The 72089-nt window shown below is 42.2% G+C and overlaps 1 protein-coding gene across 1 annotated transcript; it reads left to right on the forward strand.

Annotated features, from left to right (window-relative positions):
• Positions 1 to 20856: 20856 nt before the first annotated feature.
• snapc1a (small nuclear RNA activating complex, polypeptide 1a) lies at positions 20857 to 55433 on the forward strand. The gene is made up of 11 exons (XM_023973710.2): positions 20857 to 21083; positions 21164 to 21302; positions 34842 to 35001; positions 35691 to 35831; positions 38406 to 38510; positions 41312 to 41455; positions 41639 to 41695; positions 41990 to 42052; positions 42942 to 43083; positions 53535 to 53594; positions 55175 to 55433. The coding sequence occupies exons 1-11, from the start codon at positions 21074 to 21076 to the stop codon at positions 55210 to 55212; spliced, it is 1059 nt and encodes a 352-aa protein (XP_023829478.1). The 5' UTR covers positions 20857 to 21073; the 3' UTR covers positions 55213 to 55433.
• The last annotated feature ends 16656 nt before the right edge of the window (positions 55434 to 72089 follow it).

Genomic DNA, 72089 nt, shown 5'->3' on the forward strand with positions numbered 1-72089 from the left:
ACTTGTAAAAGTGGGAAATAAATTTGGATTTTATTTTCAGTCTTTGTCCAGCTGAATGTGTCTGAAAGCCATTATTTTGCTAGACAAGCTATATTTACTTTTAAGAGGATATAGAGAACTTTTATTTCTGGGTTCTCTTGAGCCTTAAGGGGTCCCCTAAATTGACAGATTTGCCACTAGGCCTCTCCAAGCGGATCCTAATGAATCAAACCGGGGCTTGAATACAGAACCATATGACTGTTATGCCAAAAAAAGCAGAACCTCTTGACATCACGTTCCAGAAACTTCCGAATTTTGGCCATACAGACCAATACTGTATTAAAATAGTTATTAATTTCACATGTCATATGTATGTTAATGTCCATAAAAAAAAGCGTATTTTTTAAATGTTGAAAGCGACAAATTTTGTTAATATTTTCATTTAATGAATGTTTAGAATCAAAGGTTCATGTAGCTTTGTGGGGATCTGACAAAATTCACGTAGAAATGCCAGTTATTACGATGGGAGGAACTTACACTTGGTTAGCAATTTAGGAGCCTGGCAGGGAACACTGAATGCCCCACCGAAACCGACGGTGAGGCCGTGGAGGGGTGGAGTCTAAAACTAAACAACAAAACGCACGTTGTGCATACAAACTTTTGAAAGACCTTATTAATACTACATGCTACCTAGATATTCGTGGCAATGATGAGAAGCTCATCAAACAGGGGCAACAAAACTCAGCAAAAAAAGAAACGTCCCCTTTTCAGGACCCTGTCTTTCAAAGATAATTCGTAAAAATCCAAATAACTTCACAGATCTTCATTGTAAAGGGTTTAAACACTGTTTCCAATGCTTGTTCAATGAATCATAAATAATTAATGAACATGCACCTGTGGAAAGGTTATTAAGACACTAACAGCTTACAGTGGCTCCAGGTCATCTACAAGGCTATGCTAGGTAAAGTGCCGCCTTATCTCAGTTCACTGGTCACGATGGCTACACCCACCCGCAACACGCGCTCCAGCAGGTGTATCTCACTGATCATCCCTAAAGCCAAAACCTCATTTGGACGCCTTTCCTTCCAGTTCTCTGCTGCCTGCGACTGGAACGAATTGCAAAAATCTCTGAAGTTGGAGACTTTTATCTCCCTCAACAACTTTAAATCTGCTATCCGAGCAGCTAACCGATCGCTGCAGCGTTACATAGTCCATCTGTAAACTACCCACCCAATTTACCTACCTCACCCCCATACTGCTTTTATTATTTACTTTTCTGCTCTTTTGCACACCAGTATCTTTCTTCACATGATCATCTGATGATTATACTCCGTGTTAATTGCTAAATTGTAATTATTCGATTATTGCCTACCTCATGCCTTTTGCACACATTGTATATAGATTCTCTTTTTTTCTAATGTTATTGACTTGTTTATTGTTTACTCATGTGTAACTCTGTGTTTTGTTGTTCACACTGCTATGCTTTATCTTGGCCAGGTCGCAGTTGCAAATGAGAACTTGTTCTCAACTAGCCTACCTGGTTAAATAAAGGTGAGAAAAAAAGAAAAAACAGATGGTAGGCAATTAAGGTCACAGTTTTGAAACTTAGGACACTAAAGAGGCTTTCTACTGACTCTGGAAAAACACCAAAAGAAGATGCCAGGATCCTGCTCATCTGTGTGAACGTGCCTTAGGCATGCTGCAAGGAGCATGAGGACTGCAGATGTGGCCAGGGCAATAATTGCTGTCTGTACTGTGAGTACCTAAGACAGCGCTACAGGGAGACAGGATGGACAGCTGATTGTCCTCGCAGTGGGCAGACCATGTGTAACAACACCTGCACAGGATCAGTACATTCGAACATCACACCTGCGGACAGGCAAGTATGGCAACAACAACTGCCGAGTTACACCAGGAACGCAACATCCTCCATCAGTGCTCAAACTGTCGCAATAGGCTGAGAGAGACTGGACTGAGGGCTTGTAGGTCTGTTGTAAGGCAGGTCCTCACCAGACATCACAGCAACAACCACCGTCTCTGGACCAGACAGGACTGGCAAAAAGTGCTCTCACTGAAGAGTTGCGGTTTTGTCTCACAGGGGTGATGCGTGAATTTGTGTTATCGTCGAAGGATGAGCGTTACACCGAGGCCTGTACTCTGGTGCGGGATCGATTTGGAGGTGGAGGGTCCGTCATGGTCTGGGGCGGTGTGTCACAGCATCATCGGACTGAGCTTGTTGTCATTGCAGGCAATTCTCAACACTGTGCGTTACAGGGAAGACATCCTCCTCCCTCATGTGGTACCCTTCCTGCAGGCTCATCCTGACATGACCCCAGCATGACAATGCCACCAGCATACTGCTCGTCCTGTGCGTGATTTCCTGCAAGACAGGAATGTCAGTGTTCTGCCATGGCCAGCGAAGAGCCCGGATCTCAATCCCATTGAGCACGTCTGGGGTCTGTTGGATCGGAGGGTGAGGGCTAAGGCTATTCCCCCCCATAAACGTCCAGGAACTTGTAGGTGCCTTGGTGGAAGAGTGGGGTAACATCTCACAGGAAGAACTGGCAAATCTGGTGCAGTCCATGAGGAGGAGATGTACTGCAGCTGGTGGCCACACCAGATACTGACTGTTACTTTTGATTTTGACCCAAAAGGCCAGCGGGGACAGGGGCGGGGACAAAAATATATAACAATATAGGACAAAACACACATTACGACAAGCAAGACAACACAAGACTACATAAAGAGAGACCTAAGACAACAACATAGCAAGGCAGCAACACATGAGAACACAGCATGGTAGCAACACAACATGACAATAACATGGAAGCAACACAACATGACAGCATCATAACATGGTTCAAACATTATTGGGCACAAACAGCAGCACAAAGGGCAAGAATACAACAATACATCACGCAAAGCAGCCACACCTGTCAGTAAGAGTGTTCATGATTGAGTCTTTGAATGAGAGATTGAGATAAAACTGCCCAGTTTGAGTGTTTGTTGCAGCTCGTTCCAGTCGCTAGCTGCAGCGAACTGAAAAGAGGAGCGACCCAGGGATGTGTGTGCTTTGGGGACCTTTAACAGAATGTGACTGGCAGAATGAGTGTTGTGTGTGGAGGATGAGGGCTGCAGTAGATATCTCAGATAGGGAGGAGTAAGGCCTAAGAGGGTTTTATAAATAAGCATCAACCAGTGGGTCTTGCGACAGTGATGACCAGTTTACAGAGGAGTATAGAGTGCAGTGATGTGTCCTATAAGGAGCATTGGTGGCAAATCTGATGGCCGAATGGTAAAGAACATCTAGCCGCTCGAGAGCACCCTTACCTGCCGATCTATAAATTACGTCTCCGTAATCTAGCATGGGTAGGATGGTCATCTGAATCAGGGTTAGTTAGGCAGTTGGGGGTGAAAGAGGAGCGATTATGATAGAGGAAAACAAGTCTAGATTTAACCTTAGCCTGCAGCTTTGATATGTGCTGAGAGAAGGACAGTGTACCATCTAGCCATACTCCCAAGTACTTGTATGAGGTGACTACCTCAAGCTCTAAACCCTCAGAGGTAGTAATCACACCTGTGGGGAGAGGGGCATTCTTCTTACCAAATCACATGACCTTTGTTTTGGAGGTGTTCAGAACAAGGTTAAAGGCAGAGAAAGCTTGTTGTAGATGGTTTAACACAACATTCAGGGAGGAGCCAGCTGAGTATAAGACTGTATCATTTGCATATAAATGGATGAGAGAGCTTCCTACTGCCTTGGCTATGTTGTTGATGTAAATTGAGAAGAGTGTGGGGCCTAGGATTGAGCCTTGGTGATAGGCAGTGGCTGAGACAGCAGATGTTCTGACTTTATACACTGCACTCTTTGAGAGAGGTAGTTAGCAAACCGAGCCACAGACCCATCAGAGACACTAATACTCCTTAGCCGGCCCACAAGAATGGAATGGTCTACCGTATCAAAAGCTTTGGCCAAGCCAATAAAAATAGCAGCACAAGATTGCTTAGAGTCAAGGGCAATGGTGACATCATTGAGAACCTTTAAGGTTGCAGTGACACATCCATAACCTGAGCGGAAACCAGATTGCATACCAGAGAGAATATTATAGACATCAAGAAAGCCAGTCAGTTTTTCCAACACTTTTGATAAACAGGGCAAAATAGAAATAGGCCTATAACAGTAAGGATCAGCTTGCTCTCCCCCTTTAAATAAAGGACGAACCGTGGCTGCCTTCCAAGCAATGGGAACCTCCCCAAAGAGGAGCGGCAGGTTAAAGAGGTCAGAGACAGGCGATAAAAGGGGCAGCAACTTAAAGAAGAAAGTGTCTAAACAATCTGACCCAGATGTTTTTTGGGGGTCAAGTTTAAGGAGCTCCTTTAGCACCTCAGACTCAGTGGCCGCCTGCAGGGAGAAGAGGTGTTGCGGGGCAGGGGGAAAAGAGGAAGGAGCATCAGGGCTAGTCGCATTAGACGGGCTGGGAGATGAGGAAGTGTTGGATGGGCAAGGAGTCATGGCTGAACCTATAGGAATCCTGATTTAATGAAGTGGTGATTAAAGAGCTCAGCCATGTGCTTCTTATCAGTAACAACCACATCATCAACATTAAGGGGGGTTTATTGTCCATGTCTTTTACTGTTTTCCAGAATTTATTGGGCTTAGACCCACAGAGAGAGAACTGCTCCTTAAAGTAACTAACTTTGGCCTTCCGGATAGCCTGAGTGCACTTATTTCTCATTTGCCTGAACGAGAGCTAGTCAGCCTGAATATGCGTGTGCCGAGCCTTTTGCCAAATGCAATTCTTGATGGGAGCGTGTTTGTTAACAATACCACTGAAAATATTAAAAAAGATCGTCCAAGTGTCTTCGACAGAGGGGATCAAGGTGTTCTATACCATTTTACAGAGATCAGATCATGAAGGAAGGCTTGTTCATTAAAGTTTTTTAGCAAGCGTCTATGACAAATCAGAACAGGTTGTTTCACTGAGCAGCCATTATGAACACAGGCTGCAAAACAGTGATCACTAAGGTCATTACAGACTGATACCTATCAGGATTATTTGTGAGGATAACATCGAGGAGAGTAGCCTTTTCTGGGTGTTTGGAGTCATTCGATGTGGGATTGGTAATAATCTGAGAAAGATTTAGGGAGTCCCATTGCTTTAGGACTTGGTCAGGTGGTTAAGCATGTCCCAGTTTAGGTCACCTAGCAGGACAAATTCAGACTTAGTGTAAGGGGCCAGGAGAGGGCTTAGGGTAGGTAGGGTACAGGCCGGTGCTGATGGAGGACAATAACACCCAGGAACAGTCAACAAAGAGATATTTGAACGTTTCATGCTTAAAACCAGCAAATCGAACTGTTTGGGGACAGACTTGGTGGAGACAACTGAGCACTGAAGGTGATCCTTGGTGAAGATTGCCACTCCCCCACCTTTGGAAGATCTTTCTTGCCAAAAAAGGTTATAACCAGAAAGGTTAACATCAGTATTCAAAACACTCTTCCTTAACCACATCTCAGTAATGACAAACACATCTGGATTGGAGCTGTGAACCCACACTTCCAATTGATCAATTTTAGGTAATAAGCTTCTAGTGTTAACGTGCAGAAAACCCAGGCTTTTACAAGAGCTGAAATCAGTGAAGCAGATATCAGAGCACAAGTCAGAATTGGGGCTAGCAACAGGAGATGGGCCAGGGTGTACATGCACATTTCCAGATATCAGCAGTAATACAATCAAGGCACTGCAGAGGACAGGGAGAGCTCTGCTGTGTTGATTTATGACATTTGAATGTGCAGTAGATAGCAACAAGATCATATTGTACAGCAATTTCATCAGGTAACATGAATACAAAACCGGCGAGAGGTGGTTAGAATAGGATGGGAGCCCAAAAGTCTGTTTAACCAAGAGAGAGAGAGAGTCCCGAGTGTTGGAACAAACGGTCTGTCTCACTGTTGGGTCAACAAGAAAGTGCATAGTCAACAAAGCATGCAGGAGTCATGAGGCAAATTGCAAAATGCACAATAAACATTTTTAATATAAAACAACTTGGGGCTAACCATTGTAAGTTCAGAGTCACTCGCCCCAACAGTGCTTGTGTGCTGGTGGCGAGTGAAAGCTCGGGAGAGAGGTGGGGAGTGTGGTGGGGGTACCTGTACCAGACGGGGAGACAGTCCAGGGCAGACGGTGAACAGATCACCAGGTGGAATGCAAGCAGCAGTACAGCAGGCAACGGGAGTAGGTGTCACACCCACTTGGGAGAAGCTTTTATTTCTGGAGGCAGATTTCTTGTAGAAAATGCCAGTGGGTGGTCTCTGAACAGCAGGAGGGGGCTTCAAAGGCCTCTGGATATGGATGGGGCAGGCTGCGAGAGACTCCTAGCACTTGTTGGGCCCAAAGGCCTCTACACCTCTTACTTCACACCTCAGTACTAATTTAAGTTGTATCTTGTCTGTTCAAGCAAACCTGGAAGTCTTAACTCAGCATTCAGTCCCCATAAAGTAAAATATATCATTGTAATGTACTTTATTTTTCATTTTTCTTCTTCTTGGCTTTCAAAATAACTTCAGACCAAACACTACCCACTCAGTTCCAGGTTGGATGGTGTCCTTAGGAGTGTGCAATTGGCATGCTGACTGCAGGAATGTCCACCAGAGCTGTTGTCAGAGAATTGAATGTTAATTTCTCTACCATAAGCTGCCGCCAACGTTGTTTTAGAGAATTTGGCAGTACGTCCAGCTGGCCTCACAACCGCAGACCACGTGTAACCACGCCAGCCCAGAACCTCCACATCTGGCTTTTTCACCTGTCGGATCTTCTGAGGGAGGGTGCTGTCTATAATAAAGCCCTTTTGTGAGGAAAAACAAATTCTGATTGGCTGGGCCTGGCTCTCCAGTCAGTGGGCTTGGCTGCCAAGTGGGTGGGCCTATACCCTGCAAGGCCCACCCATTGCTGCCCAGTCATGTGAAATCCATAGATTAAGGCCTAATTTATTTATTTCAATTGACTGATTTCCTTATATGAACTGTAACACAGTAAAATCTTTGAAATTGTTGCATTTATTTTTGTTCAGTATAGTGTCTTTAAAAAAATATATATATTTCACCTTTATTTAAACCAGGTAGGCCAGTTGAGGACAAGTTCTCATTTACAACTGCGACCTGGCCAAGATAAAGCAAAGCAGTGCGACAAAAACAACGCAGAGTTACACATGAGATATACAATCGTACAGTCAATAACACAATAGAAAAATCTGTATACAGTGTGTGCAAATGAAATAAGGAGGTACGGCAATAAATATGCCAATAGTGGCGAAGTAATTACAATTTAGCAATTTACATTGGAGTGAGATATGTGCAGATGAGGATGTGCAAGTAGAAATACTGATGTGCAAAAGAGCAGAAAAACAAAAACAAATATGGGGATGAGGTAGGTAGTTGGTTGGTTGGATGGGCTATTTACAGATGGGCTGTGTACAGCTGCAGCGATCGGTAAGCTGCTCTGACAGCTGACGCTTAAAGTTAGTGAGGGAGATATAAGTCTCCAACTTTTTGCAATTCATTCCAGTCATTGGCAGCAGAGAACTGGAAGGGAAGGCGGCCACATGAGGTGTTGGCTTTGGGGATGACCAGTGAAATATACCTGCTGGAGCGCGTGCTATGGGTCATCTATGACTTATAGATGACCTGGAGCCAGTGGGTTTGGCAACGATTATGTAGCGAGGAGCCAACGAGAGCATACAGGTCGCAGTGGTGGGTAGTATATGGGGCTTTGATGACAAAACGGATGGCACTGTGATAGACTGCATCCAATTTGCTGAGTAGAGTGTTGGAGGCTATTTTGTAAATTACGTCGCCAAAGTCAAGGATCGGCAGGATAGTCAGTTTTACGAGGGTATGTTTGGCAGCATGAGTGAAGGAGGCTTTGTTGCGATATAGGAAGCCGATTCTAGATTTAACTTTGGATTGGAGATGCTTAATGTGAGTCTGGAAGGAGAGTTTACAGTCTAGCCAGACACCTAGGTATTTATAGTTGTCCACATATTCTAAGTCGGAACCGTCCAGAGTAGTGATGCTAGTCGGGCGGGCGGGTGCGGGCAGCGATCGGTTCTAGAGCATGCATTTCATTTTACTAGCATTTAAGAGCAGTTGGAGGCCACGGAAGGAGTGTTGTATGGCGTTGAAGCTCGTTTGGAGGTTTGTTAACACAGTGTCCAAAGAAGGGCCAGATGTATACAGAATGGTGTCGTCTACGTAGAGGTGGATCAAAGAATCACCCGCAGCAAGAGGGACATCATTGATATATACAGAGAAAAGAGTCGGCCCGAGAATTTAACCCTGTGGCACCACCATAGAGACTGCCAGAGGTCTGGACAACATGCCCTCCGATTTGACACACTGAACTCTATCAGAGAAGTAGTTAGTGAACCAGGCGAGGCAGTCATTAGAGAAACCAAGGCTGTTGAGTCTGCCGATAAGAATACAGTGATTGACAAGAGTCGAAAGCCTTGGCCAGGTTGATGAAGATGGCTGCACAGTACTGTCTTTTATCGATGGCGGTTATGATATCGTTTAGGACCTTGAGCGTGGATGAGGTGCGTCCGTGACCAGGTCGGAAACCAGATTGCATAGCGGAGAGGGTACGGTGGAATTCGAAATGGTTGGTGATCTGTTTGTTCACTTGACTTTCGAAGACTTTAGAAAGGCAGGGCAGGATGGATATAGGTCTGTGACAGTTTGGGTCTAGAGTGTCTCCCCCTTTGAAGAGGGGGATGACAGCAGCTGCTTTCCAATCTTTAGGAATCTCAGACGATACGAAAGAGGTTGAACAGACTAGTAATAGGGGTTGCAACAACGCCGGCGGATAATTTTAGGAAGAGAGGATCCAGATTGTCTAGCCCAGCTGATTTATAGGAATCCAGATTTTGGGCCAGTTGCTGCGGGGGGTGCAGAGCTGTTGACCGGGGTTGGGATAGCATGGCCAGCCGTAGAGAAATGCTTGTTGAAATTCTCAATTATCGTGGATAATCTCCATAATCTCCATCTCCATAGACTTTACAGTGTCCCAAAACTTTTTGGAATTAGTGCTGCAGGATGCAAATTTCTGTTTGAAAAAGCTAGCCTTAGCTTTCCTAACTGACTGTTTGTATTGGTTCCTGACTTCCCTGAAAAGTTGCATATCGTGGGGACTATTCGAAGCTAGTGCAGTACGCCACAGGGTGTTTTTGTGCTGGTCAAGGGCAGTCAAGTCTGGAGTGAACCAAGGGCTGTATCTATTCTTATTTATACATTTTTTGAAAGGGGCATGCTTATTTAAGATGGTGAGGAAAGCACTTTTAAAGAACAACCAGGCATCCTCAACTAACGGGATGAGGTCAATATCCTTCCAGGATACCCGGGCCAGGTCGCTTAGAAAAGGCCTGCTCGCAGAAGTGTTTTCGGGAGCGTTTGACAGTAATGAGGGGTGGTCGTTTGACCGCGGACCCATAACGGACACAGGCAATGAGGCAGTGATCTCTGAGATCCTGGTTGAAAACAGCAAAGGTGTATTTTGAGGGCAAGTTGGTAAGGATTATATCTCTGAGGGTGCCCATGTTTACGGATTTGGGGTTATACCTGGTAGGTTTCTTTGATAATTTGTGTGAGATTGAGGGAATCTAGCTTAGATTGTAGGACGGCCAGGGTGTTAAGCATATCACAATTTAGGTCACCTAGCAGTACGAACTCAGACGATAGATGGGGGGCAATCAATTTAGGGCACAGCTGGGAGCTGAGGGGGGTCTAGAACAAGCGGCAACAGTGAGGGACTTATTTCTGGAGAGATGGATCTTTAAAAGTAGAAGCTCGAACTGTTTGGGCATAGACCTGGATGGTATGACAGAACTCTGCAGGTTATCTCTACGGTAGATTGCAATTCCGTCCCCTTTAACAGTTCTGTCTTGATGGAAAATGTTGTAATTGGAGATGGACATTTCAGAATTTTTGGTGGTCTTCCTAAACCAGGATTCAGACACGGCTAGGACATCAGGGTTGGCGGAGTGTGCTAAAGCAGTGAATAAAGCAACGTTAGGGAGGAGGCTTCTGATGTTAACATGCATGAACCCAAGGCTTTTCCGGTTGCAGAAGTCAACAAATGAGAGCACCTGGGGACACAGGGCCTGGGTTAACCTCTACATCACCAGAGGAACAGAGGAGGAGTAGGATGAGGGTACGGCTAAAGGCTATAAGAACTGGTCATCTAGTGCTTTGGGAACAGAGTATAAAAGGAGCAGATTTCTGGGCGTGGTAGGATAGATTCAGGGCATAGTGTACAGACAAGGGTGTGGTAGGGTGCGAGTACAGTGGGGGTAAACCTAGGCATTGAGTGACGATGAGAGAGGTTGCATCTCTGGAGGCGCCAGTTAAGCTAGGTGCGGTCTCCGCATGTGTTGGGTGTGGGACAAGGGGGCTATCTGAGGCATGTTGAGCAGGACTAGGGGCTCCGCAGTAAAATAAATAATGAGAGCTGCCCTAAACAACAGTATACAAGGCATATTGACATTAGAGAAAGGCATAAAGCAATCACAGGTGTTGATTGGAAGAGCTAAGACAACAACGGGTGAGACAACAACGGGTAAACAGCTAGGACAACAACAACGGGTAATGTCGATGAATGGGCAGAGAGGGTCCGTTAGCTACACACAGGGCCTGAGTTCGAGGCTGGGGCAGACAGATTAACAAAATGAAGTACCGTGTTAATGAACAGTCCAGCAGGCATCAGCTGTGTAGCCGAGTGATCATAGGGTCCAATGAGCAGCAATATATGAAACAGGGAGCCGTTCGGTAGTCGATTACTACGCTAGTCGAGCGGGAGACACGGCATTCAGGAAGCTAGCAGGCCGGGGCTAGCAGATGGATCATCAACATCCACGATGCAGAGGCCGGTTGTGAGCATGTCGGCCGAGTTACGTCAGCAGAACAGCAGACCAGTCGTGATGAATCGGCGGGGCTCCGTGTCGACAAAGGGTCCAGGCCAATTGGTAAGAGAGGTATTGTCATTGGTGTAGTTCGTTTGCTAGCCAGGAGATGGGCCTAGCTCAAGGCTAGCGCGAGGCTGACTGGTGCATGCTTCTGGACAAGGCCGTTAGCCACTCGGTAGCAACTAGCTAGCTGCGAAGATCCGGTGTAATGTTCCAGAGCTTGCGGCAGGAATCCGGTGATGTGGTGGAAAGAAGCAGTCCAATAAGCTCAGGGCTGGTATCACGCTGTGCAGACTGGCAGGTATTATCTGTGCTATCCGGGCTAAAGCGGCTGGGCTATCCGGGCTAAAGCGGCTGGAGTCCGAGCTAAAGGTAAAGACCGCTAGCAGAGGCTAACAATGACTAAATAGCTAGTAGCTAATTAGCTGGCTAGCTGCTGATGGAGGTTCCAGTTTTAAGGTCTAAAAAAAATAGCAGATCCGTACCACATTAGGTGAGGTGGGTTGCAGGAAGGTATATTTAAAATCGAAAATGGAAAACAGAGATTGGAATATAATGAAATGTATACAAAAAAAACGAAAAAGACTATATTTACATGGGACGAAAACACACACGTCTTACTGCTGCGCCATCTTGGATCTTGGAGATGATTCGAGCAGAAATGCATTGAACTGGGCCTGGCAGAAAGCAAAACTTGTAAAAACAGCTCATCAGAGTAGAGAGGGGGCGAATCTACTACAACATACTGGACAATATGAACCCGGTCAAGAACTGAGGTAAAGTAGGTTTTATATCAGATATTTAACAGACATTTGCCGTTAGCCTATTTAAAGGTTGACAACCATTTCCATTCCTCTCTGATTACTACTGTTGGATTCGAAATTTTGAACATTGAGATATTAAAGACATGATAGATCAGACACATAGTATATTAAGGAGTGAGATCTGTAGAAAGACAGAGTGGCTGTGGAATGTGCTGGGTGGACGGGAGGAGATCAAAGGATTTCTATAGGGGAGACAGATGGATATCTGTGGACTAGGCGAAGGAGGGGTTGAGGTCAGGAGGTGAGGTCAGATCCCCTGAAGGGTAATAAAGGTTTACTACCCTTTTCCTGTGGAACCATAAGATGTAAGGATTGGAGAGAAGGAGGAGTGTCTTAAGGGGAATATATATACCTGTGATGGGAGAAAGGTTGGGTTGTCTGAATTACAGCTGTACAGATCCTTTGGGAAGAATTAAACTTGGTTAAAGCGTCACAAGCCATTACCGCCATACATAAAGTGTCGGCTTTACAAAGGATGTTACAGAATTATCTGCCGGTGACTCTTAGATAAACACCATCGAATAGCCCTCTCTCAGAGAAAATATGTAACTGGCCCTTCACATCTCTGGCCCTAATCAAACCGATTGATTGCTAGTGGTCAGGTTGCCAGGTGCCTTATCACACTGTGGAATCAGCCAATCACAGGCAGTCATCTTGGGTACCAGATCCCCAATTACTGCCGCCCCCTCTCAGTCTTCTTCAAGCAGTTGCAGAGAGAGCATCAAGCCCCTACAATTCTTCCCTGCCCAACACAACTGGACACATTCACATACCTTGACATGTGGAATGGTGTCTGTGTATAAAGTAAGTTGAAGGAGGGAAATCGTATTTGTGTATATTACTGCTGGTTGTTCTGTACAATATTAGCTTTTAATTATGTCCAGTTATTTGCCATTTGTTTTTACTCTATTCTGTAAGGTTCTGCATCTGTGCATTCTTGCCCTGGTGTATTAATTCGGTATGTGAATATTCATTGCCTATAATTTCTCCTGTGACAGAACCACTACCATTCCACCTTTCATGTCTGCCAGTGTATGTCAATAAAGTATCCCTGTGTGTAACTCTGAGGTTGAATCATTCCCCATGTCCTCTGAACAGGGCCGGGGCTAGCGTGTCACAGACCAGCAAAATATGGAGATCCAGGTCGCACTCTTTCAAATGATGTGACATTACTGGGCAAAATGGTGTGCAATTATTGATTTACATAATTACAACATGTTTAGGTCCCCTTGTCTGTCCATTGCCCCGATCATTGTCTTGTTTCAAGGTACTTATGGAGACAACACTGCCAAAATAACAACTCAACCCTGAAGACCTCCACCCGGCTGCCACAAGCTCGCTCAGAACAAGCTGCAGAAGTCATGATTAATTTGGAGTAGAAAATGCTGTATCCCACATGCTTCAAGTTGCACTGGACTAGTGTTTCTGTAATGGGATTTGGTTTGTTTGGTTGAAGGGAGGAGTGTGAATGATGTTTGCTGTACTAATGATTCTGATGTGCCGTTTGAAACAAGTCATGCAATGTAAACCAAGTGCCCAAATGATGGTCCAAATGCAAACCCTCAACCCAGCCATATACAGATACTGTAAGTACGGGGTAGGTCATCGTTTCATCCACGCTGGTATGATGTGAAGTCTCCTCTGTCCTCTCTCCGTCTGTCATGGCCCGGTATGTTGCTACTCGCCTTTGTGGGACTTTTACAGTTCATGAATTGATGTGCACATATGAATTACATGTTGTGTCTGCTACATACTGTATTTGAATAGCTGTTCTTGGAAAATGTTAAACTACTATATGAATCTGTTGCTTTGAGGTTCTGATGCTGTAAAACGAATTGTCCATTTCTTTCTGTGGACTATGGAAGAAGAAACTTTTTATCTTTTCAAATTTAACCAGCACAAACATGTAGTTCCACCAATATCTAGTCTAGACATCTTTCACTAAATATTATGTTACATATGGATTGGCACAAAATACAGTTTCAGATGATCATCAAATCAAAATCAAATTGTATTTGTCACATGCTTCGTAAACAACAGGTGTAAACTAACAGTGAAATGCTTACTTACGGGCCCTTCCCAGCAATGCAGAATGCAATAAAGACATTCAAATAATAATAATAAAAGAAAACTAGAGAAATAAATGCACAATCAGTAATGATAGCTTGGCAAAATACATGGGAACCAGTAATGAGTCGATGTGCAGGGGTACAGGGACATTGAGATAGATATGTGCATATACTGTAGTTAGGGGTAAAGTGACTAGGCAACAGGATAGATAATAGACAGTAGCAGCAGCATACTGTATGTGATGAGTGTGTAATTGTGTGTGGTAAAAGTGTGCTTCTGGTGTGTGTTGTGTGTGTGTGTTTGTGTGTGTGTTGTGTGTGGATGTTGTCTGTATGGTGTGTGGTGTGTGTGTGTGTGTGTGTGTGTGTGTGTGTGTGTGTGTTGGAGTGTCAGTGTAAGTATGTGTGAGTGTGTGTATAGAGTCAAAAAGAGTAGAAGGTCAATGCAGATAGTCCGGGTAACTATTTGGTTAATTATTTAGCAGTCTTATGTCTTGGGGGTAGAAGCTGTTCAGGAGCCTTTTGGTCCGGTACCAATTGCCGTGCTGTAGCAGAGAGAACAGTCTATGACTTGGGTGGCTGGATTTGTATGGCCTTCCTCTGACACCACCTGGTGTAGAGGTCATGGATGGCAGAGATTTCGACCCCAGTGATGTACTGGGACATACACACTACCCTCTGTAGCGCCTTGCGGTCGGATGCCGAGCAGTTGCCATACCAAGCAGTGATGCAGCCAGTCAAGATGCTCTCAATAATGCTGCTGTTTAACTTTTTGAGGATCTGAGGTCCCATGGCAAATATTTTCAGCCTCCTGAGGGGGAAGAGGCGTTGTCGTGCCCTTTTCATGACTGTGTTGGTGTGTTTGGACCATGATAAGTCCTTAGCAATGTGGACACTGAGGAACGTCAAGCTCTCAACCTCATCCACCATAGCCCTGTTGATGTGAATGGGGATGTGTTTGGCTCTCCGTTTATTCTAAATATGTCTAAGTCCCGCAGGGAACTAATGGGACTTTTCTGTTTTTTATATGTTGGCCACTAGGGGGAGATGCATTGTTCTTCTTATGCATTAGGCTACCAGGAAAATGGAATGGGGGGATGGGGGCGTTGACCAGGCTCCTTCACTGGCATCCTGGAGATGGTTGTAGACACAACATGGACCATAGCTCCAGCCACCTCTCCCAGTCATCCACCTCTTCCAGTTCAGCTTAAGTTAGTGATTTATTAAAAATATTGAAAAATACATCTTGAAATGTTTGAGAAACTGCCATGTCAGTGGATTATAAAATGAAGTATGAGTGAGTGAGTGAGTGAGTGAGAGAGAGAGAGAGAGAAAGAGAGAGAGTGAGTGAGTGAGTGAGTGAGTGAGTGAGTGAGTGAGTGAGTGAGTGAGTGAGTGAGTGAGTGAGTGACGTGGAGTGATGTGAGGTGAGGTGAGTGAGTGAGAGAGAGAGAGAGAGAGAGAGAGAGAGAGAAGAGAAGGAGAGGAGAAGAGAGAGAGAGAGAGAGAGAGAGAGAGAGAGAGAGAGAGGAGAGAGAGAGAAGAGAAAGAGAAGAGAGAGAGAGACGGGGACCGGGACAGGGACAGGGACAGGGGGTGAGGGTGGGAAAGGGATTTGTATCCCAAATCAATGGCGGGAAAGGGACGTGAGTGACCCCTCACTTTCACATCGTATTACAATGCCATGCTGCCTTTGATAGTGACTGTATATTTTTGTGATTGAAAATCAAATAATTTCGCTCTGTATAATTTCTGCTCTGTATGTAATTGTGTCTCTTTAAGCTGTTTTGTTGTTGTTTGTTGGTAACACAGGGCACCATTGAAAAGAGACCCTGGTCTCAGTTAGGATTCTCTATATAAATAGTGGGTTAAATAAAATTAATACAAATGTTATGTTTCCAATCAAATGTATGAAACAATGTTTTTGTATCAGAATATTCATAAACATTGTGATTGGAGACAAACTGTGAGTGTATCGGATCAAATCCTCTCTTCTCCTTCATACATTCTTCCAAACAAGCTATTGTCCAATGGATTGATGATCATATTATGAGCAAACAAGATCTGCTCTTTTAGTCTGCAAACGGTGTCAGTGGTGGAGGTGTTAAACCTATTGAAGTCATTACCTGATGGTAAATCTACAGGTTATGGTCTTATGGACAATTTGCTTCGCTGTGCTGCTCCCAGATTGCATTCCACTGAGATACATATTTAATTGGTCACTGAAAAAGGGGATGTTTGCAAATGTATGGAAGCATGCGAAACTGTGTCCTATTCCGAAAGACTGCAAAGAACCCATTACTTCCTGCCAATAGTCGACAATTAGTCTACTCCCTACACTTAGTAAGATATTGGAGGGTATTGTGAGTAGACAAATATGGGAGTACATGGAAAAGAATGATCTGATTACAGCCAATCACCAAGCATTTGGTTGACATGACGCCAGTGGCTCAATGCTATGGATAATGGCAAGTTTGTGGGTGTACTATTTTTACATTTCAGTGCAGCATTTGATTTAGTGGATCATGAAATAATTTTGACAAAATTAATGCATTATGGTTCTAAGGAGGTAGCATTGAATTGGGTACAGTCATATCTAACTGACAGGAAACAGTCCACCTATATCAATGGTTCATTTTCTACCCCTCATGTGTTAAACTGTGGAATACCGCAAGGCAGCTGCCTTGGGCCACTGCTTTATTTAATATATACCAACGACCTTCCCTATACCTTAGCTGAAACTCAAGCTACTATATTTGCAGATGATACTACAATTTATGCAGCAAGACAATCGGTTCAACTGGTACAGCAAACTTTACAAGGAGATTTGGAGAATATCAGGGAGTGAGTTTGCCAAAACAAACTTGTTTTAAACACCAAGAAAACCAAAGTGATGTTGGTCTGTTCCAATAGGAAAAGGCCAAAACAGCATGGGATACAATTAAGTATGGGAGGAGTACAAATTGAAGAAGTGGCAGAAACCAAACTATTGGGAGTGCAGCTAGACAACTGCTTATCATGGTCTTCTCAAATAACTAATCTATGTAAAAAAAAATATTAAAACAGCATGCAGAATCAGAAGGATAGCTAAATATTTACCAGGAAAAATTATTCAGCAAATAACACAAGCATTAATTGACAGTCAGGTGAACTACTGCTCTGTGGTCTGGGGAAATGCATCATCAAGTGAAGTTAGGAGGCTGCAGAATGCACAGAACAAAGCAGCAAGGATTGTTTTAAGGTGGAGATATGGTTCTTCTGTTGCAGTCATGCGCAGTGTTCTTGGTTGGCCATCAATCGACAAGATAATTGAAAAAAACATGCTTATTTTATTTCATAATATACATCATTTAAAACGGCCAAGTTCTATTCACAACGGTATTCAGTTGGTAAGAGACAGACATTCAGTAAATACTAGGAATAGATTGTCCACCATCTATGCGTTATCCAGACAGAAAAGAGAAATAGGCAAAAGAACATTTCGATTTAGAGCAATAAAGAAATTGAATAAATTTGCTGAGCAAACCAGAAACCTTTCAATATATACATTGAAACATTATTTTAAAACGATTTAAATATAATACATAGAAATTTTGTGGGACTATAGTAGATGAAGAATCAATATTTTTTAGATTGAGTATTTATTGGGTAATTATGTTAGTATATTATGTATGTTTGTAATAGTGTGTTATATGTGAAAATGTGTTTGTATTAGAAATTGTGTTTTAATGTTTAAGGACTCTTGGAAGATTAGTCCAAATGGGGACTAAAAGAGATCCAAATCCAATCAAATCAAATCTCCTCAAGCTCATTAATGATAAAATGTTCATATTTGAACATTGCCAAAAGTCTCGCATTGGCCCGGGTATCCCGCGAACCAGACCGAATTTGATCTAAATCGAGACAGCTCGAACGGATTCCCTCAAACAGGCTGATTGTCATGATTAGGCAATAAGGAGCAACTTTGCCGCTGCTGGAGATGGCAGCTCGTATTTTCACTCAGGTGGTTGAGAGGAAGAAGGCAGAAGTTCTGGTTGAAACTGCGCATCAGGAGAAGATGAGAGCATAGACTCGGATGAAGGAAGGATGGCGCAGGCAGATGTGGAATATGAATCAGATGGCAGTGGAGGTAAGGAAGAATGGACCTTTGTCCAAAAGGACAGGGAAATAATCAAAGTTGGGATGGGAAAGAGAGCACCTAGTGTTAAAAAAAGACCTCATCACATTTGGTGGAAGTCCGGTTTCTGGGAGAATTGGGGCCCGAATTGTCAAATTCGTTGGAAGTATCCAAGATGGTGGAGAGAGGTGTAGGTAAAGTGGAGTCGGTGAGGGTCACGAGGAGTGGGCTGGTCTTGATTTTTTGTGTTTCTTCTGAACAGAGGAAGAGTGTCTCGGCAATCAGACAAATTGATGACCATGCTGTATTGTGTTTGAACTAAGGAGAAGAGCACCTGTCAAAGGAGTCATTGCTGGAGTCTCTGAGTAAGTGGGCATCGAGGAGCTGAAAAGTATTCCTGGAGTGGTTAATGCATGGAGGATGAATCGTTGGGTCAATGGCAAGAAAGAAAATAACTTGTCTATTATTGTGTCCCTCCCGATCCGAGTGAAGCTGGGGTATGTGCACTTTCCTGTAAGAGCTTCTACTTCCAGGCCGTTGCAGTATAAACGGTATAGAACGTTTGGACATGTAGAAAGTGTCTGCAGGCGGAGGAATCCGAGATGTGGAAGTTGTAGAAAAGAAGGTCATGGTGAAAGTTATGAGGAAGATGTGAAGTGTCGCAACCGTTGTGGAAAGCATGTAGCTACATCTTCGGAGTGCCGGACGAGGGCGAAAGAGAATGAGGTTGCCAATGTCAGGGCCATCCAGAGAATTTAATGTGCAGAGGCCTGCATATTAGAGACCTTAAATGCAGGCTGCGGAGTTGGCTTCCCACCAGCAGGATCCAGGGATGTTACACTTTGTGATTTGTATGGCAATGGTGATCAGTGGCATGGCTAAAGTGGAGGGAAAGTCCAGGAAGACTACATTATTGTGAATGCGGCAGAGCAGTCCCAGGGAAGGTGTAACACGAGGTGCTGTCACGAGCAGTCCTACACTCTCAGAGCCTCAGGAGGGAGCAATGGAAGATGGAGGAAATGAGGGAGTAGGTTTTGTTAAGATATTTTGTTGTGTTTTATGTTATGCGGATTAGCCCCCCCTCCTTTTACCCCTGTACAGTTGGTGGCGGTAATGCACCATAGATATTGGATGCCAACCACCGTTAAACTCCACCGAAGATGAAGAAGATTAGGCAGTATAATGAATTCATACTACAGAGTAGTAGACTTTACTGAAGTAGAGCAGTGGTCCCTCAGGTGGGGCTTCAAGTTTTCAGTTGAGAAAGCATACTGTTTTTTTCTAGAAAGAAGGTTGGGGAGGACATATACTTGAAGTTGTGTGGCGGTAATCTGGAGCGGGTGGGAGTGTTTAGATTCCTGGGGGTCTGGTTTGACACTCGAACGACATGGGCAGAGCATATTCACAGAGTAGTTGTCAAAGGAAAGAAAATATTGATTGTGATGCGTTGCTTGTCAGGAATGGAGTGGGGGGCAGATAGAATGCCATTGAAAGTGATATATAGCGCAATTAAGGTCATCAATGGATTATGGAAGTATAGCAAATGGATCAGCAGCTCAGACATCTTCAAAAACCTAGATTTGTTATCCAGGCCCAAGCCCTAAGAATCTGTTGTGGAGCACTTAGTACCTCCAGTGACAGCGATGCAGGTAGAGTTGGGAGAGATGCCGTTAAAGTTAAGAAGACAACAGCTAACCATGACATATTGGGTAAATCTACAATGACGTAAGGTTACACATCCTACAAAAAAGCTGCTCCTAGAGTGCTGGGAACATAAACAAAATCTGAATACAAGCTTTGGGTGGATAGGCAATTGCATGGTGAGAGAGATGGGGTTGTTTGGGAGGGAGTTTAGCCCCTCTGTGGTTCTTCCTGCTATCCCACCTTGGTTTCTCCCTCAGACAGTGATAGATCTAGGGTTGCTTGAGAGGGTAAGAGATGTTGAGGAAGGAGTAGATTCAGTTGTAAGTGAACATTTAAGAACACAATACTAGGCTTTCTTGAATATATTCACAGATGGATCTAAGGACCCTAAAACAGGGAGCAGCTTTTAGTGTTCCTGAGTTTAAGGTGGCAGTGACAAAAAGAGCAACGGATAATTTATCTGTTTACACAATGTTTACATACTATTGGCTGCAGAGTGGGTGGAGGAGGTGAGGCCAGAGACGGTAGTCATCTGCTCTGACACCTGTACAGCACTGATGAGCTTAAATTCATGTGTGTCTCAGAGTATTGTATGAGGTTTTGCAGTGTTGGTATAGGGTGAAACAGATGGGGGTATTTGTGATGTTCCTCTGGGTACCAGCTCACGTGGGAGTAGAGGGGAATGAGGAAGTGGATAGTATTGCCAAGCAGGGTCTTAAACATCCTAATGTTGAGATGGAATTGTCAATCAGTAAAGCAGAAGCCAAGGGATTAATAAGAACAGTGGTTAAAAATAAGTGGCAAGAGATGAGGAACAGGAAGAGTAAGGGAAGACACCTGTATAAGATCCAGGAAAAGGTGGTGGCAGGGAGGTCCTCAGGCCGAGAGAGAAGGGAGGAAAGTGTAGTCACAAGGCTGAGACTGGGACACACAAGGCTAAATAGTACATTGAAAGTGGTGGGGAATCGTTCGACTGGGAGGTGTGATAATTGTCAGGAGGAGATGGAGACCGTGGAACATGTTCTATTTCAGTGCCAGAAATATATGAGAGAAAGGGGGCGATTGTTATTAGATTTGAGGAGTAATGGGGTTGAAGAGCCAGGATTAAGTGAACTCTTGGGGAAATCTTCAGGAGATGTAGTATTTAATGTATTTTGTTTCCTTCGGGAGACGAGATTATTGGGTAGGATTTAGACCGTCACTGTCTCTGGTCCACAGTCCAGTTGGTGGCAGTAATGCATATTAAAGTTGGTTGCCAACCGCCATATAATATCCACAGAAGAAGAAGAGCAACGTAATTAGGCTGATGCACAGCCCATACAGAAGCTGGCGGCATGCACCCATAACATTTGTTTGCAGACCGCAGTAATATCGAATAAAACGATTAGGCACTGACGGCAAGCAGTTGTATTGAAACGGTCGCATGTTGAGCTCAGAAAGGCACGCCAACTTCACTGAAAAGGGTAGCCAATCACCATACTTCTGAAATGCCGAATGGTAAGTAGGATTGCAGCACCACACTAGTGAGTTTAACTATACCTTTATTTGGTGTTGAGTTTAAATATATCGTTAATCAGGTAAAGCGAAGGATCGTTTTCTGAAGCCACTTGTAGCAGACTACGAGGAACTGCTGGGTCGTTTCCAACAGACGGAATCTGTGCGGTTTGAGGAATTTACTGCTGTTTGGAGAAACATGGGCTTCTCAAGTGTATTTTAGTAAGTCCCTTTCCTCTTCATCAGTCGTCTCTTTAAGATTACCTGCCGGCCTACCTAGTGTCGACAATTTGTTGCCAAATATGCATTTGCCATAATGCACACTTTTTTCCCCCTTTTTTTTTTTAAACATGCAAATTGTTATTAGGCCACTGCCAACCTGTGCCTGGTTTTCCGATAACGATCGAATTTAGGCTTACTGGTGTTTTAACGATGCATCTTTCCTACAACGGCCGAATATTTAACACGAGTTTTCCAAAACGCCACGCAGCGAACAACGGTAAGTGCGTCGCCGGAGTGTTTGTCGATACTGATCGGATGGAAAGAAGGGCAGCGCTACTCCAGGGTCAGCTTTTTCAGTTAAAATCTTACGTTAATATTATAATTATTTCACAATACTGACGACGGATGAGCTCCTAGTGAGAGCTTACAATCTTATATTAGAGGTTTTAAAATCCAGAGCATTCAACACTCCCTCACCTTGGGTGCTACATATTACAGCTTTTCTTAAATAATGAGGTTTATTCCTCCGTATGAAGTTACATAATTTAGTTTCAACCATTTTAGTTACTGACAGAGGAACATCCAAGGCAAGGTGGGTATGAACTAGTTTGGACAGACCTTCAGATTTTGATAAAAGTACACGTCCAGATAAAGAAAGATCTCTTAATAACCAGGAGTTAAATCTCTTTCCAATTTTCTCTACAATAGGAGAGATTTAAATTGGCCCTTTCTGATCTTTGCTAACTGTAATCCCAAGATATGTGATCACATCTTTTACAGGGATATTACATACTGAGTTTAAGTCACATATTTTCAACGCAAATAAATCAAATTTCCTAATATTCAGAGATAAACCTGATACATGTGAGAAGGCATTAATACACTCAATAGCTTTCCTGGCTTCATTATGATCTTTCAAAAACAGTGGTGTCGTCAGCCAATTGAACATTTTATCTTTTATCTGAGTATCCCTATAACTATTCTTATTTATATGAAGTGCCATAACTTGTGTGATCAATAAAAATAAGGAAGGAGAAATTGGGCTTCCTTGTTTAATTCCACGTCTTATGTCAAATCTTTGAAGTTCCATGGGATAATTTAACAGAGCTGTAACTATTATTGTAAAGTGTCTTAATTACACTTTGAAAATATTGACCAAAACCAAAAAATCAGTCTCAAAGAGAAAATAATGCTTTATTTTATTTGTAGACATCTTCCATAATGTGCTCATTGTAGTCTATCAAGTCCAATACTAGTCGAATATTATTACTTATGTCTGCCCTTCATAAAACCAGACTGGGTATCATCAATGATTTGGTCACTGTCTTTCTGCAAAGATGGATGCAAGTAGCTTTCCATCATTGTTCATTAATGTGATTGGTCTCCAATTTTCTAACATCATAGAATCTTTGTTTGGGTATTACAGAAATTAGGCCTTGTGTCATAGAAACAAGCAGGACCCCTAAATCAATTGCCTCCTTAAAAACATTAAATATAAATTCAATAATATCCTCTTGAAAATATTTATAGAATTCACTGATAATGCCATCATTCCCTGGAGATTTGTTCTCTTTTAACTTGCTGATACTTTTTATTTAATTGATATTAATCATTTCATCACAAGACTTTTGGAAGTCTTCATGTATGAATTTTGCATAGTCTTTGACAGTCTAGAAAGGCAGATATGTCACTAGTAGGACAAGCATTACTGGTATGAAGGTTACCATAGAATTTTGAAATATCTTTGGGGTTTTCATTTTCTTTGCCATCTATATTGAGCTTATGAATAGATGTAAATTCAGAAATTTCTTTCTAAATTGTGAAAGTATTGGTTTTTTTCACCTTCCTCCAACCATCTCCCTCTTGATCTTACAAATGCCCTTTTTGCTCTCTTCATACATTCGGTCCATTTCTTGACCTTGATGAAGGAAAGGGTCAGTTATTCTCTTTACAACTGTAAAGAGATTAACTGACACTCTTCTTCAAGGTCCTCCACAGAGATTAGAGAAAGTATTTCCTTAACAAGTTTATCTTCCCTCAATCTTAAGTTCAGCAATTTCTTTACTTCTCTTCATGGCTGTTTGTCTTATTTCAAACTTCATTAATTCCCAATATATCCCATAAGACTTAAATAGTTGGGCTTTCCTCCAATTGTCTTGTATAATATCTTTGGCATCCATCTTGAAATTCTTCCAATAATCTACTATTGAGTTTCCAATAACTCTGATTCGGTGTAACTTCAGAACCATTAATATTTAAAGATAAGAATATAACTCTATGACCAGTAAGAATTGATGGTTCAATTGATACCTTGACTACAGAATTATCTAATGAATTAGAAATCAACCAGAAGTCACTGTCTGAACATATCCTTGTTACTCCAAGGGAATTCCTTTTTATCAGGATATTTAGATCTCCAAATATCGACTAATCCAAGACATAGGTTATTAAACTCAGGATTAACAATGCTGGATCTGTTAGGAGGGGGATATCTGTCAATCATCACATTAGATACAGAATTAAAATCTCCACCTAAGATAATTTTGATATCCTGAAATACACCTATATAATCTCTTAAAATTCTTGAAGTAATATCCTGTTTTGTTGTTGGATGCATAAATATTCCCTAATAAAAACATTTCACTGAAATTTACTGTTAAAATTAGCCAATGTCCAGAGTGGTGAGTCTTACTACTGATGACCTTCCCTTTAAATGCACCTCTGAAAACTGCTAAACCTGCAGAGTGGTTGTTGCCATATGATAACCAGATATCATTACCCCATTGATTTTTCCAAAAAGATAGATCGGAAGAACAAGCATGAGTCTGTTGTAAAAAGTAAATCTGCATTAAACCGTTTGCAATATAGGAAAATAGCCTTACCCTTGAGTAAATTATGAATACCCTGACATTAATTGAACAAAGAGATAAAGACACAAACTTCAACCAACAACCTTATGCTAATATAAGCTTTTCCTAAGGATATGTAACACAAAAGGATTTCCATCCCATTATTAACCTCTCCAACAAAAAAGCAAACAAATATTGGTCATAAAGTATTCTTACTCCCACAAGGGGGAGATATTGTGTAGTCTTTACAATAAGCAGTTATTCACCTATAGTTAGTGTTTAGTTTACCAGTTCTCAGGTCAGCCTTTTCTCATTCAAGTGTTTGTGTACATTTTTTATAATTAAAGGCTGCTTTTCACCTGGCAATCAGTTTTTTGTCCTGACCGTTCTCTCCGAGTTACTCTGGCTCTCTCTCAAATGTTCTGATTTGGCCGCATTTCTTTCCCATCGATCACTCTTGAACCGATTTTAAAAATGCAGTTTTCCCTGCCTTTCGAGCTGCAGCCACCACCGGCCACAGTTTCTCTCTTGTCACTTTGTCTGCTGAGGTCAGATCCTCCGTGAACCTCAATTTTTGCTTGATGAGGAATTCACAATTCTTCGCTCGCCTCCAAAGAAGATCCCGTGTAGATCTGTTGTTGAACCGGATGATGGTTGTCCTCGGTCTCTTGTCTTGATCCTTGAGTCTTCCCAAACAATGGACGATGTCTACATTTTCCTGAAGTTTGGCTTTTGAGTCGGGAATGACCGCTCCGCAGATGTCAACAACTCTGCATTTGATGTCCTCACCCGCCTGTTCTGGAATTCCATGGAGCCTCAGGTTCTACCTGCGCTGGTATCTCTCCGCCTTATTCCCCCCTTGCTCGAGTTCAGCCACCTTTTCATTTTCCTGGCAGATAACTTCCACTTTTGAGGGTTTTCACTTCTCCAAAGATAAAGTCAACAGATTTAATTCTCCCTAACCATGACCTCCAAGCCATTTGCCCTTTCATCTATATTCGCTGTCAAAAGCATTACAATATTGTTTTGCATCTCAAGAAGTGACACCCTCTTGGCCTCATCTTTTTCCCCTGGGGCTTGATTGGAGTGCCGGGGTTGTAAGGTAACGGCCTGAGCTGGGGACTGGAGGAGCGCATGTTGTGAGCATTGTTGTCCGTGCTCACCACATTTTCATCACCCACAGTTACATTCTGAAGAGGAGTACCCAAAATCATACTATCTTTTGTGGTTAATTGTCCATCTGACGATCTCTCCATTTCTTTCCTTTTGGTTCTGGTCATGGCAGTTTCCATGTATGTTCGACAAGCTAGTTTTTGAGCTAGCTTCTGGCTATCTAGTGTTGTCACAAATGTAGTTTTAGAGGTGAATAACTTGCAGAAAGTAATCAATTACGTTGGTAAATAAACAAAACCATATTCATACAGGGTTTTATGACCGTAGAAATGATACAATGGTTATAATTGGGTAAGGAAATCCAATAATTCCTTCAGGTACCAAAACAAATGATCTGCACTGACCGCCATCTTGCGCGCCAATCATTCATTCATATGCCTTGGGATCGTGATATAAATGACGAAGTGGATATTATTGCCAAGTGTGTGTGTGTGTATACACACACGCCTAAAGGCTGAGACACTAAGACAGTTGCAGAATAAATCCAACCACACTTGTTTCATCACAAATCCAGATGGAAACCTCAAGTTCACAAAGCATATTGCATGTACAGTAAGACAGTTACAAGACCTAAAGCATGGCCAAGCAAGTTAATTGTTCCAACATTTTCGTAGCACTTAACAACTATTGATTTAGAACCACAATGAGTTACAAGTGGCAAAGAAAACAGAAGCTGCCTGCACTATTTCAACACCAAGTCACGTCTAATACAGTGACAACTAAAAGATAACAAAATAATTGTCCAATCAACGTAAGCTGTTAATTGTTCATTTATTTTCTTGGTCAATTTTTTGGGGGAAACCTGGCTTCCCTTGGCATCCATGAATACACGCCACTGCCTTGGGCGTGGTTGTATGGATTGTTTAACCGTAGAATTGCCAGAGGCACCAGAAATGCTTAATTCTGCAGGGATTCATATTAATGCTGCAGTATGTGAGAAGTTATAGACCTACAGTCTGTCCAGATTTCAGTTTCCATTTAACCCATCTGAACAGTAGGCTACAGTCCCTTTGACTTGAAGTCCCCGTCTTCTGACTGTTGAATTTGCATAGCGCCTCACAATGATCACACGTAACATAGCCAGCACTGCTAATATCCTCCTTTACCACTTTCCCAAACATTACTTTTCTGGCCCTCCCTTCTCTTTATTTTCACCTATCCATTTTGCAGCTTTTGTCTTATTGAATTTAACATCGACATTGTCCTTTTTGCCTCCGTGGATCGACGTCCACTTTTTCTGCCTGTTCCTAAAAGCGTTTGGCGTTTATGCTATTAGGCGCACATACAGTTAGACCCTAAAGCTTAGGCCTGCGCACTAATGCCATATAGGCTAAAATAATTAAAGGAAATCCTCAATGTAAGAATGATATACAGTTGAAGTTTACATACACTTAGGTTGAAGTCATTAAAACTCGTTTTTCCAGCACTCCACACATTTATTGTTAACAAACTATATTTTTGACAAGTCGGTTAGGACATCTACTTTGTTCATGACAAGTCATTTTTCCAACAATTGTTTAGACATTATTTCACTGTATCACAATTCCAGTGGGTCAGAAGTTTACATACACTAAGTTTACTGTGCCTTTTAAACAGCTTGGAAAGTTCCAGAAAATTGTCATGGCATTAGAAGCTTCTGATGGGCTAATTGACATCATTTGAGTCAATTGGCGGTATACCTGTGGATATATTTCAAGGCCTACCTTCAAACTCAGTGCCTCTTTGCTTGACATCATGGGAAAATCAAAAGAAATCAGCCAAGACCTCAGAAAAGCAATTGTAGACCTCTGCAAGTCTGATTCACCCCTGGGAGCAATTTCCAAAAGCCTGAAGGTACCACGTTCATCTGTACAAACAATAGTACGCAAGTATAAACACCATGGGAACACGCAGCCGTCATACCAATCAGGACGGAGACGCGTTCTGTCTCCTAGAGATGAAAGTACTTTGGTGCGGAAAGTGCAAATCAATCCCAAAACAACAGCAAAGGACCTTGTGAAGATGCTGGAGGAAACAGGTACAAAAGTATCTATATCCACAGTAAAACGAGTCCTATATCGACATAACCTGAAAGGCCGCTCAGCAAGGAAGAAGCCACTGCTCCAAAACTGCCATTAAAAAAGCCAGACTACGGTTTGTAACTGCACATGGGGACAAAGATTGTACTTTTTGGAGAAATGTCCTCTGGTCTGATCAAACAAAAATAGATCTGTTTGGCCATAATGACCATCATGTTTGGAGGAAAGGGGGGAGGCTTGCAAGCCGAAGAACACCATCCCAACCGTGAAGCACGGGAGTGGCAGCATCATGTTGTGGGGGTGCTTTGCTGCAGGAGGGACTGGTGCACTTCACATGGATGGCATCATGAGGGAAGAAAATTGTGGCTATATTGCATCAACATCTCAAGACATCATCAGGAAGTTAAAGCTTGGTCGCAAATGGGTCTTCCAAATGGACAATGACCTCAAGCATACTTCCCAAGTTGTGGCAAATGGCTTAAGGACAACAAAGTCAAGGTATTGGAGTGGCCATCACAAAGCCCTGGCCTCAATCCCATAGAAAATGTATGGGCAGAACTGAAAAAGCGTGTGCGAGCAAGGAGGCCTGCAAACCTGACTCAGTTACACCAGCTCTGTCAGGAGGAATGGGCCAAAATTCACCCAACTTATTGTGGGTAGCTTGTGGAAGGCTACCCGACACGTTTTACCCAAGTTAAAGAAATAAAAGCTGAAATCATTCTCTCTACTATTATTCTGACATTTCACATTCTTAAAATAACGTGGTGATCCTGACCTAAGACAAGGAGTTTTTACTAGGATTAAATGTCAGGAATTGTGAAACTGAGTTTAAATGTATTTGGCTAAGGTGTATGTAAACTTCCGACTTCAACTGTATTTATTTTTTTAAAGGTGTTTTCTCTTTATTCAACCCACCCTTTATCGACATCATTTCGTGACCTTAAACCCGCCCGACCCGCGGGTATAACTGTGGGGAATACGGGTTATGAGTCGACCTGTGCATCACTAATGGAGGACTTCATAGCATACATTTTGTTGGAGGGGAATTATATTTAAGAACATGCAATTACAAAATATAGGCCTAAAATCGGACGACTCATTATTCTGGGCCCTGCTTCCCAAAAGCATTTAGGTAAAAATGTGCTTTAATAAAGTTACATGTTGCTTTTTGAACGACTATCTCATCCCCACACACACAATTATCTGTAAGGTTCCTCAGTCGAGCAGTGAATTTCAAATGCAGATTCAACCACAAAGACCAGGGAGTTTTACCAAGGCAACTATTGGTAGATGGGTAAAAAAAATATACAATAAGGGATATTCAATGTATGGTTATTATATTTTTCAATAATAGTAAAAAATTCCTCTGCTTAGAGCAACAATGAAGTGGGCAGGGCAGTACAGATTTCTTCTCGTTCAGACGCTGCTTGCAGATGTAAATCAAACAGGATGGCATTGTCTCCTCAAACAATGCAATGGATACTGCTATAGGTTTCAGGCTGCTTGCTTACCACTCTCTCCCAAAATACATCATCCAGGAGGATCCTCTTGATGTGGCCATTTCTTGGAGAGACTCCTTCCCCCCAGGAGACTGTCAAACATGATGACAACACCACCCCAACGGGTGTTGCTGGGCAGCTTCGATGTGGTGCTCTTATTCTTCTCACTTTGCTTGGTGAGGTAGATTGCTGCTATAACTTCACATACCTAACCATTTCCTTGGCTCTCTTGTAGAGTGTGTCTGTTTTCAGTGCAATGATGTCCTTGAGGAGCAGACTCAATGCATGAGCAGCACAGCCAATGGGTGTGATGTGAGGGTAGCACTGCTCCACTTTAGACCAAGCAGCCTTCATGTTCGCAGCATTGTCTGTCACCAGTGCAAATACCTTCTGTCGTCCAAGGTCATTGACTGCCTTCAGCTCATCTGCAATGTAGAGACCGGTGTGTCTGTTGTCCCTTGTGTCTGTGCTCTTCTAGAATACTGGTTTAGGGGTGGAGATGTAGTTAATTATTCCTTGCCCACAAACATTCGACCACCCATCAGAGATGATTGCAATAGTCTGCTTTCTCTATGATTTGCTTGACCTTCACTTGAACTCTGCATCCAGCAAATGAGTAGATAAAGCATGTCTTGTTGGATGGGTGTATGCTGGGCGAAGAACATTCAGAAATCTCGTCCAATACACATTGCCTGTCAGCATCAGAGGTGAACCAGTTGCATACACAGCTCGAGCAAGACATTCCTCAGCATTTCTCTGACTACGTTCCTCCGTTGAGTCAAAACTTCTGATTCCAGGAGGACCATGAGCTGTTGCTATCGATAAGGTATCTGACTCATTTTCACTTCGAATAGAAGTAGAGGGACTTTTGTCAGAGGTTGCTTGTTGTGCATAAAGTTCACTCAGTGCTTACATGGCCAGATGATTCTGCATCTTTTGTTTTCACATGATTTGGCACAGTATTTGCAAATGTACAGTTTTTCCTTCTACATTAGCTGCAGTGAAATGTCTCCTCACATCAGATAATGCCCGTGGCATTTTCCTGTAAAGATTACAATAAAATGAGTTTAAAAAAAGATATATATATACACAATTCCATGTACAGATAAATAGTTAAGCAGTTAGATTAAACAACTCCTTTGTAATAAATGTTTTAAAATGAAACATGTATGGAAACAGGTGAATTAACATAACACTCCTCAGTTAGCAGGCTCAAGCAAGCTAAAACCCACATGGTGGCAAAAACTAACTAGCAGAAATTGTTAAGAAGTTAGAAATTATTTAAACACATGTTGCTGTAGGCTACTATTTACTAAACTCAGCAAAAAAAGAAACGTCCTCTCACAGTCAACCATTTACTTTCAGCAAACTTAACGTGTAAATATTTGTATGAACATAAGATTAAACAGACATAAACTGAACATGGGGGGGGGGTCAAAATCAAAAGTAACAGTATCTGGTGTGGCCACCAGCTGCATTAAGTACTGCAGTGCATCTCCTCATGGACTGCACCAGATTTGCCAGTTCTTGCTGTGAGATGTTACCCCACTTCCACCAAGGCACCTGCAAGTTCCCGGACATTTCTGGGGGGAATGGCCCTAGCCCTCACCCTCCGATCCAACAGGTCCCAGACGTGCTCAATGGGATTGAGATCCGTGCTCTTCACTGGCCGTGGCAGAACACTGACATTCCTGTCTTGCAGGAAATCACACACAGGACGAGCAGTATGCCGGGTGGCATTGTCATGCTGGAGGGTCATGTAGGAAGAGCCTGCAGGAAGGGTACCACATGAGGGAGCAGGATGTCTTCCCTGTAACACACAGCGTTGAGATTGAGCTTGTTGTCATTGCAGGCAGTCTGATGATGCTGTGACACATCGCCGCAGACCATGACGGACCCTCCACCTCCAAATCGATCCCGCTCCAGAGTACAGGCCTCGGTGTAACGCTCATTCCTTCGACGATAAACGCGAATCCGACCATCACCCCTGGTGATACAAAACCGCGACTCGTCAGTGAAGAGCACTTTTTGCCAGCCCTGTCTGGTCCAACGACGGTGGGTTTGTGCCCGTAGGCGACGTTGTTGCCTGTGATGTCTGGTGAGGACCTGCCTTACAACAGGCCTACAAGCTCTGTCCAGCCTATTGCGGACAGTCTGAGCACTGATGGAGCGATTGTGCTTTCCTGGTGTAACTCGGGCAGTTGTTGCCATTCTGTACTTGTCCCGCAGGTGTGATGTTCGGATGTACCGATCCTGTGCAGTTGTTACACGTGGTCTGCCACAGAGGACTTAGGCATCTCACAGTATGGACATTGCAATTTATTGCCCTGGCCACATCTGCAGTCCTCATGCCTCCTTGCAGCATGCCCAAGGCACGTTCACGCAGATGAGCAGGGACCCTGTTTTTTTTTTCTTCTTCCTTCCCCAGAGTCAGTAGAAAGGCCTCTTTTAGTGTGCTAAGTTTTCATAACTGTGACCTTAATTGCCTACTGTCTGTAAGCTGTCTTAACAACCGTTCCACAGGGTCCTGTTAATTGTTTATGGTTCATTGAACAATCATGGGAAACAGTGTTTAAACCCTTTACAATGATCCAAAGATCTGTGATGTTATTTGGATTTTTACGAATTATCTTTGAAAGACAGGGTCCTGAGAAAGTGATGTTTCTTTTTGTTGAGTTTAGTTAACAAAAATAATGTGTGCCATTTATAAAATATTTTCACCCCACCCAGTGTTATAATCAGAATTTACCAGAAAGCATGTAGTCCTTGGCTCAGACAGTGTAGTAGTGTGGGCTCAATAGCATCTAATTAGTGTGCAAGAATGTACTGTGCATACAGAGGGTTGCAATTCCATTGAATTTTGACATATATTTTGGTTAAACTTTCCCTAAGACCTAGAATTGCCTTGTGTATCCCACAAAAAAGGTTCACTGTTATAAGCTAACTTTTTTTTGCTGAATTTAAGAACATTTTCCCAAATTCCTGGGCTTAACTTCCCATGTAAAACTTCTGGAAAATTCCAGAAATTTACCGGAAAGTGTCCTAACCTTTCCAACTCTACTGGTGAGTATGCAGGGAATGGATTAACTGGGACATTTTCAGCTTCTGGGAATTGTGTACAGATCCTTGTGACATGGGGCAGTGCATTTTCATGCTGAAACATGAGGTGATGGTGGGAGATGAATAGCATGACAGTGGTTCTCGTCACGGTGTCTCTGTGCATTCAAATTGCCATTGATAAAATGCAATTATGTTCATTGTCCGTAGTTTGTCTTCCTATAACCCCACTGCCACCATGGGGCACTGTTCACAACGTTGACATCAGAAAACCGCTCGCCTACACAGCGCCATACACCTTGTCTGCGGTTGTGATGCTGGTTGGACGTACTGCAAAATTATCTAAAACATTGGAAGTGGCTTATGGTAGAGACATGACAACTAAATTGCCTGGCTATAGCTCTGGTGGACATTCCTGCAGTCAGCATGCTAATTGCACGCTCCCTCAACTTGAGACATCTGTAGCATTGTTGTGACACAACTGCACATTTTAGTGGCATTTTATTGTCCCCAGCACAAGGTGCACCTGTTTAATGGTTATGCTGTTTAATCAGCTTCTTGATATGCCACACCTGTCAGGTGGATGGATTATCTTGGCAAAGGAGAAATTCTCACTAACAGGGATGTAAACAAATGTGTGCACAACACTTGAGAGAATTAAGCTTTTTGTGCTTGTGTAAAATGTCTGGGATCTTTTTATTTTAGTTCATGAAACATGGGACCAACACTACATGTTGCGTTATGTTTTTGTATATTAAGAAGCAAAGTGGAAACGGTATCGTGGTTCTCAACATTGTTGCACAAGCTTATTAACCTTGCAGACTGAACGCAAGTGTCGTGGTTGATCAACAATAAATACTCTCCTTGAGTGATGGGGTGGGGCTAGGTCTGTATGGAAAGCGGCAGAGAGCTTAAGTATTGGAGTAAACTATAAAAATGGACGTTACACAGCATATCACATTTAACAAAACCAACATTCAAATACCGTTATAGAAGTTAAAGTAAAAACCCAAACCACTCCGTGCATCAATACCTAATATATGGTAAACTATCAATACACCCAGTCACTACAAAGATACAGGCGTCCTTCCTAACTCAGTTGCCGGAGAGGAAAGAAACCGCTCAGGGATTTCAGTATGATTCTAATGATCATAGGGGAAATTGAGGATGAATTAACATTGTAGTTACTCCACAATACTTACCTGAATGAAATAGTAAAAAGCCTGTACAGAATAAAACATTGTTTTTGCAATTTTATTGCAAAAAATGTGGCAAAGAAATGAACGTTGTCTTGAATACAAAGTGTTGTTTGGGGCCAACACATCACTGAGTACCACTCTTCATCTTTTCAAGCATAGTGATGGCTTCAGTGTTTTTCTTAGGATAAAAAGGAACAGAATAGAGCTAAACACAGGCAAAATCCTAGAGGAAAACCTGTTTGTCTTTCCAACAGACACAATGTCACCTTTCAGCAGGACAATAACCTAAAACACAAGGCCAAAAATACAAGTTGCTTACCACGGTGACATTGAATGTTCCTGAGTGGCGTAGTTACGTTTGTGATTTTTAAATCGACTTCAGTCTATGGCAAGACATGAAAATGGCTGTCTAGCACTGATCAACAACCAACTTGGTTGGCAGAGCTTGAGGAATTTAAAAGAATGTGCATATATTGGACAGGTGGGCAAAGCTCTTTGAGACATGCATTGAAAAACTTAGCAGTAATCGCTGCCAAAGGTGATTCTAACATGGTGTTAATACTGTTAAATTTTCAATAAACTTTATTTCACTTTGTCATTATGGGGTTTTGTTTGTAGATGGGTGAGGAAAAGTATCTTGAATTCAGGCTGTAACACAATGTTAAGGGATATTAATACTTTATGAAGCTGCTGTAAGCCTATATATTTCAATCATATTGTAATCAATTTCTTTTTCATTTGGTTTCTAATTTGCTAATTGTAGGCTTGTGTCTAATTTTAGCTTTCATGGTGTGTAACGTGCGCAATGATGTGCCATATCTGTGATTTTGTCTGTTATAGTGTAGGCTAGGGCCTAAGCATTAGAATAAGCCACCTCAATATTTGCAGCCATAGCCTGTACAGTAGGTGCCTAAATCTCTCTAGGAGCTGATCTGTCAGTGTTGTGGAACAATTATATTAAGGTAGGATTTGAATAGAGAAAGCTCATCCGAGAGCAGCGCTGTCTTTCTTTTGATCCTATCAGTGCCGACACATGCCCCAACTACGCACTTAGTGAAAGTTATCCCTATGTAGTGTTTTGGGAAACGCATGTGAGTTCTTCGGCCGTTGTAGCAATGATGCATTGTCAATACACTCAAACCTAATCGCTATCGGGAAAAGGGGCTTTGGATGTTGCCCCACATGCTTGACTAGAAGTTCAGTTCTTCTTTCTAGTCAACTGCCATATGCCAACATGTTTTTTTATTTATTTTTTATCGATTTGCTCAATGGAATAATTAGTAGTACAGTGACACATTCCATCCCTAGATTGAGGTATGTTTTGAAACCATTTCACTTCTTTCACCGTGATGTAAACATATTGTTTTGTGGCTGTTTAGACTAACGGGAAGTACTGAACCTCTAGTCTGTTAACTGTACACATACTGTGTAGAGTTACCATCTGTGGACACATAGTATTTGCGTTAAGTCATACTGAAATGAGTGTACCTGTTTAGCAGCATGTCACACGTTGGGTATATCTTATTACATTGGTAGAAAGTTCTGATTTTAAAAAGGCATTTACCGAGCGCCCAAGAGAGCATGAAATCAAGTTGTTCCAATCTAAAATCCATTCCATGTTGTGTTCTTGCTTATTGTATACACACCGGTCTCACACCTGTTTTGTCCTTGCTAATCATTACCAGTGCTACTGTTGTAACTCCCACTCTTCTTAATTTTCCCTCTGATCTCCATTTCATTTTAGCGGTTCACTTGCTGGTAATGAGATGAGGGAATTCTGCCACCTAACCCTGACCATGGCCTTCAACTACTTCTTGCCCCCATATAGCTTCCAGATCAGAGTGGGGGGTCTGTACCTTCTCTATGGCCTATACCACACACAGCTCGCTTCACCTAAAGAGAAGGTGCTGAAAGACACTTACTTTGAATCTCATTATTCCAATAGTGTTTTCAAATTATTTCTTTTCACAATTGACTTGATATAATTTTCCACTTCCTAAACTAATATGCTGTACTGAACAATGTCTGTGGAGAATCTGAATTGTATACTCCTCGCCGCCTCCTGAAAACCCATTTGAGAAGTTCACGGGGATGCACCTTTTGGCTTTCTCATTCAATGGGTTTTGAGGAGGATGTGAGGGGTATGCAATTGAGATTCTCCCATAGTGTGCAACAACTTGCAGACAGCCCAAGTCTCTGAATGTCTGGGTTTCCCGTACAATGACTGTAAATCTTCCAGATCCAAGTGGTCACGGTCAATCTATTTGAAACGTCACATTTGTGTAACTCATCAGAAAATTCTATCTGATACATATGGGTGAAATATGCATATATGCATGTTCCTGACAGTAATTATCCCCAGACGATAGCTCATGAAGTATATCTATATGAATTTGCTGTTGTCACTTTTGAGTCATTTTGGGGACATACCCCAAACACAATAATATCCCACTTGGGCTATCTGTTCTTGATTCTTGTGGTTGGATGATAAGTTGAATGAAATGTATCCAACTTGTTGGGTGCTTTGTTAGATGTTTTAGGGGGACGAAGTCATGCACAATGTCAAGATGAGTAAGTGTGTTTTCCCTCCCAGATCAGGATTGCCCTGAAGGACTGGGAGCAGATTCAGAAGTTTTACCAGGATTCGGTGAATTCGCAGCACTATGATGCAGTTTACATTATCAGGAAGCTAATAGCTGAGAATGCTGTCCTTTACACTGCCATGCCTCAAATGGTAAGGCACTCCCAAATTACATATTGTAATTTAAAAGTATCCCTTAAGATGTTTTGTAATATTACGTACTTGGCAAAAGCGAATATAGAAATCCATTTAATGTATACATATCTTCCAAAACTTTTTAAACGATGTAGGAGTACAAAATGGCAGTGCAGTAGCTTAAACAGTGCCCCCTGTCAGTCATCTGATGTTTATTTACATCATTGGGCAAAACAAGAGATGTTAACAAAATACAACTAGTTGAAACAAGCCACCTATGATTCACCTCACAGCAGCATTCTAGTCAATGTTGCCATCTGACTGACCCGAATGACAGCCTTGCACCTCAGTGCCAGCGTCCTTTTTTGTTGTGATGTCAGCCCATCCATCTATCTTCATAGGGAAATAGAGTAATTGGTGTCAAGTGTTTTGTTTTTCATTAAAACGTCATGTTGGTCAGTGTTTATGCACAATCTTGTACAGATATATAAATCATGCTATGGGCCTCCTAGGCCCATGTTGTGCAAAGGTGTAGGTTCCATAGGTTGTGCATCTAAGGCTTAAATCATTTCAACAAATATATTTATTTTCATTATAGAAGGGCTGTCTGAACAGTGACCTGATCAGCTTGAGTGAATTGATTTTGTTGAAATCTTGTTGGGGGGGAATTTACCTGACATTAAAATTAATTGACCTGGAATTAGAATTTCCTTGATGTAATTTACATATGAGTCAAGTATTTACAAAATAATGTTTACGCATGGAGAATAAGCTGCGGGAGCAACACTCAACATTCCAGAGTGCCAAAGATGCCCAAAACATGTCTGCTACATTTTTTTGATTCACCATTAACTAAGTTTGTTAGATGGAAAACAAGCTATTAGGGTGAGAAATTCTGACGTTTTGTCGCAGGTGCAGACGATTAGAGCAAGTGAACGTTTGAGATCATGGCTAGACGGCGGAACAATTTTTTTTACATTAAGCCTAGTTGTATTTTTCAGCTTATCTCCACGTTTGGTAGGCTATTTCCTATTTGTTAGTCAATTGGATATGTGCAGCTTCTCTTTGTCATTACTTGATGCCCTAAAATAATAAATATAGCCTTGCCCACGTGAATGTCATAAATCGATTGAATGCATCAGTGGTGGAAAAAGTACACAATTGTCATACTTGTGAAGTAAAGAAACCTTAATAGAAAATTTCTCAAGTAAGTCTAAAATATTTAGTTTCAAATATACTTAAGTATCAAAAGTAAAAGCATCAATCATTTAAAATTCCTTATTTAGCTAACCAGATGGTGCCATTTTTATTTTTCCTTAAAATTTTACGGATAGCCAGAGGAACACAAACATTCCGAAATAATTTACAAACGAAGCATGTGTTTAGTGAGTCCGCCAGATCAGAGGCAGTAGGGATGTTCTGTTCAGAAGTGCGTGAATTGGACCACTTTCCTGTCCTGCTAAGCATTCAAAATGTAATGAGTATTTTTGGTTGTCAAGGAAAATGTATGGAGTAAAAAGTACATTTATTTTCTTTAGGAATGTAGTGAAGTAAAAGTAGTCAAATATATAAAGTACAGATACCCCCAAAAATTACTTAAGTAAAAATACTTCAAAGTACTACTTAAGTCCTTTACACCACTAGAATGCTTTCAAGTTTTCTTTCATTTCTGCTTCTCTCACGGAGTGAGGACGTTTAAGGAAGCGGTGTGAGAATGCAGTAACTCAAACAGCTGAGATTTCTCATGCAAAATGTATGAATGACATCAGTTTGACCTGTTTTAAGAAAATGAAATTCTGTGAAAACGATCCAACGATTTGTTTGTCTTGAATGCATTTCCAATTTGTGGTTGAAATACTGGTAGCTTTTATATTGCTGAAAAACAAAGTTTATACACTGTCCCTAAAATGCCAATTTTTATGCTTATGTACCAATGCGGGGGCTCCTTATAGCTCCACATTGACAGGATTGGTTGATAAGTGGGGGCGGGAGGTCCTGTGTAAACACACTCACTTCCTTCACAACAGCTCTGCTCTGTGTAGCGCAAAAAGTAGGAGTGCCCTGACTTCTGCGGAGGCCGCATCACTGTAAATTCTGCACTTCCAAAGCAGATGTCGGATTGACCATGCAGCGCATTTAACCACACATTCCTATTCTCTCTCTCAAGATGCTGAAAGAAATCATATTTCTCCACTCCTGTTCCCAAAACAATGTTATTTGGTATATCATTTTACTGTAAGAAATAATTAATTCTGCAGAAGTTTATATTGTATTGGGCTACATGTGAAAGGTTCTAGGCCCAAAGTCGGTGTCCAGATTTCAGTGTGTTCCATTTAACCCATCTAAACTTCAAAGGTGCGTAGACCATGGGGTGCGGCCACTCATGTCACAACCTACTTCCGCTGTCTCTGCGGGCACACACCAAACTTGGCTCCATTTAAGCCAATCAGTGCAGCAGAGTACACGTGTATAGACCCTCCCCCTTAGTCTTGTAGGTTCAATACTTTTTTTACCAGAAATGTTACTTATTGTACTTGTAATTGATTTAGATGGAATTAACCCTATACTGTGGTTCACTGTGTCCACCTGTAGTTGACCTTCCGTGTGAAGAAGAAGTCCCAGCATCACAAGGTGTGCGAGGAGTTCCGTGACCGACCGGAAAGGGTCAAAGACCTCATCTCTACAGATATGCTACTAGTATGGCTTTTCCTCTATTAAAAACTTTGTTACAGTAAAAACGGTTCCATGTCACACAGGGGAATCGGCACATTTCCCATGCTGAATCTGTAGATCTAGACTGAATGTGTGAATAGGCCTTTTGAACAGCAGTAGGCTATAATGCAGGTGTGGGGGTGTATGTCTAAAGCCTGTCTCATACCATCCAGTCAAAATGTGGTCGGGCTGTTTTGTGCATATAGACTGAACAAAAATATAAACATGCAACATTTGTTTTGTTTACCGAATAAGTTCATATAAGGAAATCAGTCAATTTAAATAAATTAAGCTCTAATCGGTGGATTTTAAGATGCCAAAAAAAAATGTAGGGGTGTGGATCAGAACCACTCAGCATCTGGTGTGCCCACCAATTTCCTCATACAGCACGACACATCTCCTTTGCATAGAGTTGATCAGGCTGTTGATTGTGGCCTGTGGAATGTTGTCCCACTCCTCTACAATGGCTGTGTAAAGTTGCTGGATATTGGCGGGAACTGGAACAAGCTGCCCTGCTAGAAAAGGTTGGAGACCCCATCTAACGTAAACTCGTACATCGCCTTGGTCTGTACAATTGCCCTTATTTTAGCGCCCTAAAAACGTAATACTTCCAGATCAACTGTAATGTCAATACCATTGTAAAGCACAATTTCTCCCCTTTCCAACAGAATCAATTACATGACCTAAACGCTGCCCGTTTCTGCATAATTCAAGCAGGCAATGAGCCCCGTCGGGTCTTTTTAAAAATGGCGGGTGGGGAAGCAAAACTAATGCGTGATAGTGAGAAGGACAGATGTCGTGTGGGAAAATTGCTTTTTTCACTCGATCTGTCCACCTTATCACCTCTAAAATGTAAATAAAACACGAAAGAGTTTATATAATGTGTCATTACATACCTATTTGAATGTTTGTGTGGTATTTGAATCGGGTTTTTAGGGTGGTGCTAAAGTGATCTTAGAAGTAAACAGCGGCTTTGAGAATGATGATTGCATGCAATGATGACGCAAAAAATGACAATGTATCCCCCCTTACCCCCGTCACTGTACATTTCTTGTTTTTAAAGGATGAGAGAAGTGCTACACCTGGTGGAGAGATTGTAAGACAGAAATAGTTGCTTTATGCGTGCTGTACGTTACGACATGACATGTAACGGAGGGTCCGTTTTTTTCAACTTTTCTCCAGTACTATAGAGCCATTACCATGTCGATCAACGCTTGAATAGAAACCTAGTTCACACCCCTGATTTTGAAGTCAACACAGTCGCTAGTCCCATTAGTTTTCTTTGTAGCCTCGTTTGAATGTTGCGTTTGCGCACATTTGTACGGAATGGGGTGAGTTTACGTTACTGTAGTTGGAGAAAACATCAGGGACGTAATGCTGCTTTAAAAGTTGATAACGTGTAATCCCATTTAGGAGAAAAAGGCATTCAAACATTTTGCTGCGATTTTCACACTTGCTCTACATTAATCATTGGGAAAATAATAATTTAAACAAATTACCTAAATGGATTCTCTGAACATTCTCACCAAGTTCCCTCATTAGGCAAACCATTAACAGTATTAGATTAGTTATTTTATATTAAAAATAACATTTCACATTGAACAGCTAGTGCTGCTCTTTGTTTTTGCCCATTTTTAGTATCTTTCACACCCTCACCCCCCAAGCCTTAGCTTGACCACCTCTTACAGAATTCACATAGGAACATGTGACTGTGGCCAAGATTTCAACATTAAAATACTTTATCAACATCAAGTGCGAAAGGTAGCCTACAATTAGGAAAAAATTCAAACACATATAAAGGCTTGGGTAGAATAAACTACCTATGCCTACAGTAAATTTGGAAAGTACAGACCCCCTAGACTTTTCACATTGTTACGTTACAACCTTATTCTAAAATTGAATAAAAATATGTATTGAATCCATCTACACACAAACCCCATCTACACACAAACTTCCTTGACCAAGGCCCTTCTCCTCGATTGCTCAGTTTGCCCAGGCGGCCAGCTCTAGGAAGTGTCTTGGTGGTTCCAAACTTCTTCCATTTAAGAGTGATGGAGGCCACTGTGTTCTTGGTGACCTTCAATTCTGCAGACCTTTTTTGGTACCCTACCCCAGATCTGTGCCTCGACACAATCCTGTCTTGGAGCGCTATAGACAATTCATTCCACATCATGGCTTGGTCTTTGCGCTGACATGCACTGTCAACTGTGGGACCTTATATAGACAGGTGTGTGCCTTTCCAAATCATGTCTAATCAATTGAATTTACCACAGGTGGACTCCAAGTATTAGAAACATCTCAAGGATGATCAATGGAAACAGGATGCACCTGAGCTCAATTTCGAGTCGTAGCAAAGGGTCTAAATACCTATGTGAAGGTATTTTTAAAATAAATTTGCAAACATTTCTGAACCTTTTTGCTTCATCATTATGGGGTATTGTGTGTTTTAAAAAATAAAAWTTTTTTTAACCTTTTTAACTAGGCAAGTCAGTTCAGAACAAATTCTTATTTACGATGACGGGGTACCGTAGATTAAAGGAAAACATATTTAATCCTTTTAGAATAAGGCTGTAATGTAACAATGTGGGAAAAGTCAAGGACTGAATACTTTTCGAATGCACTGTATGTTACTGCAAAACTTGTAGCAGTGGTTTTACGTAGGTATTTATTTTTATGTAACAGTTTGTCAAGAGAAACTATTTTCACACTGAATGTCCCTCTGGATTAATTTAGCATATCGCACTGTTCGGTTGTCTGTTTGTGTGTTTTGTTTGCATTGCACATAGGAGGTGGCTAACATTCAGGGTCACTATGAGCGGCTGAAGGCATCCGTCTTAGAGAGGTCATCCATTGCGGTGACCAAACAGGACCTGCCGGCCCGCTTGCACAGCTGTGTGCTTGAGTTCCTCCACTGGCAGGACAGGCATGAGGTGAGCCTCTATTCTTATAGCGCAGCGAGAAAGCATATTTCAATGCAGCAGTGTTTAATTGTCACTGTTTCGCACTATAAACATTTTTGTTGACAATTCATCAAATGTAAATTTCTACTCTGAAGAAATATTTGAGCCCAGAAACTGGGTGTGATTTTAAACGAGGCTTTTTGTTGTGCTTAGAACCGTGGAGATGCAGACCACTTGGTTTATGCTGAGGAAAAAGCCCAGCAGGTCGAGGTAAGCTTTAGCATAGTTAGCCTTTTTTTGTACTGTAATGAAATAACGCTATGACTATTTGGGAACTTGGCATAGACCGTTAAATGCTAGAAAGCCTTCTGCACAGCACTGCTTGTTTTGCTACTGTACTAACATTGCTAGAATATAGTACATTGACTAACAAACAAACAAAAAAACTTTGGGAGTGTGCAATGGTTTTACGTCAACACTGGTGAGTACCACAGTTGGCCAGATGATGACATTGCAAGCATTGAAGGTCTTATCATTTCCTGAATAAGCTCTCTTTTTGTCCAGTCTTCCAATAGGGCACAGCTTCTGGCATCCATCAAGACAAAATCATACGGGTGTCTTGCAGAGGTCTGCTGAACAAGTGATTTTTCACACTTAATTTCAAGTGCCACTGTTAAGTGTCCAATGCATATCTGTCAAACTCCAGTCTTTGAGGGCAGAGTGTCTGCGGCCTTTCGCTCCTCCCTTGTACTTTATTGATTAATTATGGTAATTGATTAGTTAAGAACTCCGCTCACCTGGTTGTCTGGGTCTTAATTGGACATTAACTGAAAGAAAATGACAAACCAGCAGATATACATCCCTCCAGGAATTGAGTTTGACACTGCTTGTCCAATACATAGTTTATTTCATACACCACTTTATAATGGCTATGCATGTGTTTTATTAATAGAAAATTAAGGGCAACATTTTTCTCATGCTAAAAGGTGCACAATGAGCGAAAAAAAAAAATCTGAGCAATGACTTGTTTGGTATTTTCCGCTCACCTGTAGGTGTCTGCACAGATCTTGGCCATGTTCGACATCAAATACTGAACACCTTGAAAAACATCAGCAGGCATTTCTATTGTTTATCCCCATAATGCACCACACATTGAATGTCGCTGATCATGATCACTGCTGGAGAACCAACTTAAATATATCTGACCAAACGTGCCCCGTGCCAACTTTCCCGCAACAGAGGTGAAGCAACAGGAAGGTGTATTGGGGAGTTGGCTAATTAGCCTTTGTTCATTTAGTGATTGACATGGCAACACTTACAAAACTGGGACTGTGGCTTTTGCCAATGGAGTTAAGGAAAATGTTGCCCTACATGTGGTATATTTTTGCTTGTCTGCATCACATGCATCTGGTTTATCAATTCTTAATTTATTGCATTACTGGCTAGTGGATATACTCAGTGTCCTATTCAATGGAATACTTTTGAACTGATTGGTCATTTTTCTGTTTATCCACAGGCCTCGAAGTCACGGCGGCATCGCCAGGTGCAGATGGACACATCCATTTCTGGAACAGGCTACATTAAAGAGGCCCCCAAATATCACAAAAGTAGGGCTCCATCACTCAGGGCCCGAACCTACAAGAAACTCTGTGGGGAAGGTCAGTGTACCTCTTGTTTGATGAGAACTCAATGTTTTGTGGGATGCAACAGAGCCGCGCCCCCTGTCACTCTACAAGGTGGTTGAAAGTGTTACACAGGTGCTGGCCCATGTTGAATCCAATGCTTCCAACTGCTGTCAAGTTGGCTGGATGTCCTTTGGATGGTGGACCATTCTTGATACACACAGGAAAATGTTGAGTGTGAAAAACCCAGCAGCATTGCAGTTGACACAGTCAAACCGGTGTGCCTGGCACCTACTAACACACCCCGTTCAAAGGCACTTCTCTTTTGCCCATTCACCCTCTGAATTTGCACACAAACACAATCCATGTCTCAATTGTCTTGTTTCATACCCTTAATCTACACTGATTTGAAGTGGATTTAACAAGTGACATCATTAAGGGCTCATAGCTTTCACCTGTTCAGTCTGTCATGAAAATAGCAGGTGTACCTAATGACTTGTACACTATGTATATGGCCAATATAAGGGCTGTTCTTATTGCATGACGTAGAGTGCCTGCATACAGGCGTTAACCGTGGTATATTGTCCATATACCACAGTGGTGCCTTATTGCTATTAACTGCTTAACACCATAATTAGAAGTCATTTTGCGTCATACCCCTTTCTGATATACCGCGACCCAAACTACCCGGTTTGATATTATGAATATACAGTACCTGTCAAAAGTTTGGACACCTGTTTTCTTAATTAAATGTTTATTGCTCACATGGTTAGCAGATGTTATTGCGAGTGTAGCAAAATGCTTGTTCTACTAGTTCTGACAATGCAGCAATATCTAACGATTGCACAAATACCTAATAGGCACAAATCTAAAGGGATGGAACATATAAATATATGGATGAGCAATGTCAGAGCGGCTTAGGCTAAGATGCAATAGAATACAGCATATACATATGAGAAGAGTAATGCAAGATATGTAAACATTTATTAAAGTGGCCAATGATTAAGTCTATGTAGGCAGCAGCCTCTGCTAGTGATGCCTAACAGTTTGATGGCCTTGAGATAGAAGCTGTTCTTCAGTCTCTCGGTCCCAGTTTTGATGCACATGTACTGACCTCGCCTTCTGGATGGTAGCGGGGTGAACAGGCAGTGGCTCGGGTTGTCCTTGATGACCTTTTTTGCCTTCCTGTGACATCGGGTGCTGTAGGTGTCCTGGGGGGCTGGTAGTTTGCCCCCGGTGATGCGTTGTGCAGACCGCACCACCCTATGGAGAGCCCTGCAGTTGCTGGCAGTGCAGTTGCCGTACCAGGCAGAGATCCAGCGGACAGGATGCTCAATTGTGCATCTGTAAAAGTTTGAGGGTTTTAGGTGACAAGCCACATTTCTTCAGCCTCCTGAGGTTGAAGAGGCGCTGTTGCGCCTTCACGACACTGTGAGGGTAGACCATTTCAGTTTGTCAAGTGATGTGTACGCTAAGGAACTTAACGTTCCACCTTCACTGCTGTCCTGTCTGTGGATAGGGGGGTGCTCCCTTTGCTGTTTCCTGAAGTCCCTGATTTGCTCCTTTGTTTTGTTGCTGTTGAGTGAGGTTGTTTTCCTGACACCACACTCCGCGAGCCCTCACCTCCTTCCTGTAGGCTGTCTTGACGTTGTTGGTAATCAAGCCCACTACTGTTGTCTGGAGACTTGATGATTGAGTTGGAGGTCGTGCATGGCCATGTAGTCATGGGTGAACAGGGAGTACAGGAGGGGGCTGAGCACGCAGCCTTGTGGGGCCCCAGTGTTGAGGATCAGCGAAGTAGAGATGTTTCCTACCTTCACCACCTGGGGGCGGCCCGTCAGGAAGTCCATGTCCCAGTTGCACAGGGCGGGGTTCAGACCCAGGGCCTCAAGCTTAATGATGAGCTTGGCGGGTGCTATGGTGTTGAATGCTGAGCTATAGTCAATGAACAGCATTCTTACATAGTTATTACTCTTGTCCAGATGGAATAGGGCAGTGTGATGGCAATTGCATCATCTGTGGATCTATTTGGGAGGTAAGCAAATTGAAGTGGGCCTAGGATGTAAGGTAAGGTGATATGATCCTTTACTAGTCAAAGCACTTCATGATGACAGAAGTGAGTGCTAGGTACAGTTACCTTTGCATTCTTGGGTAGGAACAGTGGTGGCCGTCTTGAAGCATGTGGGGACAGAAGACTGAATATGACAGTAAACGCCAGCCAGCTGGTCTGCGCATCCTCTGAGGACGCGGTTAGGGATGCCGTCTGGGCCGACAGCCTTGCGAGAGTTAACGCGTTTAAATGTCTTACTCACGTCGGCCACGAAGAAGGAGAGCCCGCAGTCCTTGGTAGCTGGCCGTATCGGTGGAACTGTTATCCTCAAAGTGGGCAAAGAACGTGTTTGCCTTGTCTGGCAGCAAGACTGTGGTGTCTGCCACGTGGCTAATTGTCCTTTTGTAGTCCGTGATTGTCTGTAAACCCTGCCACATGCGTCTCGTGTCTGAGCCATTGAATTGCAACTCCTTTGTCTCGATATTGACGTTTTGCCTATTTGATTGCCTTGCGGAGGGAACGACTACACTGTTTGTATTCTGCCATATTCCCCATCACCTTGCCATGGTTAAATGCAGTGGTACGTGCTTTCAGTTTTGTGCGAATGCTGCCATCTATCCATGTTTTCTGGTTAGGGTAGGTTATAATAGTCACTGTGGGTACAACTTCTTGATAAACTCAGTGACCGTCTCGGTGTACACGTCCATATTATTCTCAGAAGCTTCCCAGAACATATCCCAGTCCGCGTGATCAAAACAATCTTGAAGGGTGTATTCCGATTGGTCAGACCAGCGTTGAATAGTCTTTTGCACGGGTACTTCCTGTTTTGAGTTTCTGCCTATAGTAAGAGAGGGGCAAATTTTCCGGAAGGAGGGTGGGAGAGGGTCTTGTATGCATCCTGGAAGTTAGAGTAACAATGGTCCAGTCAATATGTTGGTAGAATTTAGGTAGCCTTTTCCTAAAATGTGCTTATTATAACTGCAGCATCTAGGTATATAGTTTGCACAAAGTCCAGTGAAATTCCTTGAGGGCCGTCGTATCGGCTTAAGGGGAAATATACACGGCTGTGACTGTAACCAAAGATAATTCTCTTGGGAGGTAATTCAGTCGGCATTTGAGGAATTCTAGGTCATGTGAACAAAGACTTAAGTTCCTGTATGTTATTACAATTACACCATGAAACATACACCCACGCCCTTCTTCCCAGAGAGATGTTTATTCCTGTTGGTGCGATGCACTGAGAATCCAGATAGCTGGACCGACTCCCACAGTATATCCCAAGAGCCATGTTTCCGTGAAATAGTATGTTACAATCCTTGTCTCTCTGGAAAGCAACCCTTGCCCTGATCTCGTAAACTTTATCTTGGGACTGGACGTTAGCGAGTAATATACTCTGAAGCGGCTGGTGATGTGTGCCTCCTAAGTCTGACTAGGAGACCGCTCCGGCTTCCTCTTCTCTGGCTGTTTTGGGTCGGCCTCGAATCCGTTCAAATGCCCTGGGTGGCGCAAACGAAGGATCCGCTTCGAGGAAGTCATATTACTGGTCTTAGTACTGGTAAGTTGACGCTGCGCTGATATCCAATAGTTCTTCATGGCTGTATGTAACACACAAGATTTTCTGGGCTAACAATGTAAGAAATAATACATTTTTAAAAATGGTGCAAGGTTTCCTAAGGACTAGAAGCGAAGCAGCCCTCTGTTGGCACCATTTTCCTTGTAGTGTTGTAGAATGATAGTGAAGACAACAAAACTATGATTTTCAGTTAAGAACAAATTCTTATTTACAATGACGGCCTAGGAACAGTGGGTTAACTACCTTGTTAGCTCGGGGATTCGATCTAGCAACCTTTGTTACTGGCCCAACGCTCTGACCACTAGGCTACCTGCTGCCCGAAATAACACACATGGTATCATGTAGTAACCAAAAAAGTGTTAAACAAATTAAAATATATTTGACATTCTTCAAAGTAGCCACACTTTGCTTTGACAGCTTCGCACACTCTTGGCATTCTCTCAACCAGCTTCATGAGTAATACTTTAACCACAGTCTTGAAGGAGCTCCCACACATGCTGAGCACTTGTTGGCTGCTTTTCATTGACTCTGTTTGGGATGAGTTGGGCCGCAATCTCAATTGGGTTGAGGTCGGGTGATTGTGGAGGCCAGGTCATCTGATGCAGCATTCCATCACTCTCTTTTTGGACAAATAGCCCTTACACAGCTTGGAGATGTGTTTTGGGTCATTGTCCTGTGGAAAAACAAATGATAGTCCCACTAAGTGTAAACCAGATGGAATGGCGTATCGCTGCAGAATGCTGTGGTAGCCATCCTGGTTAGAGGGCCTTGAATTCGAAATAAATCACCAACTGTGTCACCAGCAAAGCACCCCCACACCTTCGCACTTCCTCCTCTGTGCTTCATGGTGGGAACCACACATGCGGAGATCATCCGTTGACCTACTCTGCATCTCACAACGATACAGCGGTTGGAATAAAAAAATCTCCCATTTGGACTCATCACACCAAAGGACATATTTCCACCGGTCTAATGTCCATTGCTCGTGTTTCTTGGGTCAAGCAAGTCTCTTTCTATTAGTGTCGTGTTTTCTTTGCAGCAATTCGTCAATGAAGGCCTGGTTCATGCAGTCTCCGGAACAATTGATGTTTGTTACTTGAACTCAGTGAAGCATTTATTTGGGCTGCAATTTCTGAGGCTGGTAACTGTAATGAACTTATCCTCTGCAGCAGAGGTAACTCTGGGTCTTTCTTTACTGTGGTGGTCCTCATGAGAGCCAGTTTCATCACAGCGCTTGATGGTTTTTGCGACTGCACATAAAGAAATGTTCAGAGTTCTAAAAATGTTCGGCATTGACTGACCTTGTCTTATAGTTATGATGGACTTTCATTTCTCTTTGCTTATTTAAGCTGTTCTTTCCATAATATGGACTTGGTCTTTTATCAAATAGAGCTATCTTCTGTATACCACCCCTACCTTGTCACAACACAACTGATTGGTTCAAACGCATTAAGAAGGAAAGAAATTCCACAAATTAACTTTTAACAAGGCACACCTGTTAATTGAAATGCATTCCTGGTGACTACCTCATGATGCTGGTTGAGAGAATGCCAAGATTGTGCAAAGCTGTCATCAAGCCAAAGGTTGGTTACTTTGAAGAATCTAAAATAAATCTATGATATAACACTTTTTGGGTTACTTTATGATTCCATATGTTATTTCATAGTTGATGTCTTCTATTATTCTACAATGTAGAAAATAGTAAAAATAAAGAAACCCTTGAATGAGTAGGTGTGTCCAAACTTTTGACTGGTACTGTAATATCGTGCAGTTGAGGAACAAAAGGAAAATAATTCTGCAGAAAATGGCCCTTCAATGTTTTGGTAGACCTACTGGAGTGCTTGTCTTTGTCTAAACCCATTCAGCATCGTTCACACCCTCTTAAGCTCTAGCCCCACCCAGCTCTTTAAAGATTCACACGTGAGGCCATGCACTAAACAACCAATGATTTCAAGACTAAAGGCTGGTTTATACTAATGGTGTGTTTTGTAAATTCATTCTGGATTGCCAGAGTTCGCTTATTGCGCTCTGGGCATTTGTAAACTCAGCGTTGTCAGATTGTCGTAAATAAAGAGCGTTTTGCTCTTGGAGCTTTCAGAGCCCACACTGGATGTGCTGACCGGGGAGTAGGGTTGATCCGAGCATTCTGGACTAACCGCTGTCAAGCACCCAAGCTTATGTTGGTTAGCTTGCTAGCTACTTCCAGACACAAATGAGAACAACTCACCATTTTACTCGCCCTTGCACTTAGGCTGTTTTTGTTATCCAGAGCGTTGGTGTGACCTTAACTGTGCTGCTGGCAACAATTTAATTACGCTTTTTTGCCAACGTTTACTGACACCGCTCAACACTTGTTGAATATGGCCGTTCGCAAATTTGTCAGTTATTCGGCACTCTGGCACACTCAGACGAGAGTGCTCTGAAATCGGAGTAGATAGACGTAGCTGGTAAATTCACTCTGGCTATCGACAGTTGTTGCAGTGACATCAATTTTATTGAAATGGTTACTTGCATAGTGGAGTCTTTGTTTAGACATGTAGCTAGCTAAATAACTAACCATAACTCATAACGTTACTACCCTGCATGAATCTGCAGGTAACTAACCAACCAAGATCAATGCTAGCTAACCTTAGGCTATAACAAGCAATGCAAATGGCTCTGAGATACAAATAATGTCACTACACAGATTTACGTCGACTTCAGCTAGCCATCTAACTTTAGCTTGCTAGCTAACGTACACTAACTTGAAACAAGCTTTCTGACAATTTGGAAACGTGTAATATCTGAATGTCGCTAGCTAGACTATCTTATGCGTATACATGGATGGACGGTTCTCCCTCGGTCACGGATGCCATGGTTTCCCTTAGTTTGAAGATGTAATCAAGAGACAAGTGTTTAATACAACAGCCTTCTGTGTGTTTTCAACTCCCTCTGCATATTTGCAATCAAACACCAGAATCTCCTGAGCTATCATACTCTAATTCCACCGGAGAGCAACACTTTTGCCTTTTGCAGTTATTATGTGATATCGTGAAATTAAAACAAACAAAAAAATAGCTGCATTACAGTATTACGTACATATACTGACCAGCTCACATTATAGACCGAAGCGTGCTACATGGCAGACCAATCCAAACTCATCTCTTGGCATGTCCAGTTCACTCATTATCTCAGCCGATCATGGCTAACAGGAAGGTTGTCGTCTTTCTGTGGCTAAACCAACTAGGCTCGTAATTTAACAATTTGTATTCCATCTGTAAATGTGAATAAAGTTTTGTTAAGGCACATGAGTTCACATTTTCCAGAGAGCATTTCTGCCAAGAAACGCTTAAAAAATATAGGGGGAAAAATGTCTTTACTGTCAACTGCGTTTATATTCAGCAAACTCAACATGTATGAACATGATTCAACAACTGAGACATGAACTGAACATGTTCCACAGACATGTGACTAACATACATTTAATTATATGTCCCTGAACAAAGGGGGGGGGGTAAAAATAAGTCATTATCTGCATTAAGTACTGCAGTGCATCTCCTCATGGACTGTACCAGATTTGCCAGTTCTTGCTGTGAGCTGTTACCCCACTCTTCCACCAAGGCACCTGCAAGTTCCCGGACATTTCTGGGGGGAATGGCCCTAGCCCACACCCTCCGATCCAACAGGTCCCAGACGTGCTCAATGGGATTGAGATCTGGGCTCTTCGCTGGCCATGGCAGAACACTGACATTCCTGTCTTGCAGGAAATCACGCACAGAATGAGCAGTATGGCTGGTGGCATTGTCATGCTGGAGGGTCATGTCATAATGAGCCTGCAGGAAGGGTCCCACATGAGGGAGGAGGATGTCTTCCCTGTAATGCACAGGGTTGAGATTGCCTGCAATGACAACAAGCTCAGTCCGATGATGCTGTGACACACCGCCCCAGACCACGACAGACCCTCCACCTCCAAATCGATCCCGCTCCAGAGTACAGGCCTCGGTGTAACACTGATTCATTTGATAATAAATGTGAATCCGACCATCACCCCTGGTGAGACAAAACCGCGAGTCGTCAGTGAAGAGCACTTTTTGCCAGTCCTGTCTGGTCCAGCGACGGTGGGTTTGTGCCCATAGGCGACAGTGATGTCTGGTGAGGACCTGCCTTACAACAGGCCTACAAGCCCTCAGTTCAGCCTATTGTGAACAGTCTGAGCACTGATGGATGTATTGTGCGTTCCTGGTGTAACTGCAGTTGTTGCCATCTTGTACCTGTCCCGCAGGTGTGATGTTCGGATGCACCGATCCTGTGCAGGTGTCGTTACACGTGGTCTGCCACTGTGAGGCTCCCTGTAGCGCTGTCTTAGGTGTCTCACAGTACGTACATTGCAATTTATTGCCCTGGCCACATCTGCAGTCCTCATGCCTCCTTGCAGCATGCCTAATGCACGTTCACTCAGATGAGCAGGGACCCTGGGCATCTTTCTTTTGGTGTTTATCAGAATCAGTAGAAAGGCCTCTAGTGTCCTAGGTTTTCATAACTGTGACCTTTTTTTGCTGAGTTTAGTACGAAATTGATTCGAGAATGTTTTGTGCCTGTTTGAATAAAGTGTACTCTTTTAGGGTTATGAGCTCGCCAGGTGTCAATGAGGTTGTAATCAGATAGTATATGTTGGAGAGCCTTGGTTGCCTGTGGATTGTTGGTTTTATTAGATTTGTCCAGAATGGCATTCATGTCTGTCCCAATAACCAGTTGGTGTTCAGTTAATTCTAACAATTATGCTGTTCAGAGGATCATATGAATTTGGAGCATACACATTAATAAAGGCAATTTTATTTTCATTATGGATACATTTAAGGAAAGTGATAATGCTTTCTTGGTCTTTGCCTTTACCAAGGATAGTGAATTTGAGTTTACCTATCATTGTGATTCCACGTTTGGTTTTGTTTGTACAAATGGTTCTCTATTCGGTCTCTTTGGAGCAGGTGTGTTTCTTGGAGCATTGCTATATCAATATGGTTTCTTGCTAGAATGTCAAGACTGCTTGAACACTTGATAGGAATATTAAGGCCTTTGAAATTCCAGAAGCGAATAGCTGGTGTTGCCATTGTTTTTCTAAAATGTAAGTAGCAGTAGCTTCTTTTGGATAGGGAGTGACCAATGGGTGGGTTTCCCTGTGGGTCCTGCTTTTTATTTTACATCCATGGGCTTATCAACACTAAAGATACTAAACTAAATAAGTAACAAATTCAGACCTTTACAATTAAGTTGGCAGACTTGATGAGTAAGGGTGGGTAATGACGAAAATAAAACTTAGATATGACATATGCAAGCCTAATCCCTTAACATTCAAAACAAAGTATACCAGTAGGATCCATATTGTTCATTAATTGACATGGTGTCATCACTGTGTAAATGTTCTGGAACATAGGCAATATAATTACAAGTTCAATGCTCAGCAATAATAGTAATATTGTACCCAAACATGAGGGGTGTACTCATTTTTCTTATGCTGAGGGCAGCATCATAGCAATAGGCTATGCTGCATGACTGTGCATGGATAGCATACCTGAATGAGCCAGTCATGGGGTTCCATCTGTCAGCTTGTCCGGTTGTGTATTGGGTTTTATGTACTCCTCAATGAAGTCCTTTGGCAGTGCAAATAGTGTTTTGTGTTCTGGAAGATTAATGAGTTTAGCTGGGTGGATGAAGCCGCATCTCAGGTTTAGCTTTCGTAGCTGTAATCTCACCTCGTTGTAGGTCTCCCTTGGTTTTAGCAGTTTGTCACTCAGGTCTGGGTAGATGCTGATCCTCTTCCCTGCATAKGTCAGACCCCCGGATTCYGCTGCAAGGTGAACAATTCGCCGCTTGACTTCGATGCTGTGGATCCATACAATCATACAGCGAGAGCTGTTGCGGCGTTGATCTGTGTGGTGCACAATGTTAATGAGTGGCATGGGACCCAKCTTCTCCTGCCCGAACAGCTCATAGAAAAGCTTGCTCATGAAGAAAGTTGTTGCCCGCTTCCACTATAGTTTCAAGTCCTGTGATCTGCACATTGAATTTACGAGAATGATTTTYAAGTGATTCCATTTTCTCTTTTAGGAGTTTGATTMTCCCTTCCAACTTAGCTTGYGCTGTTTCTAGGTCATGGAGTCTTCAGATTTCCCACTTTGGTTGAATAGGTATCTATTTTAGCAGTGCACACTGCCATTTATTTCAATTACCGGTTTTAATTGTAAGTCGAGGGCAGAGAATCTCCTCACGAACAATCTCTCGTATACTAGTGGCCTCCTATTTCTGTTGCCTGGTATTGAGAGCCGCCATGTTCCCACAGTTGAATTGTGGATGGACAATTTCTAGCTGCTGGGGCGTAATAGACCTGGTAGTTATTTCTTGTCACACAATGCATGTCCCACACCTTAATATGGTATTTAGTATTGAAAAGGTTTAGGAAATAAGTCAGTTAATTCATAGTCATTTGCCAAAGAAAGCCACAAAGGCCATGTGTTTCAGTGTATGCCAGCTGACTCTTGAAGGATAGATGAATGTGTACTGTGTTGATGCATTTTACCTGTCTGTCCAGGCTTTTAAGTCACTTGATTGATACCAGATGAGGCTGGTGGGAAGAGCTATAGGAGGACGGGCTCATGGTAATGGCTATAATGGAATACATGGAGTCAAGTGGTTTTCCATATGTTTGATACGGTTCCATTCCAGCCATTACGATGAGCCCGTCCTCCTACAGCGCCTCCAACCAGCCTCCTCTGATAATGTTTATTCATATTTACCTCAAGCCAAGTTATGCTATTTATTTCACTGATTAACTCCGGTCTTCACCAACGTTACAATAGCTTTTTGTTCTGCTGTGTCCCTTTCCATTAGGGGATGAACAGAAGATCCAATATTGGCTCCTTAGTGCTGCAGAGGAGGACAAGACTGCATGTAAGAACAGGCCAATGCCACTTACCAATGTGAATAGGGGATTATTTCAATGCAGATCCATACAAAAACACTTGTAGTCCATGTATTGTGTTCAAAGTAGTTCCCTCCCACACATTTACCTGACAGCCAAGTAGGGGGGGCAGGAAACAACTAAGTGTAAGTATGGATTTACACTTAACCAAGCGTTCTCCTTAGTAATATGTCATTGATGCTTTTATAAAGTTATAAATTCTGGCATGCATCAAAATATCACGATTCACATGTCAGACAATTTATTTTTTTTAATACATTTTTAGGTTGTGTATTGAAAATGAAAGTTTGAGCTGCACAGTATGGCAGGGTCAATGATATCCAATGAATTAATAGCAATGGTGATCTCCCAAAGAAAATAAACACTGACAGAATTTTCTGTCTTAGGTGTAAAAACACTGCTACGAGAGACAAATGCAGCGTGTTTTGGAATATATATTTGTCTCACAGAATAAAATTGTTTGACTTTTGTACTATGGGGGATAGTAGACTGACTTGTTGTTCGTTAGGCCTCATCTTGTTGGCTGACAAGGTAAATGTGGACTGTTCTTCCAATATCTTCAATATGCACCTTGGAATTGGATAAGGATGCGTGCAGTTCCGTCCCTGTGTCTCTCGTCACTTGTAGCCTGTGAGAAAGACCCGATCACTTTGATGGAGAGCCGTGAGAGGTGATTTGGAGCATGCAGCACTCAGGGAGAAGGGCACAGCGGCCACTGGCCGCAAAAGGCATGGATTTTTTGGGGGGGGTGTGCATTACAACCACACAAAGGGGATGCCACCGTGAAATTCTAGGCATTATCAAGTGCTTGTCAAATTGTGAATGAGTAACTGATGTAGTGTCCAGCCTGCACACAAAAAAAAACAGCTCATGCCTTTCAAGCTACTTTTTCCAATCATCATTGGCGTCATCATGCAGCCTTGCAATGTATTAAAAATCAAAACATAAAGCCCAGTGTTTGTAGAACAACTAAAGTTAGATTAATTAACTCTAAATTAAGCAAAAAGGAATTCCTATTTCTTAACCACTCAACACAGAATAGTCCATGTGCACACTCCCTCAAATCATTTGGAGGAAATATCCTTTCCATTTTATTCAGCATTGTTCCATTGTATTCTTCATACTATAAAATAATGCCACGGAATTCTAAGCAAATCATGTCTGCTAAATTAACTAGTGTAGCCCAAAGCTGTATGGCATAGCCAGATCAGGGCCTAACACATTTAAATGTAGATGTTCCGAACGTCTGCATCAGTCAGTGGCTTGTAGGCTATGCGTGGAAGCCAGGAGATGGTAAATGTATTTGTAAATGAACAGTCAATTACTGTGAGACCGACAGTTATTTGCTTGACAATCACTGGCTGACACAAATACGTGAGCGCCACAGCCCTATCCCCAGCCAAGTCATACCAAAGAATTTTTTTATATTGTTATGGTATATTCTCTCATTATTTGTGCATATAGATGGGCCCCAATGTAATGAAGACACTCAAACCTGCTGTTTTCATTCTTCTAAATTGCTTTGACTCTCTCTTACATTTTGTTTCAGTGAAAAGACAGAAGCGAAAACACAGTTTCCGGTGGTGAAGAGAATGCGGAGGATTTGGGCTATAACTGCTGCACTTTTGGAGAGGCTGGTTTCAGACAAATGTAATACATTAGGAGAACACTAAATCTCCACATAATGAATATATTCATCAAGTTGTCTGAGTGCTTGAGCCAGTTAATTACTGTGCATATAACAGGAAATGTAATTAATAGCGCACACTTGTTTTTTGTTTTTGTGTACAAATAAATGTGACACCAAATTTGCATCATTCTATGAATTTCCAAGCATGGATCGGTAATCCTTTGTCCTTCTAACAATAGTACTGTACTGGGTATGGCCCATCCTGTGGGGTCCCCTTGTTTTTAGTCGGTCACCCTACCTGAAAAATACTTTTGAGCCAGGGTGGCATTTTTACCCCAAGTTCCCCTACAATTGACCCATGTTACATTTAGCTCCACTCTCCCCTATCACTTATAGTGAACTGCGGAGCGTTAAAGTCCTTAAGTCTTTTGATGCATCTATCAATCTAAGTTACATAATAAATAAAAAAATCCATCTGTCAATTTAAGATGGAGAACTCTATTTTTGCATTGGCTGCGTCCCAACTAGAGGTCGACCGATTAATCGGAATGGCCGATTTGAAGTTTTCATAACAATCGGAAATCGGTATTTTTGGACACCGATTTAAAAAAATATATATATATTTTTTTTTTTTACACCTTAATTTAATCTTTATTTAACTAGGCAAGTCAGTTAACACATTCTTATTTTCAATGACAGCCTAGGAACGGTGGGTTAACTGCCTCGTTCAGGGGCAGAACGACAGATTTTTTCCTTGTCAGCTCGGGGGATTCTATCTTGCGACCTTACAGTTAACTAGTCCAATGCTCAAACCACCTGATTTACATTGCACTCCACGAGGAGCCTGCCTGTTACGCGAATGCAGTAAGCCATGGTAAGTTGCTAGCTAGCATTAAACTTATCTKATAAAWRWCAATCAATCAATCATAATCRCTAGTTAACTACACATGGTTGATGATATTACTAGTTTATCTAGCGTGTCCTGCGTTGCATATAATCGATGCGGTGCGTATTGTTGCTCCAATGTGTACCTAACCATAAACATCAATGCCTTAAAATCAATACACAGAAGTATATATTTTTAAACCTGCATATTTAGCTAAAAGAAATCCAGGTTAGCAGGCAATATTAACCAGGTGAAATTGTGTCACTTCTCTTGCGTTCATTACACGCAAAGTCAGTGTATATGCAACAGTTTGGGCTGCCTAATTTGCCAGAATTTTACGTAATTATGACATAACATTTTAAGGTTGTGCAATGTAACAGGACTTATGGATGCCACCCGTTAGATAAAATACGGAACGGTTCCGTATTTCACTGAAAGAATAAATGTCTTGTTTTCGAGATGATAGTTTCCGGATTCGACCATATTAATGACCTACGGCTCGTATTTCTGTGTGTTATTATGTTATAACTAAGTCTATGATTTGATAGAGCAGTCTGACTGAGCGGTGGTAGGCAGCAGCAGGCTCGTAAGCATTCATTCAAACAGCACTTTTGTGCGTTTTGCCAGCAGCTCTTCGTTGTGCTTCAAGCATTGCGCTGTTTATGACTTCAAGCCTATCAACTCCCGAGATTAGGCTGGTGTAACCGATGTGAAATGGCTAGCTAGTTAGCGGGGTGCGCGCTAATAGCGTTTCAAACGTCACTAGCTCTGTGACTTGGAGTAGTTGTTCCCCTTGCTCTGCATGGGTAACGCTGCTTCGAGGATGGCTGTTGTCGATGTGTTCCTGGTTCGAGCCCAGGTAGGAGCGAGGAGAGGGACGGAAGCTATACTGTTACACTGGCAATACTAAAGTGCCTATAAGAACATCCAATAGTCAAAGGTTAATGAAATACAAATGGTATAGAGAGAAATAGTCCTATAATAACTACAACCTAAAACTTCGTACCTGGGAATATTGAAGACTCGTGTTAAAAGGAACCACCAGCTTTCTCATGTTCTGAGCAAGGAACTTAAACGTTAGCTTTCTTACATTGCACATGTTGCACTTTTACTTTCTTCTCCAACACTTTGTTTTTGCATTATTTAAACCAAATTGAACATGTTTCATTATTTATTTGAGGCTAAATAGATTTTATTGATGTATTTATATTAAGTTAAAATAAGTGTTCATTCAGTATTGTTGTAATTGTCATTATTACAAATACATTTAAAAAATCGTCCGATTTAATCGGTATTGGCTTTTTTTGGTCCTCCAATAATCGGTATCGGCGTTGAAGAATCATAATCGGTCGACCTCTAGTCCCAATCCACCGCATACGCCTGTCGGCCTTCCGCATCTGCTTTGAAAGGTGGCTGAGCTACAGCAGTGTTTGTCAGACCATGAGACATCCCGAAAATTGGTCTTCTCAAGAAAACGTCTCTGTAGCGTCCGAACGGTTTGGCCTACAACTCCCACAAGTGTCACGGGACTCGTCTTAGGGTAACCCGTACAAATGAATAGAAGTATGGAGGCAGTTTTGTGCCAACAAAGGGGTTAAATATGTCCAACAAATGTTTTTTTAGCATTATTACGTCTCAAAGATATAGGACAGACACTTCAAAACATGAACCATTATGATTTAATTTTGTCTTTTTTTTTGTTCCATTTATCAATGCGTTTCTATGGGCTTTAGTAGTAAAGGCCTAATTCAATATTTTTGATACCTAAAGGGGTCCTAAAATTCTAAATCAAATGGCTAAATGATCCATGGTATGACCATCCACCAAAACAATTCCATATTGCTTTGTAGAACTAGCGTTAGTGCAATGACTTGAAGTCTATTGGTATCTACTACCATGCTAGCAGATACCATGGACTTCCAGTCATTGCACTAATGCTATTTAACATTGGCTCGCAAAACTACCTCAAACTTCCTTCATACTGGACGCAGACATAAAAATGGTATCCACGAGTTCGTCCGACTCTGGGGAAGTAGATAAAGGGTCTCATTGCTTAAAGAGATACTTCGGGATTTTGGCAATCTCACAAAGTAAGGCATAAGGCTGTTGTAGTATCTGTCAAGATTAATGTGATGGCAGGGATTGCAAAATGATTGATTAATACCAATCATATCTCATTCTGCCAGGTAGGCCTACTTTGCAGTCAACATTTCAATTTGAGGTCTAATCTCTTAGAAATGTACATTTTAAACATGACATGATTGAATTGCGCATTGCGAAGATTCAACCATGACTTGGACCAACCTTTTTGAATACCTGGTGCGCATACCTATTGACACCGCAACGGCTCTCAAGGAACTACAATGGACTTTGTGCAAACTAGAAACCGCATATCCTGAGGCCGCATTTATTGTAGCTGGGGACGTTAGTGAAGCAAATCTGTGGAAAACGCTACTGAATTTGAATCAACACATCAACTGCGCTACTAGCTCATCAAGAATTCTTGACCATTGCTACTCCCCCTTCCAGGATGGCTGCAAGGCCCTCCACTGCCCTCCCTTCAACAAATCAGATCACGCCTCCATTCTGCTCCTCCCCTTACTATAGGCAGAAACTTAAACGGGAAGTACCCGTGGTAAGGACGGTTCAAAGTTGGTCTGACCAATCAGAATCTATGCTTGATTGTTTTGATTGTGCGTACTGGAATATGTTCCATGTTGCCTCAGAATAACATTGACGTATACACTGGCTCTGACTGCGTTCATCGGGAAGTGCATCGATGATGTTCCCACTGACGATTACAATTCATCCAAACAAAAAAACGAGGATAGATGGCATTTGCGCAAAACTGAAAGTGTGATACACTAAATTGTTAAATGTGTTGTATGTACACTTCTGACCCACTGGAATTGTGATACAGTGAAATAATCTGTCTGAAAAATTACTTAGGACATCTACTTTGTGCATGACACATCTGACTTGCCAAAACTATAGTTTGTTAACAAGAAATTTGTGGAGTAGTTGAAAAACGAGTTTTAATGACTCCAACCTAAGTGTATGTAAACTTCCGACTTCAACTGTATGTAGCAGGGATTCCAGCCAATCACGGATTATAAAAGGAAAATCAGCCACGTCCTCAACATGGGTGCGTGCTCAGCCCCCTCCTGTACTCCCTGTTCACCCATGACTGCGTGGCCACACACGTCTCCAACTCGATCATCTTGTTTACATACGATGCAACAATGGTAGGCCTGATTTACCAACAACGGCGAGACATCCTACAGGGAGGAGCTGAGGGCCCTGGTGGAGTGGTGCCAGGAAAATAACCCCTCCCTCAACGTCAACAAAACAAAGGAGCTGATAGTGGACATTGACGGGGCTGCAGTGGAGAGGGTGAAATGCTTAAAGTTCCTTGCCGTCCACATCACAAACAACCTTGAAATGGTTCAGCCACACAGTGTGGTGAAGAGTATTCATTAAAAGGAGGCTGAAGAAATCCGTCTTGGAGCCTATGACCCTCAAACTTCTACAGATGCACCATTGAGAGAATCCTGTTGGGCTTTATCACTGTCTGGTACAGCAACTGCTTCGTCTGCGACCGCAGGGCTCTGCAGGGTGGTGTGGTCAGCTCAACGCATCACTGGGGGCACACTGCCTGCCCTACAGGACATCTACAGCACTCTGTGTCACAGCAAGGCCGAGATAATCAAGGGCCATGGCCTGTTCAACCTGCTACCATCTAGAATGCGGAGACAGTAAAGGTGCATCAAAGCTGGGACCGAGAGACCGAACATATTTCAATCTCCAGGCTATCAGATTGTTAAATAGTCACCACTAGCAGGCCTCCGCCTAGTACCCTGCCCTGAACTTTAGTCACAGTTACTAGCTGGCTACCACCCGATACTCAACCCTGCACCTTAGAGACTGTTGCCCTATGTACATAGTCATTAAACACTGGTCACTTTAATGTTTGCATACTGTTTTACCCACGATATACTGTTTTAGTGAATGCTCAAACCTATAACTATTGCTGTACACCTTCTCTATTCATATACCATCATAATGTCTATACACACCATATACATGTATATTTATATGCTGACATTGCTGGTTCTAATATTTCAATATTTATTTTCCTTTACATTTTTGGGGGTTGTGTCTATTGTGAGGTATTACTGCACTGTTGGAACTAGAAACATAAGCGTTTTGCTACATCTGTGATAAAATGGGCAAGATAAGTGTACGTGACCAATTTTAAAATTAGATTTTTTTTTTTTAATTTGCATACAATCCTGTATATAAACCCTGGATTGCTGATGCTATGTACTGGCCATTGAGAGGTTTTGAAGCCACCGGTCGGCCATATTGGCACATTGTACAGTATTTAAATGTTTCAAGGACAATAGCATGTATTTTGTTGTGGGGACAGTAAATAATCTCAACATGTACTTTTTAAGTAAAATATTTTATAGTTATACAGTGCTAGTCAAAAGTTTGGACAGCACCTCATTTCTTTTTTTTTTTTTACTATTTTCAACACTGAAATAACACACATGGAATCATGTAGTAACCAAGAAAGTGTTAAACAAATCAAAATATATTTGAGATTATTCAAAGTAGCCACACTTGGCCTTGATGACAGCTTTGCACGCTCTTGGGATTCTCTCAACCAGCTTCATGAGGTAGTCACCTGGAATGCTTTTCAATTAACAGGTGTGCCTTGTTAATTTGTGGAATTTCTTTCCTCAATGTGTTTGAGCCAATAAGTTGTGTTGTGGAAAGGTAGGGGTGGTATACATTAGATATCCCTATTTGGTAAAAAACCAAGTCCATATTATGGCAAGAACAACTCAAATAAGCAAAGAGAAATGACAGTGTCATTACTTTAACACATGAAGGTCAGTCAATCCAGAAAATTTCAATGACTTTGAAAGTTTCTTCAAGTGCTATGATGAAACTGGTTCCCATGAGGACCGCCACAGGAATGGAAGACCCAGAGTTACCTCTGCTGCAGAGGGTAAGCTCATTAGAGAACTGCACCTCGGATTGCAGCCCAAATAAATGCTTCACGGAGTTCAAGTAACAGACACATCTTAACATCCACTGTTCAGAGGAGACTACTTGAATTAGGCCTTGGTAGAATTGCGTTGTTGAATTTCTGCTAAGAAACCACGACTAAAGGACACCAATAAGACTTGCTTGGGCCAAGAAACACAAGCATTAGACATTAGATTGGTGGAAATATGTCCTTTGGTCTGAGTCCAAATTTGAGATTTTTGGGTTCCAACCGCTGTGTCTTTTGAGATGCAGAGTAAGGGAAACGGATTATCTCTGCGTGTTGTTCCCACCGTGAAGTGAGGAGGAGGTGATGTGGGGGTGCTTTGCTGGTGATTTATTTAGAATTCAAGGCACACTTAACCAGCATGGCTACCACAGCATTCTGCAGCGATATGCCATTCCTTCTGGTTTTTGCACTTCGTGGGACTATCATTTGTTTTTCAACAGGACAATGACCCAACACCTCCAGGCTGTGTAAGGGCATTTTAACCAAGAAGGAGAGTGATGGAGTGCTGCATCAGATGACCTGGCCTCCACAATCACCCGACCTTAGCCCAATTGGGATGAGTTGGACCGCGAAGTGACGTAAAAGCAGCCAAGAAGTGCTCCGCATATATGGGAACTTCTTCAAGACAGTTGGAAAAGTATTCCTTATGTAGCTGTATGAGAGAATGTCAAGAGTGTGCAAAGCTGTCAAGGCAAATGGTGGCTACTTTGAAGAATCTCAAATATAAAATCTATTTTGATTTGTTTAACACTTTTTTTTTTGTAGAAACATCTCAAGGATGAACAATGGAAACTGGGTGCACCTGAGCTCAATTTCGAGTCTCATAGCAAAAGATCTGAATACTTGTAAAAACCTGTTTTCGCTTTGTCATTCTGGGGTATTGTGTGTAGATTGATGAGGAAAACACTTTTATTCAATTTTACAATAAGGCTGTAACGCAACAACTAGAGGTCGACCGATTTAATCGGCATGGCTAATTTAATTAGGGCTGATTTCAAGTTTTCATAACAATTTGTTAATCGGCATTTTTGGACGCCTATTATGGCCGACTTACATTGCCAGGCTGACCACCTTTTACGCCAGTGCAGCAAGGAGCCAAGGTAAGTTGCTAGCTAACATTAAACTTAGTTTTTTATAAGATATCAATCTTAACATAATCACTAGTTAACTACACATGGTTGATGATATTACTAGTTTAACTAGCTTGTCCTGCGTTGCAAATAATCAATGCAGTGCCTGTTAATTTATCATCGAATCATTGCCTACTTCACAACGGGTGATTTAACAAGCGCATTTGCGAAAAAAGCACTGTCGTTGCACCAATGTACCTAACCATAAACATCCATGCATTTTCTTAAAATCAATACACAAGTATATCTTTTTTTAAACTGCATATTTAGTTCAAAGAAATGCATGTTAGCAGGCAATATTAACTAGGGAAATTGTCACTTCTCTTGCGTTCTGTGCAAGCAGAGTCGGTATATGCAGCAGTTTGGGCTGCCTGGCTCATTGCGAACTGTACTAATTTGCCAGAATTTTACATAATTATGACAACATTGACGGTTGTGCAATGTAACAGCAATATTTAGACTTATGGATGCCTCTCGATTGATAAAATACTTAAGGAACGGTTCCATATTTCACTGAAAGCATAAACATTTTGTTTTCGAAATGATAGTTTCCGGATTTGACCATATTAATTTTCTAAGGTTCGTATCACTGTTTATTATATTATAATTAAGTCTGGTTTGATAGAGCCGTTTGATAGAGCCGACACCCTTCAAATTAGTGGATTCAGCTATTTCAGCCACACCTGTTGCTGACAGGTGTAAAATCTAGCACACAGCCCTGCAATCTCCATAGTCGAACATTGGCAGTAGAATGGCCTTACTGAAGAGCTCAGTGACATTCAACATGGCACCGTCGTAGGATGCTACCTTTTCCAACAAGTCAATTTGTCAAGTTTCTGCCCTGCTAGAGCTGCCCTGGTCAACTAAGTGCTGTTATTGTGAAGTGGAAACATCTAGGAGCAACTGGACATAGCTGCGAAGTGGTAGGCCACACAAGCTCACAAAACAAGACCACCAAGTACTGAAACGCATAAAAATCTGTCCTCGGTGGCAACACTCACTGAGTTCCAAACTCTCTTTAAGCAACGTCAGCACAATCACTTCGTCGCGAGCTTCATGAAGTCTGTTTCCATGACCGAGCAGCCGCACACAGGCCTAAGATCACCATGCGCTATGCCAAGTGTCGGCTGGAGTGGTGTAAAGCTAGCTGCTATTGGACTCAGGAGCAGTGGAAACACTATCTGGAGTGATGAATCACGCTTGACCATCTGGCAGTCCGACGAACTAATCTGGGTTTGGCGGATGCCAGGAGAACGCTACCTGCCACAATGCATAGTGCAAACTGTAAAGTTGGATGGAGGAGGAATAATGGTCTGTGGCTGTACATGGTTAGGGGCCTAGTGCTCCTTAGTTCCAGTGAAGTGAAATCATAAGCTACAGCATACAATGACATTCTAGACAATTCTGTGCTTCCAATGTTTTGGCAACAGTTTGGGTAAGCCCCTTTCCTGTTTCAGCATTGCAATGCCCCCGTACACAAAGCGAGGTCCATACAGAAATGGTTTGTTGAGATTGGTGTGGAAGAACTTGACTGGCCTGCGCAGTTCCCTGACCTCAACCCCATCAAACTCCTTTGGGATGAATTGGAACGCTGACTGCGAGCCCGGCCTAATCGCCCAGCATCAGTGCCCAACTTTACCAATGCTCGTGGCTGAATGGAAGCAACTCCCCATAGCAATGTTCCAACATCTAGTGGAAAGCCTTCCCAGAAGAGTGGAAGCTGTTACAGCATTAGTGGGACCAGCTCTATTAACGCCCATGATTTTAGAATGAGATGTTAGACAAGCAGGTGTCCATATACATTTGGCCATGTGTAGTGTTAAATAAAAAAATACTAGCATCCAGGCGACAAAAAAAAGAGTAGCGTTGCCAAGTCAGAGCTCCCAAATACGAGTGTTTTTGGTTGCAGTTGCTGTTTTCCCCGTGATTGCAAGAATCGAGAGGAATCTCTCGCATCGAACACAAGTCGACTAGGTAAATGGATAAATCAGACAACTTCATAGTAGAATAGTTTATCTATTCATTACTTGTTTTGTTTGCAGAGAAAGTAGATTTGGACTGTTCTAACATCTTCAAAGTGTGCCCCAGCAGAAATATTGAGTTCATGTTCCATATTTTTGGGGGCTATCATTTTGGGGGCTATCATTTTCTGTGGCGCAGTGCCACAGCTAAATGACAGCAGCGGAAACAATAAGCCCATCATTGGTATGTCCCTTTGCCTTGGATTCTCAAGAGCTATGGTAGTCCTTAGGTAGTTATCTACCTGGTCAGACTAGCAAGCTAGTTAGCTAGCATTGTTTTTTTCAAACAGACATTGGTGATCTAGACAAGGTTTGGTAAATGTGCACCAAACTAAATGCAAAGAAATTGGTACGAGTGATGTAGCCTAATAAGAGACGTATTCAATCATTACATATTCCTAAGTGTTCACGTGTTTTTTTTCTTTTTCTGTAGGATTCCAGTTTTGAAGAGCAAGAGGAAGGGGCACATGCAACGTTTGCTAAAGAATTGGAGGAAGACCTTGAGGGAAGGCTCCGTCCATCTGAAACGTTCTTCTGAACTCACTCGGGGCGTGGCTTTAAAAAAAATTGAACTTTTTTTAACTAGGCAAGTCAGTTAAGAACAATGTCTTATTTACAATGACGGCCTACCGGGTAACAGTGGGTTAACTGCCTTGTACACGGGCAGAATGACGGATTTTTCGGTTACTGGCCAAATGCTCTAACCACTAGGCTACCTGCCACCCCAAAGTGGCTACTTAACTTTTAATCATATCCTTTGCCCATTATCTCATAGGAATGTGATTTTAGGAATCATATCTTAAATACTTGTCAAACACAGCTGCTAAGACGACCGCAGACTGCTAAATACTTCAGTCCAAAGATGCCTGCAATTTACAAAGCATGACTGCTGCCATTTCACCATTCCACTATTCTATTTATTTACTACCAAGTATGTTTACATAACAGTTGAACACTTTCTACGACTACGCTGTTATATCCCCAAGTAATTTTACTTAGTGATTTATTTATTTTTTTCTTCTCCCATGGTCTGGGTGATATCAGTTCAGTACTTTGTTTTCCTTACACTGCTTTTGTATTTGAGGTTAGAGACTACCTTCTATTCTTGTTTTTACTCCCTAATAAACCTTTTTTTTGACCAGGTGTAATCGGACCAACTTGTTTATACTGTATTTACAACGGGGTAGTCCATCTTCTTGCAAATCTACCCTCTTGTAGGAAACCTTCAGGAGCGTAGATATCAGGAAGAAAGTACAGTTTAGTAAATTAATATAAAAGTACAATAATGATGCCTAAATGCTAGATGGAGTGCACAAATATTGTTTATTGTCCATACAAACTTCCCCTATTTACATAGTCATGACTCTCCTGTGAAGATCTGAAGGATCAGGTTAGTGGGTCCGCTCTACAGCGCACTCTCGTAGAACGGGAAGTCGGCTGGTTAACTCCTTTCCCCACTCTGCCAAAATGAAAGTTGAGAATCCCTTTGTTACCACAGAAAGACTGCAGTACAGTAACCTCAAGGATGAATAATGTAACAATATTTCTGTATTCCAACCAGTTGGACTTGTCTGTGGGTATTTAAAGAACAATCCTGTCAAACGTGTTACTAATTTGTGATGTAACTAAAGACGGTAGTTGTCCTATCTCTTAATGTATATACACTGCTCAAAAAAATAAAGGGAACACTTAAACAACACAATGTAACTCCAAGTCAATCACACTTCTGTGAAATCAAACTGTCCACTTAGGAAGCAACACTGATTGACAATAAATTTCACATGCTGTTGTGCAAATGGAATAGACAAAAGGTGGAAATTATAGGCAATTAGCAAGACACCCCCAATAAAGGAGTGGTTCTGCAGGTGGTGACCACAGACCACTTCTCAGTTCCTATGCTTCCTGGCTGATGTTTTGGTCACTTTTGAATGCTGGCGGTGCTTTCACTCTAGTGGTAGCATGAGACGGAGTCTACAACCCACACAAGTGGCTCAGGTAGTGCAGCTCATCCAGGATGGCACATCAATGCGAGCTGTGGCAAGAAGGTTTGCTGTGTCTGTCAGCGTAGTGTCCAGAGCATGGAGGCGCTACCAGGAGACAGGCCAGTACATCAGGAGACGTGGAGGAGGCCGTAGGAGGGCAACAACCCAGCAGCAGGACCGCTACCTCCGCCTTTGTGCAAGGAGGAGCAGGAGGAGCACTGCCAGAGCCCTGCAAAATGACCTCCAGCAGGCCACAAATGTGGTTGTAGGCCCCCCCACTTTCAACAACATTTCTGAGTACTGAGGTTTTTACAATTCCCGAGAGCCACCAAGTCTGACAATAGGGAAAGCTCGGGTCCTTCCACACTCAAAGGTTTGCTAACTGTCCTGTGTTGAGTGGCGACGTATCAAAGTTGTAGTAGCTCAACCATTGTTGGTGGCACTTCAGGGAGTCTTATGTATCTGAAATAATTTGTGAGTATTTTGTCTATAGAATGTCATTATCAGTGCAGAACCGTAGTGTTGACATCTGATAAATAAAACCGCAATAACGGGTATTATATTGTAATGACTTCTAATAATGGAGATTTGTTTGATTTTATATCATACCTATCTTTTTCACAACCGAGAGGACAACTAAGCGCTAGTTCAAACACGCTCATATCGCCATATTGAACTAAAAAATGCACTTGCTTAGGAAGAGTGGTGAGAGTGCCGTATGAAAACATTCAAGAGTAGATTACAGAATTAGGTTGCTGTTTAAACATTCTGATGTTTCATCCTTCCAACTAAAAGTCCCAATACGACATCACTTTTACATGTATTTTCATAGATTTCTATTTTATCTGAATTTGAGCAAATTCATGTGGGAAAAGTGACTTGAAGAGGAGCAATGCAGGAGCCATTGTCCACATAAGACTGGAAAGACCCACATCATTCAAAGTCCGCAGAATAAAGCCTATTTACCATTGACCATATCCTGTATCTTTTCTTCTTTTTAGCTTTTAGCATAGCCCCTTTTACACCCCTGCTGTTACGCCTACTACCTTTTACACCCCTGCTGTTACCACCACTATCAGCCTTGAAACACATCACTTATTACTAGTTTAGCACATCAGCATTTCTCGTACTGTTACACTAAATCAAGATAAACCTTGAATGTCTATAGGCAAACTGGCTGAAACTCTGTTGACCGATGGTAGCTAGACATGATAACCTGAGTGCTACTACTTGCAGTAGTAAATTCAGGTATAATTGGTAACACATTGGCTACCATGATATCTTGGTACTTATATTGGAAGCTCAGGCAGCTCAGCAAAAATAAAGACCTTGAAATAAACAATGACATTAATCCGATTTGGTAAATGACCATTCATTTCTGCAAAATGTGCAGTATTCTGTTGGAGTTGTTGTAGCTAGCTTATTCCTTCCCTAAACACCACTCTAGATCAGTGTGAATGGGTCGGTGCACTTAGCTAGCTTTCTCTTTTTCTTTTTTTATCTAGCAGCAAGATTTTTATTTCACCTTTATTTAACCAGGTAGGCCAGTTGAGAACAAGTTCTCATTTACAACTGTGACCTGGCCAAGATAAAGCAAAGCAGTGCAACACACAACACAGAGTTACACATGGAATAAACATACGTACAGTCAATAACACAATAGAAAAAATCTATGTACAGTGTGTGCAAATGAGGTAAGATTTGGGAGGTAAGGCAATAAATAAGCCGTAGTGGCGAAGTAATTATAATTTAGCAATTAAACACTGGAGTGATAGATGTGCAAGTAGAGATACTGGGGTGCAAAGGAGCAAAAAAACAAAAACAAATGGGGATGAGGTAGTTGGATGGGCTATGTACAGGTGCAATGATCTGTGAGCTGCTCTGATAACATGACAACTCTTTGGCCACTTCAGTACCTACCCGATTCAACGCCATCGTTGAAGCTGCCCGCTGTGGTGTCAATGGACTTGGAGCCCACATTGACTGTGGGCACAGAACTGTTTTTTGTTTTGTTTTTTTGCTTCAGCTTCATGGTGAATCCATTCTTCTGTTGTTGGTAGCCATCGTAATCGTTTGGGACTAAGTGAGATCCAAATATGATTGAAGCGCCATGGGTTCCCGTGACCCAGTCTGCCATAAGCAGTACGACTTTCCCATCTTCTTGCATTTCGACCGAAGATGCATGGTGGTAAACAGTACACTGCCGCCACCACCAGGCCATTCCTCTCTTGATGCCGAAGTCGCAATGTATTGTTGCTATATAAGTTTATCAATGTAATTCAAATTGCGAAAATAGAAGTCTATAATTTGTAACTTATGCATAATGGTATCTCAACAATCTTAGTTAGATTTGTTGAAATATATAGGGCAACCTATCCTTAAATGCGCCTCGACAGGCTTTTGACAATGGTTTGTCAGAGATGCAGCTCTTTCAGGTCCTCCCGAGTGGCGCAGCGTTCTATCGCAGTGCTAGAGGCGTCACTACAGATCCGGGTTCGATCCCATGAGATGGTGCACAATTTGGCCCAGTGTCGTCCGGGTTAGGGGAGGGTTTGGCCGACTGGGATGTCCTTGTCCCATGGTGGTCTAGCTACTCCTTGTGGAGGCCGGGCGCATGCACGCTGACTTCAGGTCGCCAGTTGTACTGTGTTTCCTCCGACACATTGGTGAGGCTGGCTTCCGGGTTAAGCGAGCAGTGTGTCAAGAAGCAGTGCGGCTTGGCGGGTCGTGTTTGGGAGGACACATGGCTCTCGACCTTCGCCTCTCCAGAGTCCGTACAGGAGATGCAGCGATGGGACAAGACTAACTACCAATTGGATATCACAAAAAAAGGGGTAAAAAGTACCTGCATGGTGCCGGTGAAGCTCTCCTGTTTCATGCACCTCGCCAGAGCAGTTCTTCCACTGTCCTGAGAAATAGTCATGCATTTTAACATATGTTAATTGGATGCAAATAAAGGTTACTTCACTACCACACCCACAACAGAAGCACAATCATGGTCTTGGATTCACAACTTCTGTGAGAGGTCGCTGTTTTGCCTGAATTCGACTGCTATCTGCTGCAGTGTTGAGTGGGTGTATGAAATCAATTGCTACCTTAAGCAAAGCTCTTAACCATGCCAGCTCGTTCTTAATTTCTATTCAGTTCGACTCGCCAGCAAAGGGTGCTTTACTATTTTTAGGCATTGGAATTACTTTAGCTTCCTTCCATGCCTGTGGACACACTCCTTTAGGCTTTGGTTAAATATCTAGTAAATAGGGGTGGAAATACAGTCTATCGTTCTCAATAGTTTACCATCAAGGTTGTTTATACCTGGTGGCTTATCATTGTTGATGGATAACAATATTTTCCACCTCTCCCACACTAACTTGACCAAATTCAAAACAGCAATCTAAATGGTTAAATGAGTGGTAAATAGATGTCATTGTTGCAATAGTTTGTGAGTGGGCAACATAGTACAGTAGTATCTTAAATTTACATGTTGAAATAATTTGCCATATAAAATGTTTGTATATTGCTAATTTCCTTAATGTGGACAGTTTGTGTTACTACCTTACACAAGCTTGCATTTTCACAAAATGTCTGGTAATGTCACACCGACTCCCGCTGCCTCTCTCCAGCGCTCGACGTCGCCAGTCTACTGACCACCGGTCATGGCACCATCAGTACGCACATCTGCTCCTCATTACGCTCACTTGGACCTACCTCATCACCTTGATTACACTCCCTTTATTTAGCCCTCAGTAGCCTCCGTCATTAGGAAGTATTGGTTTTGTTCACATTCAGTACGCTTCTCCTGTTTTGTTTATCTGCCTTCTCTTTTCATTAAACGTACCTTCTGCACCTGCTTCCTGACTCCAACCGTTTACGTTATTAAGCCATTAAATATAGAAATCACTACCTTTATTTCAATATTCCGTCTGTCTAATCACAGTCTTTTGGGTCCGTAGATCTATGATCTCCTTCCTAACTTAAACTCTTCACTTCACTTTCTGAGCTATACATGTCATGTTCTTAACTGTAAACAATTAGTTTAGTGCTTATTTATTAGAAGTGACCCTTAAGTCAATCTAAACCAAATTCTTATGGGTTTTAACCCTAAGAAATACCATAAACAGGAAAAATTATGGTACTGTACTTAGGAAATACCTTAAGTATGGAATATCACAATTTCCTTTCAAAATCTTGGTCTTGCAACTTTGATTACTAAATAATGTACATTTACCAAACACTACAATATCACCTTAAAATGAGCCTGCAAATTTTACCCAATTTGTAGATGAATAGGGCAGCGAGCTGATAGTATGACTAGGCAACAGACAACTCCTTTTATGTAAGGATTTTTAATAAGGTCCCTCTATTAGTAGTTTGGCCAAGGAATGTCTGGGTCAAAGCTGAAAAAGATGGGTCAACTTCTTCTCATATCGCTTTCATCCGGGTCACATCACTAGATTGTTGAGGAATCAGGCAGAACTCATTTATCAGCAATAAGATTTTATTCAAGCAATTGCAGTTAAGTTTACACTCAGGATGAAACCGGAGAGAAACTTAAAATGTACAGAATCGCGCAGTAATTGTATACACCTACACAAATAACTGCTTTTCCCTCCCTTAAAGCATTAGACCAAAAAGAACAGGTTCTAACCAGTTCTCACAGCCTACAGTGCAATCAAAGTATTCATACCCCTTGACTTTTTCCACATTTTGTTATGTTACTGCCTTATTTTAAAATTGGTTAAGATTGATGCCGGGAAAAAAAAATCTACACACAATACACCATACTGACAAAGCAAAAACATGTTTTTATAAATTTGAGCAAATTTATAAAAATAAAAAAACAGAAAAAACATTTACATAAGTATTCAGACCATTTATTCAAACCTTTGCTGAAGCACATTTGGCAGTGATTACAGCCTCAAGTCTTCTTGGGTATGACACTACAAGCTTGGCACACCTGTATTTTGGGAGTTTCTCCCATTCTTCTCTGCAGATCCTCTCAAGCTCTGTCAGGTTGGACGGGGAGCGTTGCTGCACAGCTATTTTCAGGTCTCTCCAGAGATGTTCGATTGAGTTCTAGTCTGGGCTTTGGCTGGAACACTCAAGGACATTCAGAGACTTGTCACGAAGCCACTCCTGCATTGTCTTGGCTGTGATCTTCAGGTCGTTGTCCTGTTGGAAGGTGAACCTTCACCCCAGTCTGAGGTCATGAGCGCTCTGGAGCAGTTTTTCATCAAGGATCTCTCTGTACTTTGTTCCGTTAATCTTTCCCTCAATCCTGACTAGTCTCCCAGACCCTGCTGCTGAAAAACATCCCCACAGCATGATGCTGGCACCACAATGCTTCACTGTAGGGATGGTGCCAGGTTTCCTCCAGACGTGACGCTTGGCATTCAGGCCAAAGAGTTCAATCTTGGTTTCATCAGACCAGAGCATCTTGTTTCTCATGGTCTGAGAGGCTTTAGGCAAACTAAGTCGGCTGTCATGTGCCTTTTACTGAGTGGCTTCCACCTGGCCACTACCATAAAGGCCTGATTGGTGGACTGCAGCAGAGATAGTTGTCATTCTGGAAGGTTCTCCCATCTCCACAGAGGAACTCTGGAGCTCTGTCAAAGTGACCATCGGGTTCTTGGTCACCTCCCTGACCAAGGCCCTTCTCCCCCGATTGCTCAGTTTGGCCAGGTGGCCATCTCTAGGAAGGGTCTTGGTGGTTCCAAACTTCTTCCATTTAAGAATGATGAAGGCCCCTGTGT

This window comes from Salvelinus sp. IW2-2015, linkage group LG28 (genome assembly GCF_002910315.2).
Source record: "Salvelinus sp. IW2-2015 linkage group LG28, ASM291031v2, whole genome shotgun sequence".
Classification (NCBI taxonomy): Eukaryota; Metazoa; Chordata; class Actinopteri; order Salmoniformes; family Salmonidae; genus Salvelinus; species Salvelinus sp. IW2-2015.

Coding starts and splice junctions, on each gene's coding strand:
- snapc1a (XM_023973710.2), top strand. Junction 21,303..34,841: donor GGCTTCTCAAGTGTATTTTA/GTAAGTCCCTTT, acceptor ATTTCATTTTAG/CGGTTCACTTGCTGGTAATG. Junction 41,456..41,638: donor ACTGGCAGGACAGGCATGAG/GTGAGCCTCTAT, acceptor TGTTGTGCTTAG/AACCGTGGAGATGCAGACCA.